This window comes from Urocitellus parryii, chromosome 6, assembly GCF_045843805.1.
Source record: "Urocitellus parryii isolate mUroPar1 chromosome 6, mUroPar1.hap1, whole genome shotgun sequence".
Lineage (NCBI taxonomy): Eukaryota > Metazoa > Chordata > Mammalia > Rodentia > Sciuridae > Urocitellus > Urocitellus parryii.
Window position 1 is genome coordinate 10,855,108 of NC_135536.1, and position 71,465 is coordinate 10,926,572.

Here is a 71,465-nt window from a genome sequence, read left to right on the forward strand (position 1 = left end):
GCAGGGAGCTTAGGAGGGTCTTTCTCGGTTTTCCTCCAAACTACAGGGATGTCTGGCTGGAGTGAGTTAGGGCACGTTACCTTCTTAATCAGGAAAGATTTTTGAGAAAAAATGGAGAATTTTTTTTCTTGGGGCGGGGGAGCAGTGACCCTGTATCTCTTGCATTCTTTTTTTTAATATTTTCATTAGCTATTGAGGGATCTCTATGAATTTGCTTAAATGTGGTGCTGAGACTCAAACCCAGGGCCTCACACATACTAGGCCAGTGCTCTACCGCTGAGCCACAACCCCAGCCCCTTCTCTTACATTCTTTATGTCTGTAAAACCATCACCATGCAGATGAGGCCAAGAACTGCCACTAGCAGAAGCATAACCATGTCCCCTTGGACCAGGGTTGCAGTGGCCTTTGGGTACCTGGGCTGCTGAGCTCAGTGAAACTAATCCTGGGGAACCAACTTCTTAGGCAGCCCTGGGGGACCAGGTCACTCCAGAAATCTCTTCATAAAGCAAAGTCTTTCAAAGAAATTTTTACTTTTATGCCCTTGAGTCTATGGCAGGGATAATCCTGCTGCTTACTGAGAAGTCCTTAAGGCATGTTTCCTTTTGTCTCCATTCAAAGTCCTTGGCCTCTCTTAAAATGGCACAAATCTCATCAGCAAGAACAACTTCCTTGGTCCAAATTATATAGACACTTTTCTAGCTAAATGGCTACATCCTTATACTCTGATTTTTGGTCCCATTTCTAACAGGAATCCTGGCTAAGTCACCAGTGATATCCATGTCACAGCTTGAACGTTATGCTGCCTTAAAATTTTCTCCATCACATTAATTGGTCCATCACCTTTAAATTCAGCCTGACACAAAGTGTCAGGACATTGGCAAAACGTAGGCAAGTTCTTGAATAGCCTCAAGTGCAGTTCCCAGTAGGGTCCTCTTTCCCATCTGAAACCTCAGCACAGTCTTTACTGTCCCCGTGGTTACCAGCATTGTGGTCTTCCGAACTTACAGCAGAATCACCCATTTAAGTGCTCCATGTTCTGAGACTTCTCCATCCTGCATCTTCACACTTTTCCAAATTTCTTCCGTAAACTGATTCCAAAGGCTTCTGAACTACATGGTTGGGGATAGTCACAGCAAAAACCCTATTCCGTCAAAAGAGCCACGTGTGGACAGAACTGCCTGTCAATCATCGGGGTCTCCTGACCAATGGATCTCAGCAAGCTCCCCCAACCAACCCCAGTAGGACAAGGGACTCTAACCCCCCCCCCCCCAGTCCTGTCCCTAAGCCCAATAAAAATTCCAGTCCGGCTGAGCCCAACCATGTGCTTCTCCCCGACCCACCCTGTTGGTCTGGAGGGTCTCGCCAGGAGTGAAATCTCAATAAAGCCTCGTTCTGCAGCCTTTTTAATGTGCCTCCTTTTGGTGGCTGCTGCCTGACCCTACCGTTTCAGAAGCTTCAGCCCATTCATTGCTTTGGGTCCGAGGGGAGGGGAGGCAGAATATCATGGCAGAGGAAAGCTACTCAGCTCCTGATGACCAGGAAGCAAGAGAAAGAAGCAAGGGTCATGATGAGAAGTGGTCCCCGAGGGTCCACCTCGAGTGACCTTACTCCCTCCAACCACGCCCCACCTGCCTACAGTTTCCACCACCTGCCAGTAGTCCATCCAAATTATAATCCATCAAATTGATTCATCTACTGATAAAGCCAGAGCCCTCTTAAGCTAATCATTTTCCAAAGCCTCACACTGCTGCGCTGGGAACCGAGTCTTCCACGCTTGGGATTCTGGGAGGCATTCCAAACCCAAACCATGGCAGAAGAGGTTGGAATGGCAGTGACATCTTGGACGAAAGCCTTTTAGCTTGACAAGTGAGTGTCTTGGAGTGAGGCCACCTCTCCCTGTGACCCATTAGCTGTGGCCGACCTGCATGTTTGTGTGCTCTTTTGAACTTTGCACTCTCGGGCATCACACCCAGAGAGATTATCCCACCGGCCCCAGGAGAGCGGTGAGACACCAGGAGCAGAAGCACTGAGTGAGCTCAGCCTGCACCTGCCAGCCTGCAGACACCTCTCCAGGTGGCAGAGCCTGCAGGTGAGCACAGGAGGCAGGAGCTCAGTGAAAGGGGCTGGAGGGAAGAAAGAGTCTCCCTACTGTAAATGGTGTGGCAGGAGCTGTCACAGCCTCACAGGAGGGGATGGATGAAGGCTGTGCTGGAGTGATTCTCCCAGTCACCTCATCTAGGGATCACCTCCACTTAGTGAACGGGAGAAATCGGATGTTTGGAAGTGCTGGTTGGGGCCTCTGCATAGAAAACTACTCACATTTTTTTTTTTCTCAGAGAATGGATTATGATCTCTACCACCTCCTATTAACTCCTTCCCACGTTAACAAATTCTATTATTTACCTCTTCTTGCATAACAAATCACCCCCAAATTTGATAGTAGCTTAGGACAACAAGCTGTTTCTGTGCATGGGGCCTTTGAGACGGCTTCAGGTCTCTTGTGAGATCTGAGTCAAGATGTCAATCACCTTGGGAGCCGCTCAGAGACCACCAAGTGGAGGAAGTTCAGCATCAGATTAGGACCAGACATGAAGAAGTCTGCATGAAGAAGCTGCATCTGATCAGGGAGTTTTACAAACATAAACCTCCTCCCCGTCCCTCAGAGAATCAGGCTCAGTCTCCTGGGAAACTTCACACTTGAAAAGTGAAAAACAAGCTTTTCTTGAATAACAAGATTTCTTGCACCATTAAATAATTCTACTTCTTTCTTAAAAAGATTTTTTTAACCTGTTGATAGACCTTGATTTATTTATATGTGATTTATTTATATGTGATTTATATGTGAATCGAACCCAGTGCCTCACACATGCCAGACAAGTGTGCTACTACTGAGCCACAACCCCAGCCCACTAATTCTACTTCTTAAAAATAGTGTTTTATTGTTTTCTGGTAATGAACAAGACATGCTCTTTGTCAGCAATTTGGAGATTTAAAAAATTTCAAATGAAGAACACAAAAGGCACCTCCGTTCTATCATCAAGAGCATCTCTAAGAAACACTCCTTTAGTTCCTGGTGGATACTGGGACACACCAGTAAGCAGCGTCCATGGTCCCACTTTATGGGGCTTTCAGCACAGCAGGAGGGAAGACCTTGCTCTATTGACTGAATTTCGCTCCAGTCCTCTCCCAACCCCACTCTGTGTGTGATCCTTCTTTAAAATGTGGGTAAAATACCAGAACAGTTTGGTGTGGTGGTGGAGGATGGAGTCCCGGTCTTCTGGTGAGGGCGATTGGCTAATTCAAAGGATAGGCACAGGGTCCAGCAGCAAAGGCCCCACCAACCTCACCAGCATCAGAGCACCTCAGACCCACCTGGGCCCCAGACCATCCGCTTGTCTGAGGACAAGCAGCTGGATGGGAGCTCTCAACAGAAGAGCCCTTCCCGCCTGCTGTGCTTGTCTTCACACTAGTTCCAGGAATTGACCTGGCAAATATTGACCAGGCTGCTGGGTCTCCAACACCACTTTTCTGTGGCAGGAGGACGTGCAGGCTGAGGACCTGGGCCCGGCTTGGTGATAAGGCTGTGTGAGTACTGGGCTCCTGCCGGGAAGGAAGGCAGGTGGCGGTCACCGCTCTATCCCCCTCCTGCTCTCTAGTTCTCTGTTTCTCCATCTCTGGCTTCACAGGTAGGGGTGGGAGAAGTGAGTCCCCTCGAGTTAGAGTGGAATGAGCACTGCTTCTGAGTCTCCAAGTTAGAATTTCAGGTTCTCAATGACCTTTGGCATCCAAGACTTTGGACCCAGGAGCTCCGAATATTCCCGGCAGATAAGACCACAGCAAAGGACGAAACTTACTAGAAATCTTGTGATGGGAAAAGAGGCATGCTTGGAAGCCCTGAGCTGGACCCGAGTCTTTCTCCTGCTTCCCTTTTATCGAGTGTTTGTCCTGCCCCGAGCCTCAGTTTCCCCAAATGGACAACTGGGCTAGGAATCCTTGTGCCTCAGGGTTCTCAGAAGGATTGAGTCAGAAACAAAGCAGGTGCCACCTGCATTTGGGCAGGACCATTCTCACTGCATGTGACCCTTCTGGGCAGTTTAAAGCTTCCATGTACCCAAATCTCACCCACTGAGTGCTAAGAGCACCCCCGTTTCTTGTGGTCGATATGACCAGAAACACCACCCACCTCTCCCATCCCTCCTCCCTAATTTACAAACCCATCTGTCCGAAAAACAGTGATACAACGTACCTAATATCCCCAGCCCTCTAATAAACACTTAATAAATGAAATGTTATAATGAATGGATAGGGTTCTTCATTTCCCTCTGGGATCTTTCTAGAAAAGGAGCTATGAAATGAACTGGATGTCATTGCACTAAGCCTTGGTGAATGGGAAGAAAACCCCTATCACATTCTTTCTGTGTTAGGTGCTCTGTGTGTCTGTCACATAAGCCTTCACCTGCCTGCCCGGGAGGGGACTTTGCCTACATTTTGCAAAACTGACACCTTGTGAAGGAGGTTTCTTTGCACTGCGCGGCAGTGAGTTCCTGCAGAGCCTTGGTTGCAACCCAGGCCCCACTGGGAAGTCGAGGTCGTTTTGCAGGTCGGGAAGACCTTGGGGTGCCATGGGGGCAGAAAACGGTGCTGAGTTCAGTGGCATAGAAGGAATAAATGAGAAGTAGTTTCTGTGTTTCTGATTTTACCCAGGGACAGACCAAGTTTTAATTTGTTCTGCATCTTACAAATTTCCCATCAAAAAGGCAAATCTGAAATGTACAGGAAATGTCATAGAGCCACCCCCACTGAGCTGTGCGGAGGGAGGGAGGTCATGACCTTGGAAAAGTGCCCATCACACTTTGACCAGCAAACGCGTTTCGACATAACAGAGGAGACAGCATCTCACCTCCCGGCCGCTGGGCTTTGAATAGTGGTTGGGCAGAGCGTTCAGGACACCAGGGCCAAATGCCACCTGGAACGCTACCCTCCCCAGCACTGCCACTACAGCTGTAATTTGTCCAGAGCTCATTAGTTTGGGCAAAGAGGATTCAAAGTGCTGATTAAATCACCAGTGTTTTCAGGACGATCTACCACAAGGCACCAGGAGGTCAGAATTTGGCCCCCACTGAAGGAACAATGGAAAGGGTGGTTTCAAGTGGAGCAGGAGGATATCAGGGTCTGCAGGATCCAGGGGTCTGTGCATGGGCAGGGGGACCTGAAAGGGAAAGGGAGGTTTTAAACACAGCGCGACACGGTGCCCTGCACATCCTGCCCGGAAGCCAGGGGTCTTCCTGTTTCTGTACCCCCAGTATCCCCTAGAGGTGGACCAGAGTTTCTTCCGGCATGTCTTATAACCAAGAGGTGTCGTACTCGTCTGCAGGGCTGCTTTAACAAGCCGTTAAAGTGCTGCATTTAAACCACCAAAGCTTTTGTCTAGCAGCTCTGGAAGCTGAAGTCCAAGATCAAGGGGTGGGTAGAGCTGACTCCTCCTGAGGCCGTTGGGAAGAGTCTGCTCCAGGCCTCTCCCCAGCTCCTGGTGGTTGCCGGCCATCTTTGGCTTTGCCCAGTTGGTAGGATATCACCTGCAGTCTGTCTTCTCCATGGTGTGTCTCTGTGCCTAAAGCTCTTGTTTTATAAGGATCCCAGTCAAACTGGGTTAAGAGCCTACTCTAATGACCCCATCTTAACAAATTATACCTGTGATGATCCTATTTTCAAACAAGATCCCCTTCAGGGGTCCTAGTAGCTGAAGGTTCAACTTATAAATTTGGAGCAAAAACAAGTCTACCCATGACAGACGGTTCCTAAACCTCCACATCAATCAAAGACGGAAGCTCCAGCCACTGCACATGACAGACAGCAGAGTCTTGATGGAGATGTGGAGACAGATCCATGCTCCCTCCTCTCCTCCCAGGACCCACCAATTCTGTGGCTTTGTCCTCACCCATGGGCCCCTCTCATCTGCGCCACCCGGTGGGTGACCCTCACATCCAGCTAAGGAAGGATCAGGAGGGCCCAGGGACCCCTCTTTCCTGTGGGGCTGACGTGAGGCTTTGCACATCATCCTTTTCCTTCTGGAAGATGAAATTCTAGGTCAAGGCTGTGCCTAGGTGTGAGGCAGGCCTAGTGTCACTCATGGTCACAGTGTCCTGACCACTTGTTCCACAGCCCTCTTCTCCATTTATAGTAACATACACATTTGCTCATTTAACTAGTGCAGGCCACCCCAACTGGACCTGAAGCTTGTGGGGTCGGGAATTGGGATTTTTTTTTCTTCTCCCGATTCGATATTCAATACGGGTTAATTTCTTGAGTCAGATAGATCCTTGAGAGGAAATGGAAAGAAGGAAGGAGGAAGGAAAGATGGAGGGAAGGTAGAGGAGATAGGAAGGGAGGGAGGCAGGGAGGGGAGCAGGATAAGCTATGGAAGATTTTTTTTGTAGCCCGGAGTCCTTTACTCAAAAACCTCTATCACATGTGGAGCAGAGAGAGGGCTGCTGGTCTTCCCCAAGCCTGGGAGGACTGTCATCTACCACTGTCCTCTGCAGTGTGCCTATGGCACCCTTGTGGGACAGTCTGAATGGTGGGGTTGATGGCCAAGCAGGGGGGCAGATGAAGTCGCTTGTGAAGAGGAGGACTGACGTGTTCGCATCTTGCTTCCAGAGGATGGGGCCGGCTAGGCTGTGGCTGCTGGGAGCCGGGATCCTGGCCTCTGTCCACTGTCAGCCCTTTCCTGCCCATGGAGATAAGAGCCCAGGGGCACATCAACCCCCCAGCCATCAGCTCTCGGAGCCAGCTCCTGCCTACCACAAAGTCACACCCACCATTACCAGCTTCGCCTTGCGCCTGTACAAGCGGCTGGCGGCGGGCACCCCAGGAAACATCCTCTTCTCGCCCGTGAGCCTCTCCAGCACCCTGGCCCTGCTCTCCCTTGGGGCCCAAGGTGACACCTCAACACAGATCCTGGAGGGGCTGGGCTTCAACCTCACAGAGACCCCAGCAGCCGACGTCCACCGGGGCTTCCAGAGCCTCCTCCGCACCCTTGACCTGCCCAGCCCCAAACTTGAACTAAAAGTAGGGAGCTCCTTGTTCCTAGACAAGCGGCTCAAGCCCCTGCAGCACTTTTTGGACAGCACCAAGGAGCTGTATGGCGCTTTTGCTTTTTCTGCCAACTTCTCGGATCCGGCTACAACCTGGAGGCAGATCAATGAGTACGTGAGGAAGCAGACGTACGGGCACGTCACGGACGGCCTGCCGCAGTTCAGCCACGACACGCTCATGGTTCTCCTGAACTACATCTTCTTCAAAGGTGAGGGCTCGCTCAGACACGATGACTGGCGTCTCCTCTGTGAGTAGACACTGTCACCACACAGAGGTGACCAACACATCCTTGGGGGATGCTCTTGGGAATCTGCGAATGACAGCTTTCCTACCCTTGGGTAGCTCACATCCCACGTGGGTTGGAAGCAAGGAGCGGCCACAGAGCTCAGAGGGATGTCATGCTTTCAGGTGGGTGTAGGTGCCCTGGAGCTCTCGGAGGAGACGAGCATCCATGCAGACTTGGGGAGTGAGGGGAGGCTCCCCAGAAATGCAGGCCTCTGAGTGGAGACCTGAAGAGTGAATTGGATCTGCTCGGGTAAAGTTTCAGACAAAAGAAAGACCAGGAATTCCAGTCTCAACAGTAGAGTGACATGATCGCGTCTGTTTAGAAAGAGAGAGTGTGGCTGGGCGTGAAGATGGGAATCGGCCCCGCTACTCGACTTCTCAGTCAGATCATGGAGAGCAGGAGTTTGAGACTAGCTCAGGCAGGACAGTGAGACCCAGATTTAAAAAAAACAAAGGAGCAAGATGAGCCTGGATACAGTGTGGAAATGGTTTGGAGGGAGTAAGGACGGGAGGGGAAAGACAAGTTAGGCGTTTCTCAAAGTGGACCAAATCCGGGTGACACTAACCTTGATAAACCTGTGGCTTTGGAAGTAGAATCTGCAGTACTTGGTCACTGATTGAGTGTCTCTGCATAAGCTGGTCATCTAGGGGTCACTGGGCCGAGGATCTGTTTAAAGGGCTTGGAAACAACCTGAGCTGTGCCGTCAGAATCAGGCCACTGATCTCAGCTCAAGATACTTCCTGGCTTTGTAAATGGCATGTTTACAGAAATGCACAAGCCTCAGTTTCCCCATCCCTAATATGGGGACGATGACACTTGTTTCTTGTTAATTTGGGGGATGATTTAGAGACTATGCCTCACCCATGGAAGGTGCTTAGTGGATGGGAATCCATTGTGGTCTCGAGAACTAAATTCCTCTGAAAGGAAGCCCAACCCTAGGCCCCTGGAGCTCAGACTCTGCTGACACTCTAGTGGCTAAGCCCTGGCCTGGATTCTGGCCTCCTGGCTCTGCCTCCAAGCTACTTCTTCACCTCATACTTACATACACAAGAGACGGTCACCAGGCCGGTGTGGCTTTGCAGACAGCCGCCCAGAGTCATTCTCCTGGGACATGTGCTCATGTGTTACGGGTCTTGTGTCCTCAGCCAAGTGGAAGCATCCTTTCGATCGCTACCAGACCCGGAAGCAGGAAAGCTTCTCCGTGGATGACAGGACCTCTCTCCGGGTTCCCATGATGCAGCAGAGGGAGATGCACAGGTTCCTCTATGACCAGGAGGTGGCATGCACCGTGCTGCAGATAGAGTACAGTGGCAATGCCTGGCTGCTGCTGGTGCTCCCTGACCCTGGCAGGATGAGGCAGGTGGAGGCCGCTCTGCAGCCAGAGACCCTGAGAAAGTGGGGACAGCTGTTCCTGCCCAGGTAGGTGCCACATGGAAGGGTTCCCGCAATCTTTGCTCAAAAGCCGGAGCAGGTCTTGGTCAACTCCTGTCCCCAAACGCTAAATTCCAAGTTTGACTCTGGGATCCTGGGTAATTTTCTCTCCTCCTTGGGCCTCAGGTTTCCTCTGAGGCCTTGATTCCTCCTGAATTGCATTGCTCGCTGGATTAACTGAGTCCATAGTTAGACTGAAACCTGGATCCTAAATGCTCACTGGATGTGGACCATGATCCCTCCACCGGGTGTCCTGACCCCAATCTCATTTCCCCTGGCTTCCCTCGTTCTTCACATAGTAATTTCATATCACACGATAATAAAGTGTCACCAAAATGCCAGATAAAGGACGATCATTAAGAACAATCATTAGGTAAAGAAAATGTGGTATATATCCACAGTGGAGTTGTACTCCGCCATGAAGAATGAAGTCATGGCATTTGCTGGCAGATGGATGGAACCAGAGAAGATGAGGCTGCGTGAACTAAGCCAGCCTCAGCAAGTCAAGGGTCAAAGTTCTCTCTGACATGCAGAAGCTGGAGAGCAAGACCAAGGAGACACCAGTGGCTCAGAGAGGTCTGGCACCTCGGGAATCTTAGGAAGAGGGAGAAGAGTGGAATAGGGAAAGGCGACCGAGGGGGGGAAGGAGGGATGGAAAGGGGAATCCTGTCCCCTCTACTTGCTTTTAGATTGTGGCTTCCTCACTGCGGTTGCAGCTTCTTCTGATTCCCGAGGTCCCCCTCCCTGGCCCAGCCTTCTCAGGATGTGTCTCCCTTTATGGAGCGACCTGGGATGGAATCTGGTCCTGAATTCTAGATACCTCTAGCTGCAAAGAAACTGGCCCCAAACTAAGCAGCCCGGAGGCCAGCTGTTGCCCCTTGCTGCCCGGGTTGGCAGGGCCCCGTGGCCTGGTTCCCACTCCTGGGGGAGAGATGGGGGCTGGAGCCATCGAAGCCTCCTTCGAGTGGGTCTGGATGAGGCTGGGTGGGCTGGAGGGGATCCGGGCAAGGCCGGCTTCTCTTCCTGCAGGGTGTCCCCCAGGCTAGCCTGAGCGGAGCAGCTCAGTGTGAACACTGTGTTGCGCTCGAGGCTCCAAGGGAAGGGCCCTAAAAGGAAGGGAAGGCTCGTACCCTTTGAAGGGTTAGGTCCATAAATCAGCAGTGTCCCTCCTGCCGTATTGCACTGGCCGGAGAGCCACGGATCCCACCCAGATTCAAGAGGAGGGCTCATGCCCACCATCTCAGGTGGCAGTCCCACACGACCCAGTGGCTGCCAGCCCCTCCTGTGCCACTGGTGTCTTCTCTCAGAGTCCCACCCACACCGAGGCCTCAGAGTAGAGAGAGGCACTTTATACCTGGGCAGAAGTTAAAGCACCCAGGAAAGGAGATGCGGTAGGTCGAGGGGAAAGGCCAGGACTTAAGGAATTCTCTGAACCCGTGAAGCTCCAGTCAAACCCGGATTCCAGCCCCGTAGTTTTCGGTTCCCGCAGGGTGAGCCTGCCCCTCTCTCCCACTGCAGGAGGGAGTACCATAGAATCTTCTGGATTGAGTCGATTTTCCCTCAAAAAGGGTTTGCTTTGACTTCTCCGCAAAATGAGTAAAATTCTACTCATTGTCCCCCTCCCCCTCCCCCTGTCCCCCACCAGTGGCCTGGGGCTTGCCCACCCCAGATCTCCCTGTGAAAAATGTGTCAAGAAGGCCAAGTGTCCTTCCACTTCGGTTAGCCCCTGGACCCTCCTGTGGCCTAGGGATCAAACTGGTAACGATAATGATGAACCTCAGTTTGACCTTCTAGAGACATAAGTTCCCAAATTAGTTATTAACTAGTCAAATCCGGAGGTGCCCTGGCAATCGTCAACCAGTACTTAAGAAAAGAATAATCCCCAGGAGAAAAGGATGGATTTACTGTGGGTGGGAAGAATCTTCTGAGTTGGCCCCAGGAAGGGTGGCCATCTGACAGCCCAGGAGGCCCGGTTGCAGGAGGGAGTGACCTGTTCCTTGTGACTCGCATTTTGCACACCTGCTGTGCCACGGGATCCTCACAACAGCCCGTAGAGTGGGCATCTCTGCACCGTTTCACAGACGAGGAAACAAGTTCAGACAGGTGGGAGATGGTGGTGGCCTGGGCGAGGGGAAGGCCAGGATAAGGAGTGAGGACACGGTTTGGAGGTTGAGCCCCAGAAATCGCAGACAAATGAGATGTGGGGGTGGGAAACGTCACCAGCACTGACTTCGCACAGCCATCTGTGGATCTCATCAGTGAAGCCATTCAAAACCCCACTCCGGAGAGCCTTCCACAAGGGGATGAAGAGGAGGACAGGGGGCCATGTCAGGAGCCGTCGCAGGTCCAGCCCCAGACACTCCCTGAGGCCTGCAGCAAGGGAGCTCTGGCTAGGGAGGTGGAGTGTCCCCCACAGCAGGTGTGTCACGGGGGACTGCTCGCCCCCCACACTAGGAAACACTTGTCCCTCCACGGGGCAGGCTGCCGACAGACGGGCAAGGGCAACACTGACAAGATGGTACATTTCTCTGATTCTCCCTTCAGCCTGCTCGACTTGCACCTGCCGAGGTTTTCCGTTTCCGCCACATATAACCTGGAAGAGATTCTTCCCCAAATCGGGCTCAACAGCATATTCAGCTTGGAAGCAGACCTCTCGGGGATCACTGGGCGGCTCAACAAGACCATCTCCAGGGTAAGGCAGTGGAGGTGCACGGGTGAGATGCAGGGCCTCTCCCTTCTCACATGGTGGGAAATCAAGTCCTCCAGTCTGTTCCCTATGCAGGGCCTGCAACATCGCAATCTTTATAGCTCCCTTTCATGGACAACTCCCTTCCTGCCTCCCCTCCTCCTAGATCTGTGTTTTCTGTGCAGGAATAGTGTTCTGCATAGAGCAGGTACTCATTAGAGGTGATTCATGGGGCCATAATTTTCCCAGGTGTGGGATGGCTTTGTCTTGATTCCTAGTATGTCTTCTTACTGGGGCAGCTGTGGGACTCTACCTGCCTTCGTTATGGCTATGGGTAACAGTGGGACAAAAACAGGAGGTATCTCATTCAGCTTTGCTGCGGTAACAAACAACCCCTACATCAGCTAAATATCTGCTTCCCATGACTGCTTCCCTCAGGGATATAGGGGAAAGGAGAAGCCCCTGTCCTCTTCTGTCCTCACAGAAGAGGAGGAAAGCCAGAGAAAAAGTTCAACAGCTCATTAACACTTGTCCCCATGCCTGACCTGTGTCATGGCAGTGCCCAGGCCATTTGCTAGATTGGGTTCCACTTTCATGACCCCAGTCCATGGGGATGGGCCATGTTCTGCACTACAGGTGGCCCCACAAAACACATGGAATGGGCAAAGGTTGACAACCCTCCAACAGGAGGGGAGAGCTGATATTTGGGAATAAGAATGCAGTGGCCTCTGAGGGCAGAGGCTGCCTGCTGGACACTGGGGAGGAAGCTAGATGGGGTTCCACTTTCATGATCACGGTCCGTGGGATGGGGAGACAGTCAAGGCCCCTCTCTGAGCTTTGGTTAGGGGCATGGAGTGTGCGTGTGTGTGCGTGTGTGTGTGTGCGCATGCTCCTGCGTTGTGCAGCAGGTGGGTGAAGAAGAAGGAAAAGAAATAGTCAAATGTCTTGAAGAGGCTTTTGCACAGCACCTTTTAAGTGCTTCTCTTTTCCTAGAACCTTGTGGAAAGAAAAGGGAACATCAAGGCCATTTTTATTTTTTTATCCAGCTTCTTTTAAAGGCTCAGAACCCTTTCTTCCTGGGAAATTGTGTGAAATGAGGTTAGAAAAGAAGTTCCTCCCGTGGGGCCAGTGGGGGGCTGGGTGACCCTGAGCTCTTTAGACCCCTGAGGTCGGCTGGGCTGGGCCTCCAGGCCTGGGCCAGACACAGGCGGCTCCAGCCAGGCTCAGGCCCTTTTGTCTTTCTGCCTGAGGGTGACGTCACTGTTGGGGGCACGGGGGGACCCTCAGGAGAGAGAAAATGGAGAGAGAAGGGGATGAAGCGAAGGCTTCCTGGGCAGGCAGGGCCCTGGGGCCGATCAGCTGGCTTCCTCCCCAGAGTCCAGCAGGCAGCCTCTGCCCTCAAAGGCCACTGAATTGAGCCGTCTCTGACTCTTCTCTCCTTCTAGGTGTCACACAAGGCCTCGGTGGACATGAATGAGAAGGGAACCCAGGCAGCGGCCGCCTCTGGCCTCCTCTCCCAGCCCCCGCCCCTGAACAAAACGTCGGCCCCTCACGCCCATTTCAACAGGCCCTTCCTGCTGCTGCTTTGGGAGGTGACCACCCAGAGTCTGCTCTTCCTGGGAAAAGTCGTGAACCCAGTGGCAGGGTGACGGGGGTGGGAGGTCCCGGGGGTCCTCTCTCCCCACCAAACAGGAAGGCTGGGCCCCCTGCACTGCGGGAGGGCAGACCAGCTCGTGGGTGTGCAAAGGTGACAATAAAGTTGGCCCTGGGTGTCACGAACCCTGAGGAGCCCTGCTTAGGAGGGAGGCCTAGTCCGTGAGCAGCTCGAGCCACGCACCCTCCGATCCGCTCAGCTCTGGGGTTCACTGTGGCTGAAAGTTGAAAATGTCGACAGCGTTCATGTTGTGGCCTCCAGGAGGAGTTGCCACCGCCGTGTCAGGCCCTTTCCAAGTGTCCTTTGGGTAAGGGTCACAATAAAAGGCCCAGAGGACATAGGAGGAAGGAAGACACCTCCCCTTCACAGTGGCTGTTCTGCACTGTCAGCCACGGGACGTGCTCTGAGCTGTCACTGCTCAGGAGTTGTCTCACCTGGAGGGAAGGCTGGCCCCAGGGAGGGCTCCCGGCCACATGCCATGGAGCGGGGAGAGGAAGGGGCAGTGCAGTGGTGATGAGCCTGGGGGAGGCCAAACGCAAGCACCAAGGAGACAAGAGGAGCCCAGGCCCAGCCCCAGGCCCAGGGAAGCAGGACGGTCAACATGGCAGGACGACAATGCAGACAGGGTGGGGGCGAGTGGGGGGCTGTGTCCAGTGGAGACAGAGCATCCCCTAGAGATGAAAGCTCAACCCCCCATCCCAGGTGTGCCCCTCAGGAGCACCATCTGAACCCGGCGGAGGAAATAAGAGTGGGGTGTCCACTTATCCACCAGAGCTCTCCACTGTGAGAGGGGACCCCAGGCACTAAGATACGTTCTGACCTCTTTTCTGGATCTTTCAGCATTGAAGAGAAGTGTGTTTGTCTTTATTTATGGGGTGTTAGAAACCAGTCTGCTCTAAGACCATAAGAGGGGTGGGGTCTGGAAACACCCTGTCCCACTGCAGTCCCCAGCCCTGGCTCTCCAGCAGTGTCCCAGTGGTCACGTAGGAACAATATGCAGAAGGAAAGTGGAAGTCCAAGGCTCATTAAACCCCGAGCTGTGCCTCTGAACCAAGATCATTTACAAAACCCTCCTCCATTGACCCAAATCCTGGGTCTTTCCACTCTGATGATCCAAAATGGGAAGGCAGGAGCAGGTGGGTAAAGGAAGGTGAGAGAGCAGAGAGAGAGAGAGAGAGAGAGAGAGAGAGAGAGAGAGGAATATGTTTACCCTGTGCCCACGCTGAATGTGGGAAGTGACCCGGGTAAGAAAGCAATCTGTCCCCCAGAGGTAGAGAAGGGCGATCCGGCCAGCCCTGGCCAGCTTGACCCACCTCTGTAGTATATGGAGGTGTTAGCAAGGGGACAGTCGACCTCCCCCTGAGTAGGGACAGCCAGAGATGAGAGCAGAGCACATCAGTTCAACCCACAGGTCTGCGGGTCAGCAAGCTCAGGCCACGTTCCCATGTCCAAGCCCCAGATTCAGCTTGCGGGCTCCTGGTGGGAGTGTGTGCAAAACATCCGGGTTCCTGAGTGATGAAGTAACACCCAGAGAGCTGGGCTGGGAGGTCCCCCAACTTCAGCGGCATCTCCAGCAAGGTGAACAGTGCAACCCTGAATCGCGTGAGTCTGTTGTGGAGCTCTGTGTGGGAGGGGGCTGGTTCTCAGAGTAATAGGAGGCCCTCAGATAGCAGGAAGCTGCGCCCACTTTTGATCACACACTCTTTTCCTGGAGAGAGCCAGTGTACTGAAGGGATGCTGGTCCCACACCCATCGCCCACCACCAAAGGCGAGCCCTGCCCCCTGCTGGTTGCAGAGGGTCACTGACGTGCCCTGGAAGAGTCAGCGGCCCCCTCCTCCTGTTTGGCTGGGGTGGTGAGAGTCCTAAGAGGGTACTACCGGTTGCCTGATAAAATATAGAGCACCCAGTGAAACCTGAATTTTAGATAACAGCAAATAATCTAGTATAAGTATGTCCCATACAATATTTAGGCTTTACCTAAAACATTTCTGCTGTTTATTTAATATTTGGACATCAGGGTGTCCTGTGACTTTATTTACTAAATCTGGAACCCCAGAAAGGCGTGCCTATGGTCAACACTCTAGAGTGTGTTGGAAGGAAGGAAACTCTCAGGATGCCAAGGGCAGACTGGCCCAGGCATCTGGGCAGACAGAAGAGAATCCAGAGGACAGAGCTGTGAGGAGGAGCCGGGGCAGGACCCTTGCTTCTGCTGTGAACAAATCCAGGTTGGCTTGCTGAGGAATGGCACCAAGCTCAGCTGCCCCCACCCCCAGCCTCTTGTCACACTGTGGGTGAGGCCATCCTCCACAGTGACTCCAGCTGACCCACCACAGTCCGTAGCCAGGCCAGGACTGCTTAGCTGGACTGCAGATTCATGAGCTCAATATGTCCTCAAATGTCCATCGCTTTGACCCGATACATTTTGGGGTCTTTTTGTTATGCAGCAAACAGTAATTGATAGCAGAGAAAAGAAAGGGGTCCCGGGGATGGGCTTTGGGCAGTGTAGACTGAGAAGGCAACAAGACGAATCATAGCACCCAAGGGCCACGTCCTGTCAGGTCCACTGTTCTCTCCAAGGACTGGGCAGCGAGTCTTGGACGTAACCAGGTCCTTAGCACAGGGAGCCTGCCAGCCTGAAGGCCTTTGAGCAGGGGCAGGGAACCACCCATTGGTTCACCACCTGAGCTGTGTGTCCTGTCTGAAGATGGCTGGGCCATTCCACACCTTTCCTGGCAATTTGGAATCGGGGGCTTGTGGATGTCGTCACAGAGCTGTAGAACTACAGCCAAAAGGTCACAGATCAGTCGTTCAAGGACATATGTGAAATGTTCAAAAGAAAATGGAGCAGATGCAGAGAGGCCCTGGGCGGGAGAGCAGGGAGAGCTGAGTTCCCACCCTCAGCACTGGCCTGGGGCTTTGCAGAGGGCCATCAGGGTCCAGGGAGCAGATACATTTTCAGGCTGGTTCATGCAGGCAGAGCTGTGTTCACCTAAAGACACAGGGCCACCCACAGGAGCCCAGCTGCAGGCCATACCAGCATTTGTGAAAAGGTGGAAACCCGTGAGTCACCTGACAGCTCTCAGTCTCTCCCACCCCACCCCAGTGGCCTCCATCTCAAGGCCAGACATCCTCCCAGCAGCTCTACCTGCATGGGTGGATGGGGTCTGTTTACATTACTGCAGGAGGCCTGCATGAATCCCTAGAAAGAATTGGGAAGAATTTAACACCAGATAAGAAGGCACCAAAAAAGACCATTAAACGAAGTATTTTAAAATGCAGAAATGGAGGTCATCAATCAGGCCTGCCTGTGTGTCCTGAGCTCAGATCTCAGTTCTGGGCTTTTGATGCCAAGAGAAAAAGTTCTAAGCTACCCAGAGCTTTCAGGGACAGGAGACAGCAGAGCTCCGGGTGCACATAGTGATGCATTTCCTCCTTCTTGGAATCTAAGGCCAGTTGGGTTTGTATTCACACAGTCCCTCCTGCTCTGCTGTGGGAGGGTGCAGAAGTCCTGTCTTCATGATCAATGCTCCCAGAGGCTCTTTGAAGGTCAAGTATGTGCCAGGGTATCCAACTCCACTGGCCAAGTTGACAGAGTGATTTGAAAAAGTGGCTTCTGAGTTTGGGAGTAAGGTTTCAGTTAAGCTAGAGAAATAGGGAGCTGCTGGTCAAGACACTGCCGTCCCTCAGAGAGCTGTCCCCGAGGGGCAGTGGGCGCCGTGGCTAGTGACGTCATGGGTGTGGTGCCACCCATTGTGTGGCTCAGGAATGAGACACAGCCACTCGGCAGTGAGGGCTTTTCAGCTTGACAAAAGCTGCCTTTGTGGATGTCTAATCTCGAGTCACACGTGACCATTGTGCAAGCCACGACAGCAACGTGAAAAGTAAACTGTGGTCATCCAAAAATGCACACCTAGGGATGCACCTGACCAGCTCTTGGTTACATATTTTTTTCTTATAGAAATACAAGTGATGCTTTTAAAATACACACACTTAATAAGACGGGATCCTGTTGTGATAAGTGCTTTTGAGTTTCTTTGTCATATTATTTTAATGACTTTCACATTCTATTTTTTTAGGAGTGGCCTGTGTTTTTCATTTGAAATTCTCCTTTGATGGACTCTTCGGTTGTTTTTATATTTTTAAACACCAAGAGGGACCTCGGTTGTCCAGCTGGACACATAAGGAGATGGAAAGGCTCCACCCGCTCCCAGGAAATACAGTCAAAAGCTGAACCGACTGAGGGATCCAGAGCGCCTCTGGGATCTGTGAGATGGGGAGGATGCAGGGAGGCTGGAGAGACCTGCGGGAGGTGCAGGGACGCATGACGGACCACAGCTGAGTCCATGAGCAGAAGCTGCCCTGGGAACCAGTGCGGGGCAGGGAAACCTGACCCATAGCAGGAAGTTGGGAGGCCTGGTTGATGTCCTCCAGGTGAAGTGCAGGGAGGCATGTCTGGCCAAGAAGAACACTTACCCACGGGTGTGGATGGAAGAGAAGAAACATCACAGATTGAGAGGAAACCACTTGCACACCCTCCTGCCATACCCAGGATCAAAGGAAAGCATCTTAAAAATAGTTTACAAAATGCTCTGTGTTATTAGGGTATTTCCCACCTTTTGAAATTAGCCCACCTAATTAATGCATCTTCCTTTTACACCCCCACCCCAAATATTTGCAAATAAATTACAGGCATTATGACCCTTTTCCTCCTTAACATTTAAATATTTTTGTAGTTGTAGATGGATAGAATGCCTTTATTTTATTTATTTTTATGTGATGCTGAGGATGGAACCCAGTGCCTCATGCATGCTAGGCAGGCACTCAACCACGGAACTACAGCGCCAGCCCTCGCCTTAACATTTAGCCTGTATTTTCCAAGCCCCATAAAGCCCAGCACAGTGATTAAATCCAGGACTAAAATGTTTGTTGAATGGTATCTAGCATACACCATGCTAGGCTAATCTTGCTCTGAAGCCCCGAAGAACTTAAACCAGTGAGGGAAATCTGGACCTGTAGCTTAGATCAGCCACTTGGGGACCAGCAGCTCAGCAACACATAGCAGATGAGACAAATCCAGGAAAAGGAAGCAAGAGAGGAACCTGGGAAATGAAAGGCAAGGCAGAATCCATCAAGGTTTCCATGAGTTTCCAGGGAAGCCATTGGAAGAGGATATTTCTGAACTACAGCCAAAGGTTTAGGGACCTCTTTTTAGAAGAGAAAGAACAGAAAAGAGATGTGTTGTTCTTCCACACCCCAAAATATATAAGCCCACAGTCCTCCTCGGGGCCTCTATTACCTGTGACACTAAGGCCTTGAATAGCTGTAGCCATATCCAACCCCTGCCTCTCCTGGGTGCCTGACCCCCAACAGTGGTGTCTCCTGCCACCCTCAGGCCCAGGAAAAAGCAACTCTACTGTATTCTCAGCTGTTCTGGTGTTCTGCAGAAACTGGAACCGACCAGCCAAAGCAGGTAAAGTTGCAGGGCTCAGGAACCAGGTAAGTAGGCCCCTCAGCCCATCAGCTGTGGTCCAGCCCCTGGTCCCTGTCAGTGGCTGTGCTCTCAAGGATGGAATCCCCACCCACCATAATTGTCCCAGGGATGAAGAGGGAAGGCTCAGCCAGATGACAACAGCCAGCCAAGCCTCTGGGGCTTTAGAGACATATAGAGTGCCGCTTCTCAACTCTCAGTGATAACTGGTTGGTCATATTTTGCATTTTTATGAATTCATCATGAGTCAATATTTTCATAAAATACCATAACACCAAATTATGAGAAAAAATAAAATGCAAAGCAAAGGAAACTAAAATAGAATATCAAATTTTATTGGATTCAACAGACATTAAATTGCATTTTAAAATATAGGAACAAACATAGGGAAAACTAAAAGCATTATGAAGACAGTACCCATTATTCATTGAAAATGTGCCTAGGGCATTTAGTATGGAGACTCGTTGTTAAATTCAACTTTCATAGTTCGGCAGCTATAACTAACCAAATAGTAAAAAGATAGGTAAGTGGTGATTTTCTGTACTAAACACTGAGACCCACTTTTGAATGAATACTGTTTTATCAGTATTAAGGTTTATAATATAATAAATGAGTATGATTCTTTTAATCTTTTTTCAGCTAGCTCAGGTTGATAACTGTCCCTTTAACAAGGGATAATGTATCAGCTTCTCAGCTATCTTTTACAAACACTCCTGATTGAAAAACCAGTCTAAAATGCTGTTGGGAAAGGAAGCTGATATATCTACAGTAATTTCTTGACAAAAAATTTTCAATGGGGTTTGTTTACCAGCCTGTAATTCAGGCCGAAGAATACACAAAGCAAATTTTTATGCCTCCAAGTTAGATGATAATGTTAAGCTTTAAATTTTGAAAGGCTTGAATAAAAAATAACTTCATGGTAAAAGAAATAAATTAGAAAAATAAATATACACTTTCAGTTGCTCTGATTTTTAGGCATTTTTGGCTAAAGATTGCCAAACAAACCTTAAAGCATCACTTGTTGTAATGTGGTCATTAGTTAGTGGCTCATGCCACCTGCAACTCAACCCAGGTGTTCCATGACACTTGAGTGGACCCACATGCTTGGTCATGTGCTTGGACTTCATGACAATGTTAATTGTCCAAAATGCATCTGACCATTTACTCTCAATTTCCATTCTTATCTCATTGTGGACAGTTTGCAGACTGATGTGAGCCCGCAGACCATTCTTTATGTAGTGCTGGTGTGGGGACTTCTATGGTATAAAGCACCTTTTTGTTAAATTTAATGAATTTCTGGTTAAGTGATGAAGCTTTTAAACATAATTTGTTATTTTTGTTTCTAGAAAAATCCCCCTCATGGCACAGACAGTGGAGAGAAGTTGATGCCTTGGGATGGGCCCTTCTTCTCTTACTTAACCTCAAAACAAACATCATCGGTGAACATTTCCGCTTGGTGATACAGCCACCCCTCATGCAAAGAAACATAAATGCATGGTTTCTTCAAACAGAAGTACAGGATCTATAGGAGATGTCCAGGCCACATCTTGTCCTTCTTGACCCTGACTTGATGAACTGGAAGCTGTGGTTGCATTGTAGTGTTAACTGTGGAATTGTTTAAGTAGGGGATGGAAGATTGAAAAAGCAAAAGGGAAAATTGATAAAGCAATAGTACTGATAACCACGGGAATCAGAGCCCTCAATTCTGTAGGACTGGGGGAGCAAAGGAAATATGTGGCATTGTTTAGACAAAAAAAAATCAGGGGAAAATCTAATGATTAAGTACTGTCTCTTAGCTCTGAATTCACCATTATATACCCTGCTGAGGCTTCTGTGTCAGGTGCTGCAGATAGGGAGACCCCTGAGGGCAGGAGGAGAAGCAGGAGACCTGTTTCTTCCTGCCTCTGAGCTGTCTCCCTCAGCAGCGCTTCCCCACCCTGGCAACAGCACCGCTCTCCCTCATCCTAGACCTGCCTCAGCACAACACTCCTTCCTCCTGCTCAGGGAGGGAAGTGGAGACGCACCCTCCCCTCAGGGCTCTGGGTTCCCCTGCTCAAGACCCCCTCCTACGGCCTTCTCAGTTTATTTTATTCTAACCTGTTTCCTTTGCTCCCCAAGTCTTACAGAAGTGGGGGCTCTGATTCCTGTGGTTATCAGCACTGTGTTTTCCCAACGTTCCCTTTTGCTTTTTCAATCTTCCATCCCCTTCTTAAGCAATTCCCCATATTTTCTCTGTTGAAAAAAAAAGCCAGTCCTTCCTACTGGTTAATAATTGTGATGACATTCCTCCAGCACCTAGTTCAACTTTGTCCTACATTGGTCGGAATTCTTTGTGAGAGAAATGAAAATTTTCATTTTAGCAAGATCCAAACCATATGTGGCCAGGCCTATTAGATGGGCTTTCCAGGGTCAAAATGCAGTGAAGGAAGGAAACCGTGATGATAAACCATGGCTCTGAGGCCTGTTTAGAAACAAAGATCCTAGCACATTGCTATGATGATGCATATAAACTCTAGAGTAGAGGCAGTCATATCATTTGCGGGGCTAGCACAATAATCCAGGAGTTGTTGGCTCCATCCCAGGTGGTGGTGGCGAAAGAGGTGAAGAGAGGGCAAATTCTAAATGCATTTTGAAGCCAATCTGACAAAGAGGTTTGCTGAGGATTAGATGGAAGTTGAGAGGAGTCAAAGATCGTCCCAGGGCTTTTGACCTAAGCAGCTATAAGGATGGAGTTGCCATCAGTTGAGTTGGGGAAGGTATTAGTTGGATAAAGTTTCAGGAGAAATCCATGAGTTGAAGTATATGCACAGTTGACTTTGAAATGTCACTAGGTGTCCAAGTGCAAATGATTCCAAATCTTTGCTCTTTGACTTGATTTATCACTTCCCACTAGAATGAGGAAGCCTAATGTCAGTCCCTTTCAGCTCTCATTTCAGCATCTCTGGTGTGCAGCACAGTGCCTGGACCACAATCATCTCAGAAAATAGCATTTGAGTGAATGGATAAAAAAAAAAAATTGTATACTACAGAGGTTCCAATTGAGGCCAAAGTTTGTCTTATTCAAGCTCCAACTCCACACTTGTTTTCCAGCCAGGAAGAGAATAACCATTTGGTTCTGTAAACTGCAGCTTCTAGTGTTCATTGGAAACCCATCTTACTAGCTCATCACTTGTTAGTTGAAGTCCTTCTTCCCCGAAGTAGAGAGAAACCTCTCAGAAGGAGACACAGGAGCTTTCTGTCCTTCTTTTATAAGTGTGGCCCAGCCTGGATTCTGCTGGAGACTTATTCAGTCAGAAGACAGGGCTTTGACAACATCTCAGTCTAGGAGGGGCCGAGGGACTGAGGTGGAGCAGGAGATGCCTCCTCCTTGCTTCTTTCTTTGTGTGTGGATGTGCTGTTTGTGTTGTTCCCCCATCTCCTAGGAAACCTGAAGAACATTCTAGAACAAGTTCTGTGGGAGCTTCCCTCTCTGCTCAAGTTCAAATCCAAGTCATTACAGACTGTCTGTTGGACACTTGTCAGGGGACCACAGCCAGGTGCCTCCTTTGCCTGGTGTCCAGCACAGAATAGGAGGAGCCCTCCTGGACACTCTGTACTTTCACCTTAATTCAGCCAGCTCGGCCTTCTGCACCAGTGTGACTCTATAATGAGCTGCCTATCCAGCACCTGACCTCTGATGTCACCTTCTTCATGGAGGTTTCCTTAACTAAAGATTGCCAAACAAACCTTAAAGCATCACTTGTTGTAATGTGGTCATTAGTTAGTGGCTCATGCCACCTGCAACTCAACCCAGGTGTTCCATGACACTTGAGCGGACCCACATGCTTGGTCATGTGCTTGGACTTCATGACAATGTTAATTGTCCAAAGTGCATCTGACCATTTACTCTCAATTTCCATTCTTATCTCATTGTGGACAGTTTGCAGACTGATGTGAGCCCGCAGACCATTCTTTATGTAGTGCTGGTGTGGGGACTTCTATGGTATAAAGTACCTTTTTGTTAAATTTAATGAATTTCTGGTTAAGTGATGAAGCTTTTAAAATAATTTGTTATTTTTCCTTCTAGAAAAATCCACCTCATGGAACAGAGCAGTGGGGAGAAGTTGATGCCTTGGGATGGGCCCTTCTTCTCTTACTTAACCTCAAAACAAACATCATCAGTGAACATTTCCGCTTGGTGATACAGCCACCCCTCATGCAAAGAAACATAAATTCATGATTTTCTTCAAACAGAAGTACAGGATCTATAGGAGATGTCCAGGCTACATCTGTCCTTCTTGACCCTGACTTGATGAACTGGAAGCTGTGGTTGCATTGTAGTGTTAACTGTGGAATTGTTTAAGTAGGGGATGGAAGATTGAAAAAGCAAAAGGGAAAATTGATAAAGCAATGGTACTGATAACTACGCGAATCAGAGCCCTCAATTCTGTAGGACTGGGGGAGCAAAGGAAATATGTGGCATTGTTTAGACAAAAAAAAATCAGGGGAAAATCTAATGATTAAGTACTGTCTCTTAGCTCTGAATTCACCATTATATACCCTGCTGAGGCTTCTGTGTCAGGTGCTGCAGATAGGGAGACCCCTGAGGGCAGGAGGAGAAGCAGGAGACCTGTTTCTTCCTGCCTCTGAGCTGTCTCCCTCAGCAGCGCTTCCCCACCCTGGCAACAGCACCGCTCTCCCTCAACCTAGACCTGCCTCAGCACAACACTCCTTCCTCCTGCTCAGGGAGGGAAGTGGAGACGCACCCTCCCCTCAGAGCTCTGGGTTCCCCTGCTCAGGACCCCCTCCTACGGCCTTCTCAGTTTATTTTATTCTAACCTGTTTCCTTTGCTCCCCAAGTCTTACAGAAGTGGGGGCTCTGATTCCTGTGGTTATCAGCACTGTGTTTTCCCAACGTTCCCTTTTGCTTTTTCAATCTTCCATCCCCTTCTTAAGCAATTCCCCATATTCTCTCTGTTGAAAAAAAAAAGCCAGTCCTTCCTACTGGTTGATAATTGTGATGACATTCCTCCAGCACCTAGTTCAACTTTGTCCTCCATTGGTCGGAATTCTTTGTGAAAGTAATGAAAATTTTCATTTTAGCAAGATCCAAACCATATGTGGCCAGGCCTATTAGATGGGCTTTCCAGGGTCGAAAATGCAGAGAAGGAAGGAAACCGTGATGATAAACCATGGCTCTGAGGCCTGTTTAGAAACAAAGATCCTAGCACATTGCTATGATGATGCATATAAACTCTAGAGTAGAGGCGGTCATATCAATTGCGGGGCTAGCACAATAATCCAGGAGACGGATAGTTCGTGGCTCTGTTCCAGGTGGTGGTGGAGAAAGAGGTGAAGAGAGGGTTAATTCTAAATGCATTTTGAAGCCAATCTGACAAAGAGGTTTGCTGAGGATTAGATGGAAGTTGAGAGGAGTCAAAGATCGTCCCAGGGCTTTTGACCTAAGCAGCTATAAGGATGGAGTTGCCATCAGTTGAGTTGGGGAAGGTATTAGTTGGATAAAGTTTCAGGAGAAATCCATGAGTTGAAGTATATGCACAGTTGACTTTGAAATGTCACTAGGTGTCCAAGTGCAAATGATTCCAAATCTTTGCTCTTTGACTTGATTTATCACTTCCCACTAGAATGAGGAAGCCTGATGTCAGTCCCTTTCAGCTCTCATTTCAGCATCTCTGGTGTGCAGCACAGTGCCTGGACCACAATCATCTCAGAAAATAGCATTTGAGTGAATGGATGAAAAAAAAATTGTATACTACAGAGGTTCCAATTGAGGCCAAAGTTTGTCTTATTCAAGCTCCAACTCCACACTTGTTTTCCAGCCAGGAAGAGAATAACCATTTGGTTCTGTAAACTGCAGCTTCTAGTGTTCATTGGAAACCCATCTTACTAGCTCATCACTTGTTAGTTGAAGTCCTTCTTCCCTGGAGTAGAGAGAAACCTCTCAGAAGGAGACACAGGAGCTTTCTGTCCTTCTTTTATAAGTGTGGCCCAGCCTGGATTCTGCTGGAGACTTATTCAGTCAGAAGACAGGGCTTTGACAACATCTCAGCTCTAGGAGGGGCCGAGGGACTGAGGTGGAGCAGGAGATGCCTCCTCCTTGCTTCTTTCTTTGTGTGTGGATGTGCTGTTTGTGTTGTTCCCCCATCTCCTAGGAAACCTGAAGAACATTCTAGAACAAGTTCTGTGGGAGCTTCCCTCTCTGCTCAAGTTCAAATCCAAGTCATTACAGACTGTCTGTTGGACACTTGTCAGGGGACCACAGCCAGGTGCCTCCTTTGCCTGGTGTCCAGCACAGAATAGGAGGAGCCCTCCTGGACACTCTGTACTTTCACCTTAATTCAGCCAGCTCGGCCTTCTGCACCAGTGTGACTCTATAATGAGCTGCCTATCCAGCACCTGACCTCTGGTGTCACCTTCTTCATGGAGGTTTTCTTAACTCCCCATTTGAGTTTATGTCCTGGGCAGTGCTAGGGGAATTGTGAGTTCTGGGTCATTCTGAAAGCAAATGACAGAATCTGTTACCTGTGGGTTGCACTGAGAGAGAGAGAAGCCCAGAGAACTTTCAGGATTCCAGACAACACTTGATAGACCAGCGTTTTGACTTTAATTACTTCAATGAAGGCATATATGTCACTTTCTTTCTAGCTTACACATGTTCAAAGTGGAATTTTTCAAAGTGATTAACCAAATAAACCCTAACAGAATGTCATTAAATTCTTCCAGAGGACTCCAGATGAATCTAGAATAGACATTGAGCTGATCTTGCCTCCCCACTCCCCTACCCCAGTCTCTGAAGGTGAGCCTGAGTTTGTAGAATGACCCATCTCAGTTGCCCCTAGAATGGGAAGCTTTCTACTCAGGGCCCTGGGAGCAAGGGTCTGTGGTCACCCTATGCCCCAGATAGTTACCCTTTACTCTTCCTGGATCTCCCAGATCCACATGCTGCAAAGCTCTGTGATAAGGGGACAGACCCTGAAAAAGATGAATTGACCCAGTGCTGTCATCCTTGTAACATTTCTGAGTCACCACCTTTGAAGGAAGGACATTCATCTTTGTGATTCACAATTTTCATCTGCAGAGACTCCAACACTCCCCACAAAAACACAAGGCAGGAAGGAGCCAAGGTTCTTGGTGGTGTCTCCCATCCCGTGGCTAATTTCTGACAGCTGTGGTCAAGAGACTTGATTTGGCCTGACTTTTCTTTTTCCTTTGTTGTCAACTTCCAAGGAGTCATAGGTAAAGTTGACAATTGTTTAGCATTTAGATTTATTTATGGTTTGATTTTTTTTAAGCAATTAAGTTACCAGATTAAGTTTGTGCAAAAATGAAGATGCTTATCTATGTAGTATCTACACAGTCAACAAAGGGCAACTGGCTGTGTTAGCCATCCTACCCCTGTCCTAGTGGCCATCTGGCAGGCAGGTGTCCTTGAAGAACAGCATCTGAGTGACTTGTGCTGAAAGGGTAGACAGTGCCCTCCCCACAGCTTTACAGGTAGAAGGTGAATCCAGGAAGTTCAAGGACCTCCACTGGGTGCATCTTTGAGAAGTTGAACAGAAGCTATCATGTTGACAAACAACTTCTCTTGGAGGACCGAGGGAGAGAGGGAACTGGTGATGGGACTAAAGTCCCAACCATAAGCACTGGCTTACGTAAAAAGGAAGGGAGCAGCTCCTGGTGGAAAGGAGCCAGGAAACTAGTCTTGAGGACTAAAAAGTCACCACAGGCAGTGACCGTTCTTCCTAGGCCCTCCTTACTGAAACCTGCAGCAAATCCACCCCAGCAACGTTATTTGAGGTGAGGCATGCACAGTTACAGTTGAAAGTGTAGAAGGGTCAGGCTCAAGATATGTGAATTCAAAATGGAATTATCTGGGTTGCTGAAAGTAATTTAGGGATGGTCTCATTGTTTGAATGACCTAGAGTTCTTTGGAGCTTGTTTTCCTGATAAGACCCATCTCTAAAAGCTCATCAGAGGGGGAAGGATGTACTCTGACTTGGCTCTTTTTTTCTCTGTTGGGAATGACAGAACCACATTGATGTTTGGAATGTGGAAAGCATTTTACACTGTACATAAATCATCCTCGAGGCTCCAGGTGGCTCTCTGTATACAACCAGTGAGTCACAGGCAGACAGATGAGCCTCGGTGGGAAGACTTGGGGCATCCTCTGTTTGGGGATTTGTATCCAGCTGGTCTGGTCTCTGCTTTGGTCCATCATCCACACTTAGCCACAGTCCTGGGATTCGCCATTCTGTCCAGGAAGATTTCATAGGGAGAAATTTTGAAAACAAGTTGATTAACCTTTTTTCTTAACAACTGGTGTGATGGGCAAACTGGGAAGACTTGTATTTTAGGCACTTTTGTCTAGAGCCTGCTGTCCCATGTCAGGGGTGGGGGGAGTTTTGAGCACTGAAAAAATTCTATTAATATATTTTAATGTGTTATTTGAAGTATCACTTGGTGGTTTTTTAAAATCCAATGTCTTTAAAAGGATCCATGTTATTGTATTGTAAATAATTTAGATGATTAAAATGGATTGTTTTAAACAATATTTAGATTATAGTTTTACTTTATTTCAGTGACGTGTTTTTTGTTCTGATTCACATAGGAAATACACTTCTTTAGAAACAGTCCATATCTTGTCCTGACAGTGTTCTGTATTTTAGATTTTTATGTGTAGGGAAGAGCCTCTATGTGGCAGACGATTAAGAGTTAAGTTCACACAGTTAAGTCAGTAGTTGGCTGGCCGGATGGACCATTCAGGTGAATTATCTTGGATGCCTTGATCCTTAAAGGTGAAGAAAGTGTGGGATTAAAGCTATGCCCACAGAAGATGTTGCAGGTCAGTCTATTCAGCATTTATACACATGGAGCCCATTTTACCTGGGGAAATGAATCATGCAGACCAGGGCATCTGATCTGGTAGTGAGTGACCCTGCAGTAGAGATATGTCATAACTGGGGCTGAGATCCTGAAGTTGGTATTGGAAGGCGGTCACACTTGGTCAAAACAGGCCTTGAACATTTCCCTAAGTCTCCAACACCTGGCCACCAGAGGTGAGAGCCAAGAATCAGCTTTCCTCACATCTTTGTTTTATGCATAGGTCCAAATTCCATTCAGGAGCACTTACAGAGTGTGGGGAAAGGGAATGGAATAGGTCCTGGTGGAAAGGAGCCAGACAGAAAGTTCTGGCAGCCATCTGTTCCTATAGCTTTATCACAGGGCAGGGGCCAGTTGCAGTACACCTTCATCAGCTTGTGTCCTGTCTTGCTTTCAGTCTCACTCATGTCCACAGAAGTGGGTCCAGAGAAGCTCGTGAAGGAAAGGTGGCCCAGGGACCCAGCAGAACCAGACAGAAAAGGCTGGTACACTGGTTGACAGGCCTTCAGATGTCTTTGGTGTAGGGGAGTTCCTTCCCAGTGTCTTGTGGGAGGAAGCGCTTTTTGATCCAGCCTGGCTCTACTGCAGTCTGCCCACACCCACCCACATGAGGACCTGTGGAGGAAGCCCCTGTGCTCTTGCATCAGCATGTATGTGAAGCCAGAGCGGAGCAAGCCAACTGCAGCCTGGAAGTCGAATAATGAAGAAGGAGAATCGAAAAGCAACAGCATAGAGCAAGCCCTGCTTAGAACTTCCAGAGCAGGAGAAAGACTCGGGTCCAGCTCAGGGCTTCCAAGCATGCCTCTTTTCCCATCACAAGATTTCTAGTAAGTTTCGTCCTTTGCTGTGGTCTTATCTGCCGGGAATATTCGGAGCTCCTCGGTCCAAAGTCTTGGATGCCAAAGGTCATTGAAAACCTGAAATTCTAACTTGGAGACTCAGAAGCAGTGCTCATTCCACTCTAACTCGAGGGGACTCACTTCTCCCACCCCTACCTGTGAAGCCAGAGATGGAGAAACAGAGAACTAGAGAGCAGGAGGGGGATAGAGCGGTGACCGCCACCTGCCTTCCTTCCCGGCAGGAGCCCAGTACTCACACAGCCTTATCACCAAGCCGGGCCCAGGTCCTCAGCCTGCACGTCCTCCTGCCACAGAAAAGTGGTGTTGGAGACCCAGCAGCCTGGTCAATATTTGCCAGGTCAATTCCTGGAACTAGTGTGAAGACAAGCACAGCAGGCGGGAAGGGCTCTTCTGTTGAGAGCTCCCATCCAGCTGCTTGTCCTCAGACAAGCGGATGGTCTGGGGCCCAGGTGGGTCTGAGGTGCTCTGATGCTGGTGAGGTTGGTGGGGCCTTTGCTGCTGGACCCTGTGCCTATCCTTTGAATTAGCCAATCGCCCTCACCAGAAGACCGGGACTCCATCCTCCACCACCACACCAAACTGTTCTGGTATTTTACCCACATTTTAAAGAAGGATCACACACAGAGTGGGGTTGGGAGAGGACTGGAGCGAAATTCAGTCAATAGAGCAAGGTCTTCCCTCCTGCTGTGCTGAAAGCCCCATAAAGTGGGACCATGGACGCTGCTTACTGGTGTGTCCCAGTATCCACCAGGAACTAAAGGAGTGTTTCTTAGAGATGCTCTTGATGATAGAATGGAGGTGCCTTTTGTGTTCTTCATTTGAAATTTTTTTAATCTCCAAATTGCCGACAAAGAGCATGTCTTGTTCATTACCAGAAAACAATAAAACACTATTTTTAAGAAGTAGAATTAGTGGGCTGGGGTTGTGGCTCAGTAGTAGCACACTTGTCTGGCATGTGTGAGGCACTGGGTTCGATTCACATATAAATCACATATAAATAAATCACATATAAATAAATAAAGGTCTATCAACAGGTTAAAAAATCTTTTTAAAAAAGAAGTAGAATTATTTAATGGTGCAAGAAATCTTGTTATTCAAGAAAAGCTTGTTTTTCACTTTTCAAGTGTGAAGTTTCCCAGGAGACTGAGCCTGATTCTCTGAGGGACAGGGAGGAGGTTTATGTTTGTAAAACTCCCTGATCAGATGCAGCTTCTTCATGCAGACTTCTTCATGTCTGGTCCTAATCTGATGCTGAACTTCCTCCACTTGGTGGTCTCTGAGCGGCTCCCAAGGTGATTGACATCTTGACTCAGATCTCACAAGAGACCTGAAGCCGTCTCAAAGGCCCCATGCACAGAAACAGCTTGTTGTCCTAAGCTACTATCAAATTTGGGGGTGATTTGTTATGCAAGAAGAGGTAAATAATAGAATTTGTTAACGTGGGTCTTCAGGAAGGAATTAATAGGAGGTGGTAGAGATCATAATCCATTCTCTGAGAAAAAAAAAAATGTGAGTAGTTTTCTATGCAGAGGCCCCAACCAGCACTTCCAAACATCCGATTTCTCCCGTTCACTAAGTGGAGGTGATCCCTAGATGAGGTGACTGGGAGAATCACTCCAGCACAGCCTTCATCCATCCCCTCCTGTGAGGCTGTGACAGCTCCTGCCACACCATTTACAGTAGGGAGACTCTTTCTTCCCTCCAGCCCCTTTCACTGAGCTCCTGCCTCCTGTGCTCACCTGCAGGCTCTGCCACCTGGAGAGGTGTCTGCAGGCTGGCAGGTGCAGGCTGAGCTCACTCAGTGCTTCTGCTCCTGGTGTCTCACCGCTCTCCTGGGGCCGGTGGGATAATCTCTCTGGGTGTGATGCCCGAGAGTGCAAAGTTCAAAAGAGCACACAAACATGCAGGTCGGCCACAGCTAATGGGTCACAGGGAGAGGTGGCCTCACTCCAAGACACTCACTTGTCAAGCTAAAAGGCTTTCGTCCAAGATGTCACTGCCATTCCAACCTCTTCTGCCATGGTTTGGGTTTGGAATGCCTCCCAGAATCCCAAGCGTGGAAGACTCGGTTCCCAGCGCAGCAGTGTGAGGCTTTGGAAAATGATTAGCTTAAGAGGGCTCTGGCTTTATCAGTAGATGAATCAATTTGATGGATTATAATTTGGATGGACTACTGGCAGGTGGTGGAAACTGTAGGCAGGTGGGGCGTGGTTGGAGGGAGTAAGGTCACTCGAGGTGGACCCTCGGGGACCACTTCTCATCATGACCCTTGCTTCTTTCTCTTGCTTCCTGGTCATCAGGAGCTGAGTAGCTTTCCTCTGCCATGATATTCTGCCTCCCCTCCCCTCGGACCCAAAGCAATGAATGGGCTGAAGCTTCTGAAACGGTAGGGTCAGGCAGCAGCCACCAAAAGGAGGCAGACTAAAAAGGCTGCAGAAACGAGGCTTTATTGAGATTTCACTCCAGGCGAGACCCTCCAGACCAACAGGGTGGGTCGGGGAGAAGCGCATGGTTGGGCTCAGCCGGACTGGAATTTTATTGGGCTTAGGGACAGGACTGGGGGAGGGGGGTTAGAGTCCCTTGTCCTACTGGGGTTGGTTGGGGGAGCTTGCTGAGATCCATTGGTCAGGAGACCCCGCTGATTGACAGGCAGTTCTGTCCACACCTGGCTCTTTTGACAGAACAGGGTTTTTGCTGTGACTATCCCCAACTATGTAGTTCAGAAGCCTTTGGAATCAGTTTATGGAAGAAATTTGGAAATGTGTGAAGATGCAGGATGGAGAAGTCTCAGAACATGGAGCACTTAAATGGGTGATTCTGCTGTAAGTTCGGAAGACCACAATGCTGGTAACCACGGGGACAGTAAAGACTGTGCTGAGGTTTCAGATGTGAAAGAGGACCCTACTGGGAACTGCACTTGAGGCTATTCAAGAACTTGCCTACGTTTTGCTAATGTCCTGACACTTTGTGTCAGGCTGAATTTAAAGGTGATGGACCAATTAATGTGATGGAGAAAATTTTAAGGCAGCATAACGTTCAAGCTGTGACATGGATATCACTGGTGACTTAGCCAGGATTCCTGTTAGAAATGGGACCCAAAATCAGAGTATAAGGATGTAGCCATTTAGCTAGAAAAGTGTCTATATAATTTGGACCAAGGAAGTTGTTCTTGCTGATGAGATTTGTGCCATTTTAAGAGAGGCCAAGGACTTTGAATGGAGACAAAAGGAAACATGCCTTAAGGACGTCTCAGTAAGCAGCAGGATTATCCCTGCCACAGACTCAAGGGCATAAAAGTAAAAACTTCTTTGAAAGACTTTGCTTTATGAAGAGATTTCTGGAGTGACCTGGTCCCCCAGGGCTGCCTAAGAAGTTGGTTCCCCACGATTAGTTTCACTGAGCTCAGTAGCCCAGGTACCCAAAGGCCACTGCAACCCTGGTCCAAGGGGACATGGCTATGCTTCTGCTAGTGGCAGTTCTTGGCCTCATCTGCATGGTGATGGTTTTACAGACATAAAGAATGTAAGAGAAGGGGCTGGGGTTGTGGCTCAGTGGTAGAGCACTGGCCTAGTATGTGTGAGGCCCTGGGTTTGAGTCTCAGCAGGTCTAATATCGAGTAAGATCCCAAATGGAGGCCATTGAGAATGAAGTCCAGAAAAAGCAGAACAACTCTTGGAGTGTTCATGTCCCCAAGGCCCAGAGCCCATCCCAAAGAAGTGTTAATAAAACAGCGCCCAGCAAACTTGAAGATGCTGACTCAAAAGTCCTTCCTGCCCAGATTACTCCTTTGGCCCACCCGTGCCCCACTCTTGACAGAACAAAGGACAGAAATGTGACAGGAATGCGGCAAAGAGAAAAGAATACCTTAGCTATAAAAAGGGGAGACAACCGCGCTCCCACGGATTCCACCACTTGGATCCCCTTCTTCCTCCGGGAGAAGTCTTTTCTGCTGTCCTTTAATAAAGCCTCTACTTTCCACTCTGACCTGGCCTCGGCGTGCTTCTCTGGTGTTCTTCTTCAACATTGGGGAGGCAAGGACTCGTCGCGGGTCAACAGCGGTAACCTTAGTCTGAATGGCACGGGGCTCCTGTTTTCGCCCACTTGGAACACTTCTTGGTGCAAGTCAGCCACCAGGTATGAGACCTGACTGCCTGACCACCTCACGCTGCTGTGAGGAGCTCATATGAAGAGATGGATATGAGGAGGAGCAAAGATGTGCCAGACATGGGGGAGCGTGCATCAGACTTTTGACTGCAGCCCACCCCCCACCCAGCTGAAAACACATCCACATGGCAGCATGTGGATCAAAGGAGCCAACCAGTTGAGCCCTGCCCTGATTCCTGACCCATAAATCGGTGAGTTGATAACCAGTGTTTTGAAGCCACTATGTTTTGGGGACATTTTAAGGCAACAATACAGCAATAAATAACCAAAACAGAAACTGCTACCCCAAACTAGCATACTGTCAAAACAAAACCCAGGGGCTGGTAGAGGCCTAAAGGAGTCTGTTAGGGGTGGCTAGACAGGCAGTGAAGGTTCTGTTTGGGTGGTTGGAAAAAAAGGCAGTTCATATTATGTAGTTATGGGATTTGGGCAACATTGCCATCTTTGTAACTTGGAAGAAAGAAAATTACTGAGTTAACTTGTGAATCTAGCCAATAAAATTCCCTGGTAGATCTCTGAAAGTGTGATTTACCTCTTTCATCTGTATTTGATTAAGTATGACATGAGAATAAAAGATTCTCAATGCAAGAAAGAGCTTGAGATCAAACATCAAACCCCAAACACAGTTTGTGAACTATGTGCTCAGACTCAAAGTCAAGTTTGAGTGTAGTCCCAAGACTCTGTTAAGATCTCACAAATATTAAAAACGGAGCCTTCTGGATTTTCTCATATAGATAAAAGGACTCCTAATAATGTGATGAGTATTGTCCCATGACACCTTATTCACAACCTGAAGTAGAGAGGAATTTTCACAAAGATATTTGTAGGTATAGCTTTTCTCTAATGAAATAGATGATTATTTGATTCTTAGACAACCCATAAGGGTTTTAAAAGAGCTGTTTTGGGACTAAAAGGGACAGAGATGTTTTAAAATGCAAAGAGGACTTTGGTTCTCCAATTCCCTATTGGCAGAAAGTGGAAAGAAGTTTGAGAAACCACCTTAGGTGTGATATGGGCCATTTCTTATGGAGGAGAATGAATGATATAGAAGGTGGAGCCATGAAGCACCACTTCTAGAGAGCAGAATGGGACTCTGATCAGCAAGCTTTTGTTGTTCACAGATGAGAGGAAATTGAAGGTCTGTGCCTGCTGGATTTCAGAATTGTGTGGATCAGTGACTACTATATGCTGACAGGGTGGTTTCTTTCTTTCTTTCTTTCCATCTTGCAATCCAGTAGCTTATTTTTTTATTTATTATTTCTAGTTACACATGACAGTAGAGTGTACTTTGACATTTTATACATACATGGAATATAACTTATTCTAATTAGGATCCCATTCCTGCAATTGTCCATGATGTGGAGCTTCACTGGTCATGTGTTCATATATGAACTTAGGAAAGTGATGTCCAATTCATTCTACTTTCCTGTGTTCATCTATGAATACAGTTTTCTCTTTTTAAATGAGATATCTCTTGTGATATTCTGTCCTTGAATCCCCATTCTGTGTGTGGGGTGGAGCAATAACTTATCTTCTTATTTTATAGGACCTGTACCCAAGAAAACACATCCAAGCGGCACCAGGTAAGTCATCACATCCAAGGAGCCTCGTCTATACCTGGAAACAATTTACATATTAAAGTCCTTGACTTTGAGCTGATCCTGATGTTGTGATAGGGTGAGACTTGTGGGGGTTGGTGAGCGCGTTTGGACATTTTCTACATGAGAAGGATGTAACTGTTGTCAACACTAATAAGACTAATGGATGGTTAAGCAAAGAAAGAAAGACTCTCTACTGATGAATTGATGGAGTGCAAGAGACCTGGATTGGCTGGAAAGACTGTACCGAGGCCTCTGACTTTGAACAGGCCATGGCCTGATCCCATGGTTATGAATCCATTTTGTTTGGTTGGTTGTGTAGATGTTCTTTGAAGATTTTCCACCTGGCTTTAATTAGGTCAACCAAACCTGCCTTTAGGATATTGTCACTCTGCTTTGAATGAAACATTCACACCATGTTGTGATAGTCATCCTCAATATTCTGTCATAGGTCTATTTTTTTTTCCATCTTGAAATCATGGATCATACTAACGGCCATGCTGTTTCCCTCTACACCATCTCAGTTTTCAGGAGCACGAGAGAGTCCTTTTACAAACCCTCCAACCAAAGCCCCAACCTCTGTGCTCCACTTCCTGCCCAACAGGGGACATCACCTAAGTCCTCCCCACCGCTCGGGTTTTCCCTGCCTTCTGCCTCCTGACCAAACCTGCTGCTCCCACAGCCCAGTGTGAAGTGGTGCGCACCACCTCCTTGGCATCGCTGTGACTGTTCTAGTATCTTCTTGCTGACACGTGTCTGGGAGACTTCTGAGAGCTATTAGACAGGACTCAATGTGAACAAATGTGTCATCAGCCAGCTCTCAGTGCCAGCCATTCCCTTCACACTACAGTGAAACATCCTCGCTGTTCTTGGAACAATGGACCTCCAGGGAACCACAGCGGAGGACGCATTCCTCACCACCTTTATAGAGCACCCAAGGGCAGAGGACCCAAGGGCAGAGCACCCAAGGGCAGAGCACCCAAGGGCAGAGCACCCAAGAGCAGAGCGCTGGGGGGACAGAAGCTCAGCGCAGGCAGCAGTAGGGAGGCTGCAGGCCAGAGCCTCCAACACCTGGGCTTTGGTACTGGGCTCCTTCTGCCCGGGGAGATCCCTGGGCCTGGGTCAGTTGTTTTCCCGCCTAGAGCCACTGCCCACCTAGGTGGAAAGCGAAGTGGGAGAGTAGGGGGGAGACTCAGTGCCACAGGAGCTCTGCCGGCTCCCAGCGTAACTCCCGTTCATTTCTTCCCACGAAGGAGAGTGCAGGAGAGCCCCAAGGGCACGTCCAAAGTGGGAGACACTGGAGTCCCCCGGCAGGGATTCTGTGGGTTTGGGCATTCAGGGCTCCTCTGGAGTTGCAGGAGTCACCCCACCCCTGGCCAGGGGAGTGGCTGGTGTCTGCAGAGCCTCCTGAGAGACTTGCAGAGAGGATGATGGAGACCACCCAGTGGGCGTGAGCTGCCCCTGCCTTGGTGCCACTGTGGCCCACAGCATCACGTGTGACTCTCGAGTTGCAAAGTAAGGGAGCCAGACTGACGTCACTTCAAACTAGCAGGGAGGAGGCTGAGCACCCAGAGGGCCATGCGTACTCGTGCTTGTGCGCGTGTGTCCAAGTGTGCACCTGCGCACCGCGCCAGAGCAGCAGGGCTCCTGTCCCCGGGAGGTCTTAGCCAGCCACACACCAGTCGTGGCTGTTCTCTGGCATGAGGAGCCCAGCTGGCTTTCGGCAGCCTGCCCCCGAGCACAGACCTCCTCCCTGGCCAACGCGCCCCTTCCATATGATCCAACCTCTTTGTTGCGCAGTGTCCTGCTTTCTCCCATGCCATCTGTGACACACAATGGCCACGGGCTTCCCGCTGCCCTCATCTCACTCCTGACTCGCAGCATTGCCCTCCTGTTTCTCAAGCTTTCTGGGAACACCCCCAGGCCCTCCTCACAGGCTGCTATAATCCTGCTTATGATAGGCTCCATTCTACTTTTTTGGGGTGAACTATCTCTCATGCACCTTGCAGGGACCTTGCCAGTCTGATTGACTCCTAGCACACATTAAGTTATCCATAATGTTCGCTGAACAAGTGAGGAAGGAATTCGTGCAGCCCCTGAAATGTCCCCAGATGACCACCCAGTGCTCTGAGTCAGCCCATGCATCACGTTTAGATCAGGACCCTGCAGCTTTGGAGCTCTGTTGCCACTGAATTCACATTTTAGGTTTATGGAATTTATTACTGTAATTCTGCAATAAAGGTGCCTGACCTATGTGCTCTCATTCCCAGGAGCTCAGAGGGATGAAAATGGCAAGCAAGGCAATACTCCTTGGAGCTAGTTTCCAGGAGGACTCATGGGAAGGGGCACTGTCCAGGGTCACTGGGTTTGGCTCATCACCACGATCCGATTGTCAGTTTGATGCTGAGCCTCAGCTCCCCTCCATGAACACAGCTCTGCTGGGGTCTGGGGGACCCTCAGAAGAGGAGGCAGCAAGTCTCAATGACCCTCTAGGAGCATCAGGAAACACTTCCTGTGCATTCTCAGTGTGCAAGAAATCAACAGGGAATTTCCCACTTGGGCTTATTGGAACTTTCAACTTTCCCTAGAGAGAGAATAGGGTCTGTGGCTTCGTTCATCATCACCAGCAGGAAAGGCCTGTGGCAGGAGATGACAGGATAAGAAGGGTCATCCCTCCACCAGACCACAAGGTTGCTGGTGATGGCTACTTCCATCTCTGTACCCTCCTCACTAGGCAGCCTTGTGAGTGTCTGCCATCCCTCTCAGCTCCCAGGGAGACCTCGTGACATGGCCTGGTATTGCCAAAGGTGGTGCTTCATTGGTTTTCTAGAAAGTTGGCTCTTGACCTGAGGTTCATGTGCTCCTAAGCTTCAGAGAGGCTGAGAATGCCCCCGGGTCACGGTCATGATTTTTCAGAGGTGCACTTCAGTGCTTCCCCTGGAAAAGGCCTGTTATGCTGACCATATTCCAGAGGGACCTCTCTGCTTTCCTTCCCTGGATACCAATGACCAGAGACCCCTTCAGCGGCTCCAGGACCACTTTGGACCATTATAATCCATTCTTGAATTAAAATTTTATGTCAGAGATCAGAAGGGCTGGCAGGTACCAAGTAGGATAAGACTCCTGCAGGGATGGGGAGTGGTCCACCTGAGGGTGCCATTGGCCAAAGGGTCGCATGTGGCTCAACCCCAGCCATGACCACTACATAGGGTTTTGGCTCACTGTTGCCACAGAAGAGTTGAGATCAGCGATTGGTATCAAGAAGTTTAGGAATGTGGACTTTTATATCCAAAATACTAAATCAATCTCTCTCTCTCTCTCTCTCTCTCTCTCTCTCTCTCTCTCTCTCTCCCAAAACTTTAGGCAAAGCACAATATTAAGAGTACAGATGGCCCATGGGCAGCCCCACTGTGACATCTGTGTGGGGACCTAAACCTCAGGGAGGAAGGGAGTTCAGACACCTGGGAGCAGGCGCCTGCTCATCCCGGCCAGTCCTGGGTCCATTTTCAAGGGGCTGGAGTTGAACCTTCTGAACATTCATCTGAAGAGGACAAAAGGTGCCTGTGGTGAGGGGAATGGTGACCACATAGTGACAGATGTGGCAGCCATGAGACGTGGCCTTTCTCTGGCCTTCTGTTTCCCCAAGGGAGAGCTCTGCTGGCTGGTCTCTGCTGCACTCCCAGCATGGACTTCTTAGGATGATCTCTCCAGTCAACTTACTTTAGAAACCTCTCTTTGTAATTCCAGAAAAATCAGTGTTTTTGCCAAGGTTATCCCAGACGCCCATCTTCAGGAGGAGGCAGAGATGGAAAATTGGGGAATGAACGCCTTTATCCACCTGTGGAGGAGGGACAGGGAGGGGTGAGGGCACAAGCCCATGCTGTCTCCATCTCTGCCTCTAGGTGGCAGTGCAGGAGCTGTTGGCTGTGGCTAAGGAGCTCCAACCAGCACAACCCCAAAACACCAGGTTGCTCTGGAAGGAAGCCCCCAGCTAAGCAAGCCCAGCGCTGAAGATAAGCAGGAAGACAATGGACCCCTAATGAGGGAGGGAGCAGAGGTGAGAGGGCCCACAGGACAGACTGTGGAAGAGACCAGCCAATGGGAGGCACCAGATGGTGATGGACACTCCTCTGCCACCTCTACCCAGAGGCCTCCCCAGGATCCCTGAGACAAGCCCTGCTACTCCCCTAGAGCAGCAAAGTCCAAAGAGATGTTTGGCAATGTGGGGAATGTATCTATACCTGCACCATCCAATATGACCATGAGCCTCATGCAGCTACAGAGCACCTTGAAATGTGGCTAGTGCAAACGAGGAACTTCTAATTTTACTTGACTTTTATTCATTTAAACTTGAATAAGCACACAGGGCCACTGGCTACTGTATCAAACAGACCCTTAGAGTTTGGTGAGATGTGATTTCCCCCCCTTTCTTGCACCAGTCACCCTGAATCAAGAGTAAAAAAAAATCTTCATTTATTGAAGGTTTAGTATTGCCATCTATCCTAGATGGCGACCTAATTCTGGGTTCACAAAACCTGACTATTCCAGTAACTTAAGAAAACGACAAAGAAAGCACACAAACACACAGAAGTACCTTTTCAATAATCTGGGGACAGCTCTGAGACCTTAGGGGTCTGTGTAAAGAAAGCAAGCCACTGGAATTCTTTATTCTTATATAGGGGACACACAAGGGGCGGTTCTGTGGGACATTCTATCCCTAAAAGGGCAAAAGGGTAGGATTACAATGGAACAGGTGGGTGTAACTCAACCCCAGCGGGTGACACCTACACCTGGAGCCATGCCTTATTATCCGAGCTGGGGGTAACACCCAAGTTACTGCCACCTGGCCCTGCTGTGCTAGACTGAAGGCAATAATTGTTTAGAACCCGGTGCATCAGGACTTAAAGGGGTGTTCATCCAGGGCAGCTCCCGACAGTTCAGAATGTGCCAGGCATTGTCCCAGGCACTTTCAGCAATGATTCTCCCAATTTGAGATGGCAAGTCTTTAAAAAATTTTTCCCGATGATCTTAAAATGCTTTTACTGTGAAATTTCCTTTGGTGTTTTCCATATTATTGTTGACGATTTTAGTTTTAGCATGAATTCAATCCCCCCAATTTTAGTCATCATCCTTTTTATCTATAGTCAATTCTTATTCAAGTTTACTAAAAACACATCCATTTATTAATGCTGCTTCTTCTGCATTTCAAAGAGGAGCACTTAAAAGATTCCTTTAGCTAGTTGGACAGCATTCTGTGTCAGGACTAATTTTTCCTTAGCATTCTGAAGATATTATTTACGTCTTCCGGGATCTACTGTTACTCAAGCCCTCTGAGGAACCAGTTATCATTTCCTTGTAAATGTTTTCTCTTTTTTCTTTGATTTCTCTTAAGATTTTCTTCATAGTTTAGCTATCACATTGTTGTGCTGCAGTTGTATCTCAGTGTGAATTTGTTTTGATATATTTGGCCACTGCAGCCGAAGGACTGGTCCAGGGTGTTACAGGTTAAGGGAAGAGAATATACTCAGGTGCATTACAGGTGGATGCTCTAATTAGCCAATGAGATAACATTTACAGGAAGCCAGAAACCAGATCCAACCTATGCCTCTGTAGGTAGGGCCATCTTGGCCCGTTTCCGTTCAGGCCAGTGCTGGGGTGATTCCACACTCACTCGACACCCTTCTGATCCCTGGACTTGTTCTTTTCTAGGGTGACAGGGTACTGAAGAGACTGGTGAAAACACAGGCCCAGCCAATGGGAGGCACCAGGTGGTGATGGACACTCATCTGCAACCCCTACCCAGAGGCCCCTGGAGCATGGACCAGAGGCCCACTAACCCTCCAGCAGGGAGGTGTGGTGTGTCCTGGGAAGAAAGACCAGGACAGCATGGAGTTCTTGGGGACTTGGGGCAGCAGTTATTTATCAAAGCTGTAGAATGACAACAACATTTAAGGGCCACTTTACTGGCGTTCACTCCCTGAAAGATGGCAAGTCTCAGCTGTAGCATGCTGCCCAAGGTCATGTGCTTAGTGATACAGAAACAAGCACGTGAGTGTTGGAGGGACACTTTCCAACCCTCAGTGACAAATCTCCAGCAACTCCCATCATGGTGGACAGCTCTCTGCCCCTCTTCCTGTCCCCTGGGCTGGCCTGGCCATGGCCATTTTCTCTCATTTCCCCCTGCTGCTCTGTGCTCCCCCGCCCTCAGCCCCCTGCTGCTCCTCTTCGCCCACCCCACCCTGGTGCCATCTCGGAGGGAGCCTCTGACCCAGCCTGCGGCACCTCTCCACCCGTGGCTTCCCACCTTGACCTCTGTTCTTTCCTCTACCTACGATGCCTCTCCATGTCTGTGTGTGTGCCCGTCTTCACCTGTGGCTCCAAAGCCACCACCTCCTCCTTGAAGCCATCTGCCATCCTAGATGAAAGTGATCTCTCTGCTCCTCAGCATGTTACCTGCCTGCCCCTGGGACAGGGATCACTATCTTTTTTGAAGTCTCTTCTTGCTGTTCTCACCCTTTGCAGTCCCCGTGGGCCTGCTTCATGGGGAAGTGCTCCCCAGAGCTCCCACACCTCTCCCCCTGCAGCATGGCTCATGTCTTAGCCTGCCCCGTGGGGTCACCCGACTTGGACAAACCTGAGCCAGGCAGCCGGTGGAGGTGAAAGGGAAATAGATCTACACAGAACCTCAGGACTGGAGGAGTTTTGTCTGTCAATTTGTTGTTGTCTTTTTCCCCCAGCCTCATGGGGCACCTGGGATTCCTGTTCCAGAAAGGACTTTTATCCTGGAGATCCTTCACCTAGCACAGGAGTCTGTGAATCTTTTCTTCCCATCATGGCAGAGAAAACAAGAGTGAAACCATCAAGCAGCCCTGGGCAGTACCTTCCCGACACTGGATGGCGGTGCTGCTGGGATGAGTGTCCAGCAGGCACTAAAATAGGCACCTGAGAGATCAATGGTATGAGGCCCACTTCATAGAGAGGAAAAGCTAAGGCAGCCATGTGACATGTCACAAACTAACTAGAGGGCACAGCCGTGAACTCAACTTCTGTCCATCTGACTCTGGGTCCTCCCGTCCACCTTTACTCTGGTCCCTTGAAGCCCTGGTCAAAGTCCTTAAAATGAAGGGTCTCTACATAATGTGTATCCTGGACTGGATCCTGGGAAGAAAGAAGGCTAATGAAAACTTAGTGGGATCTGAGTCCACAGTTCAGCTACAGCAAGGTCCCGGCATCAGCTCCCAGGTTGTGTCACGTGCCCCATCGTGATGGGATATGATAATAAATATGAAACGTAAATATAAAACTGGGAGCTAGCGAAGGGTACGTGGAAACTGTTACCATCTTCACAACTTCTCTGCAAATCTAAAATGATGCCAAAATTCTAAAGAGGATTTAAAAATAGAGAAGAGACAAAAGCCCAAGCAGTCAAGCACCTAAACCATGAACACACCTGAACCTGGTGTAAGACCCAGGGGAGGGGCAGTGACCTCTCTGAGCTCACAGAGGAGCAATCTCAGGTGGTTTCTGACCAAGTATGGAATCCCTGAGTGGCAAAGCCCTTCCTGCTTTCCTCCAGGAGAAAGTCTCATCTGGGTGCCCGCCCATCTTGGCCACCACCGCAGACTCGCTGACTTTCCTTCCTAAGGAAGCAGAACCGGACGCAATCCCTAAATGGTGGGATTCAACACCTGAATGATTCTGCTGGGTGCATTTTTACTTTGTATTTGTGATGACTAAGTTTTCTGTGTATGATTGTGATATTAATTGTTCTGTTTTTATTAGGATTATTAGTGCATGTTAATTATACCAGATAATGGGTTTCATTGTGACAATTTCATACATGCATGTAATATAGTTTGACCATATGCACCTCCCTATTTTCCTCTTTTCCCCTCTCCCCCTCGTCTCTATTCCCTTCCCTGGTCATCTCTCTTGTACTTTCTTGTCATCTTTTGTCCCCCCGAAATTCCACATATGAAAGGAATGTGATACTTGTCTTTCTGACTTATTTTGCTTAATATGTTGATCTGCAATTCCATCCATTTTCCTAAAAATGACATGATTTTGTTCTTCTTTATGGCTGAATAGTACTCGTGTGTGTGTGTGTGTGTGTGTGTGTGTGTGTGTGTAGAGATAGATGATAAATATCACATTTTCTTATTCCACACATCAGCTGATGGGCATCAAGACAGATCCCATAACTCAGCTACTGTGAATATGTTGCCATAATATGGCACACAGTATCTCTATAATATTCTAACTATGATTCCTTTGGATATGTACCCGGGAGTGGCATGGACGCATTATCTGGTGGCTCTGTATTTAGTTTTTTGAGGCACTTCCCACTGTTTCCTGTAGGGGTTGACCTTATTTGCATTCCCATCAACAATACACAAGTGTGCCTTTTTCTCTGTATCCTCCCTAATGTTTTTATTTTATTTTATTTTTTGTTGTCTTGATAATAGCCATTCTGACTGCATGAGATGGAACCTCATTGTCATTTCAATTTGTATTTCCCGGATCTCTAAAGATTCTGAGCATTTTATATGTTTATCGCCCCTTTTGCTGCTTCTTTTGAGAAGTGTCTGTTCCGTTCATTTACCCACTTACAACTGGATTTCCTGTATTTTTCCTGGGGTTACATAGCTTGGCTTCTTTATGTTTTCTGGGCGTTAACCCTTTGTCCAATGAAGAGTGGCAAGATTTTTCCTGTCCTGTAGGTTTCCTCCTCGCTTTGGTGCCTATTTCCTTTCTCACACAGAAGCATCTAATTTGATGGAATCCCATTTGTCATTTTTTGCTGCTGTTTCCTGCACTACTTGGGACACTCTCAGGACATTAGTTCCTATACCCATATCTTCAAGTATTTCCCTTATGTTTTCCTTTAATAGTTTCAAATTTTTCCAGTCCTACTGAAGGTCTTCAATCCATTTTGAGTTGGTTTTTTTTTTTTTTTGGTATTTTTTAGAGACAGAGAGAGAGAGAGAATTTTTTAATATTTATTTTTTAGTTTTCGGTGGACACAACATCTTTATTTTATTTCTATGTGGTGCTGAGGATCCAACCCAGCGCCCGGCACATGCCAGTCGAGCCGGTTACCGCTTGAGCCACATCCCCAGCCCCTTGAGTTGTTTTTTGTGCAGGGTGAGGGTTAGGAACTGAGTTTCCATCTTCTACCGGTAGAAGCCCAATGTTCCCAGCACCGTGTGCTGAAGAGGCTCTCTTTTCTCTAAGACAAGAAGCAGATGGCTGAAGAGGTGCGTGTTTATTCCAGGGTCATCTATGCGGCTCCATGGTCTCGGTGTCTGTTTTTACGCAGGTGCCATGCTGCTTGTCACAGTGGCTCTGGACGATGTTTTGAAATCGGATACTGAGATGCTCCCAGCAGGGGTCTTCTGCTCAGGATTGCTTTAGCAACTCAGGGCCACTCAGGTTTCCATGTGAATTTTAGGACGGCTTCTTCTAGTTTTGTGAAGAAGGTCATTGCTATTTTAATGGGAATTGCATTGAATCTGTACATTGCTTTCAGAAGTATGGCCCTTAATAATATTAATTATCTTGATCCAGGAACAAGGAATGTCTTACCATCTTCAAACACCTTCTCTAATTTATTTCTTCAGTGTTATAATTCTCATGGTAGAGGACTTTCATTCCATATGTGTCTAGAAATTCGTCCATTTCTTCTAGATCCTCAAACTTATTGGCATATAACTTTGGTAATATTCCTCAAAGATCCTCTGGATTCAATATCTTATTTTTCACTTCTTTATTTATTTGGGTCTTTTCTCACTCTTTTGATTAATTTGGCTAAGAGGTTGTCAATTTTCTTTAACTAAGTTTCAGTGATCCTTTGAATTACTGTTTTATTCTCTATTTCACTTATTTCTATTCTTATCTTTATTATTTCTTTCCTTCTCTTGATTTAGGGTTTGATTTGTTCTTGTTTTTCTAAGGACTTAAGGTACATCATTATTTTGTTTGATTTCTCTGCTTTTCTAATGTAGATGTCATAGCTATGAACCTTCCTCTTGAACTGCTTTTGCTGCATCCCACAGACTCTGTTGTATTTCAACCTTCATTTAATTATAGAAATGTTTGATATCCCCCGATTATTTGAACGAACCACTGCTTGTTCAAAAGTGTACTGCTGTTCAGTCTACATGTGTTTGTATAATTTCTGCAATTTGTTTGCTGTTGATTTCTAATTTCATTCCATTATGGTCTAATAAGATGAAAGAAATTATTTCAAGGTTTTTTTTTTTTTGGTATTTGTTAAACTGTACTCTGTAGCCTAAAGTGTGATCTATTGTCGGGAGAATTCAGTGTGCTGATGAAAATTATGTACCTTCTATGTCCATTGGATAAAATATTCTATAGATCTATTAAATTCATTTGATTTATATTGTAATTTAACTCATATTTCTTTGTTTTTGTTTTGTTTTGTCTGAAAGATCCACCTATTATTGTATTGGGGTCTATCTCTTCCTTTAAGCCCTGAGTGTTTGTTTTATAAAACCAGTTGCTCCAATGTCCAGTGTATGTATTTTTATAATCATTATATCTTCTTAATGTATTGTTCCCTTTATCAATAAAGGACCTTTTTTTGTCTGTTCTGACTAACTTTGGCTTGAAATCTATTTTATCAGATATGAGCATGGCTATTCTTGCTTTCTTTTGGGTTTCATTTGACTGGAATATCATTCTCTATCTTTTCACTTTCACTCTGCATACGTCTGCCAGTGAGGTGAGTTTCTTGTAAACAGCAAACAGTTAAGTCTTGTTTTTAAGTCTTTTAATTGGAGAATTTGAGCCATTTGTTCATGGTTATCATTGAAAGAAAGGTACTAATTCCTATGATTTTTCTGTTTAAACAAATTTATTTTTAACATAAATGAATTTAAAGATGAGTCTTTACTAAATAATATCAACAGTCCCCAACTTGCATTGGTTCAACTGAAGATTGTTTGACTTTATGATGATGCAAAATGATAAACATTCCGTAGAAACCATACTCTAAATTCCAACTTTTGATCTTTTCCCAAACTGTACTTTAAATTTTGAGTTTCCATGTTTTCCCAGGTTAACATTATATGATGTCAATGCTCTCTTACGATGCTGGATTATAGCAAAAACCATCGCCTTTGGTTAGCCATGCATTCCAAAGGAGAAACAACAAACACCTCTCAGGATACGATGCTGCTACACTTTCATATTCAGCTGGTCAGGTAGGAGATATTTTCCATTCATGATGAACTCATCAGGGCATACCCCATCATCAATCGAGGAACATTTGTAGTACAAAAGAGATGAGGATCAAGCCACAATCGAGAACGTGGTTCAGGCATGAATAAAATTTGGTGAACTGAGTGATAGTGGGCAAGAGATTTCCCAAAGGAAAAGAGAGCCTTGGTTTGGCACTCCTGTTGTACGATGGTTGGTTGTGAGTCCGTGGGCTCATGGGAGCACTCACACAAGGAAGGCTAACCACCGATTTATTTGCTTATTCATTCACAAGATCAGCCAGTCCACAAATGGGTGACCTGGGAAGACTGCCAGCAGTAGGAGTTAACCTTTCCTAGAAGGCGGAGTAACACCTGAGTAACTTCCTGGAGAGGCAGTGTGGGAGTGGAAGGAATGTGGACAGCGACCAGACAGGTGAGACGTCATGGCAAATTTAGGGAGTGGACAACGCAGACCCCATGGAGAAGTGAGCTTGGCCTCATCCCCACAGGCAGGCCTGCCGTGCCAAGGCACATGACTTATCTCCTGGCAGGTAGGGGACATCTGGAGGGACCTGGCTTTCTCCAGGAAAGGGAGGTTAACATGGTTGCCTTTTCAGCAAATACTGGCTGAGCACACAACTTGTGGCACATACTGGCTGGGGCACTTGGATGGAAGGACACCTGGTCTACTTACAACACCTGGGCTTGCCTGAGTCATTCTTCAACTAAACATCCACAACAATAGCTCACAGTAGTTCTTCAGCCATAAACCCGTGTCCCCTCTGGGGCCCATGAGGCCCCACCTACCTCTCCAGCCACAACACCCACCTCTCCTGTCTTATTTGGTTGTTCTAGCAAGAGGAATCTCATTTCACTTCCTCGTCCATGCCAACTCTCCACCATAGGGACTTTGCACATGCTGTTCCTGTTGTTTGACAGACTCCTTCTTCTCCCACCCCAACTACTTCCTCTTTTTTGTTTCTTTTTAAAAATGGAATCAACTTTTCAACTTTTTCTACTGAAGAATGAAAATATGTCTCTGAAGGTAGAAAATCAAATTGAAAAATACTTAGGACATGCAACAGTCATTTTAAAACAGTAATTAAAAGGAAGATGTGTGAAACAATAGAACTTATACCCAATTTTTTATTTTTTATTTTTATAGGTGCATCATGATTATACAGATTCATGGAATTTGTTGTTATTTGTGTGTACACACAGAATATAAAACAACATAATTTGGTCAGTTTTATTCCCAAGTACCTCCCCTTTCCATTCCTCCCTCCTCCCTGGACCCCCTTCCTCTATTCCACTTATCTCCCTTCTATTTTCACGAGATCTCCCAACACACACACACACACACACACACACACACACACCCCTTTATTCCCCTTTTTTCCTCTCTCACTTCCACATATGAGGGAAAACAAACATACCAACATTGACTTTATGAATTTGGTTCATTTCACTGAACATAATGCTCTCAAGTTACATCAATTTTCCTACAAATGGTACAATTTGATTCTTCCTTATGGCTAAATAAAACTCCATGGTGTGTATGTACCACATTTTCATGATCCATTCACCCACTGACTAACACCTCAGCTGGTTCCATGATTTGGCTATTGCGAATGGTGTTGCTGTAAACATGGGCATGTAGGTATCACTGCAATATGCTGATTTTAATTCTGTATTATACATACACAAGGGGTAGTGTAGCTGGGTCATGGTGGTTCCATTTCTAGCTTTTTGAGGAACCTCCATACTCATTTCCATGGTGGTTGTACTAATTCAGTTTCAGCAACAATGTGAAACTCGTCCTTTTTCTCCACATCCTCTCCTGCATTATTATCATTTGTATTGCTGATGGCTGTCATTCTGATTGGAATGAGATGACCTCTTGATTTGCATTTCCCTAATTACTAACGATATTTGTCAGCCATTTGTGTTACTTCTTTTACAACATATCTGTTTAGTTTACTCTCCCATTTATTGATTACAGAGATGGTGTTAAGTTTTTTGAGTACTTTATATATTCTGGATACTAATACTGTGTCAGAACAATAGTTAGAAAAGATTGTCTCCTATTTTGTAGGTTCTTTCTTCACACTCTCAATTATTTTCTTTACTGTGTAGAAGCTCTTTATACAATGCCACCCTGTCAGATGATTGCCTGAGCTTTGGGGATTCTATTGAGGAAATTGTTGCCTACACTTAGATTTTGGAGTATCAACCCCATGTTTTCTTCTAGCACTTGCAAAGTTTCTTGTCTAATTTCTAGATCTTTGATCCATTTGGGGTTGACTTTCATGCACTTGAGAGACAAGGATCTAGTCTCATTCTTGTCCTTATGTCATAACCAGTTTCCAGCATGGTTTGTTTAAAAGGATGGTTCCCCACCCCCCACACCCACCCCCATCCAAATGTATGTTTTTTGGCACTTTTTACAAGGATCAGATGACTGTAGACGTGTGGGTTTGTCTCTGTGTCTTCTGTTTTGTGCCGCTCTGTCTGTTTCTGTGCCAGCACTATGTGTTTCGTTACTGTAGCTCTGTAGTATAATTTGAAGTCAGATATTATGATCCCCCAGCCTTGCTTTTTTGGCTTAGAATTGCTTGGGCTGTTCTAAGTCTTTTATTCTTCCAAATGAATATCAGAACTGTTTTTTTTTTTCTAGTTCTATGAAGAACGTGATGGGTATTTTAATGGGATTGAATTGAATGTGTGTATTCAGTGTAATGGAAGGAACGTGTTGAATATACAATGTATATTCCTTTGGGGAATATGGCCGTTATAACAATATTAATTCTGCCTGTCCATGAACATGGGCCATCTTTCCATCTTTGTCTTCAACTTTCTTCAGGGTGCTCTAACGTTCATTGTAGAGGTCTTTCACCTATATAGTTAGATTTATTACTGGGGTTGTTATTTTCTTTTGGGGCTACTGTGAGTGGGATTGTTTTCCTGATTCTTTTCCAGTGAACTCATTATTGGTGTTTAGGAAAGCTGTTGATATTTGTATGCAGATTTTGTATTCTGCTGCTTTATTGAAACTGTGTATCACTCTGGCTTTCGGGTGGAGCATTCTGGACCTTCTAAGCATAGGATCATATCATCGGCATTGATAACTTTGCTTCTTCCTTTCCTATCTGTATTCCTGTCATTTCTTCTCTTGCAGAGCTGCTCTGGCCAGAATTTCAAGTACTCTATTGAGTAGGAGTGGTAAGAGTGGACATCCTTTCTGGTTCTTGATTTTAGAGCAAATGATTTCAGCTTTTCCTCATTCACTCTATGATGATGGCTTTAGGTTTGTGGTCCGTAACCTTTATGACACTGAGGTAGGTCCCTTCTATCCTTAGTTTCTTCAGTGTTTTTTATTATGAATGGATGCTGAATTTTGTTGAAAGCTTTCTATGTATCTATTGAGATAATGATGCAGTTTTTGTCCTTGATATGATTTATGTGGTGAATCACAACTATTGATTTTCATATGTCAAACTATGCACAATTTCTATTTGAAAAATGAATTGGTATTTTATATACCATTAATCACCCTGGAAAATACACCTATATGCAGTTGTAATTAATCGTACAACATAAAAACACATGAGATCTCAGCATTTGGAATTCTCCCCAAATGTCACATCCCCGTGAAAGCCTTTCCTCAATCCCCATACTTAATGAGATCCTGCTGTCCCGTTCTCTCAATGGCTCCGATCAGCCTTTATTATGCTCCCTGGAACTGTGATCACAAATTTACAGTTGTAGTCATAGTCAAGTAACACACACCAAAGATTTCTGAGTGCTTCTGTTTCTCCCACTGGATATGAACACCAGGAAGACAGGAACCAAGTCTGCTTGAATCAGCAGCGAGCCAGAGATTGCAGACCATGAATCCTGGCTCACTGCAGGATGGACTGCATCCTAGGTAGGTTGAAGGGACATGCAGAGCCACTAGGCATCCTCATACATGGAGGTGAGGGATGATGCTTGGAAGGTGGAGGAAGGTTTATGAAGAGGTCAAGATGAACTGGGAATTAAAGGATGAGTAGGAGCTTGTAAGGCAGGAGGAGGGGATTCCCATGGATTGGGCAGATGCAAATGTCTGCAGGGTAGCTTTTAGAAAACAGTGGGTCACCTTAGGGGCTCAAGGAAGGTCTGGCTGGAGACTATGACTGCTCTCCACTGAACAACTGGGTGCCAGGAACTCTCAATGCAGTCTCACATGATTCTCAGAGCTCCTCAGCCTTGGGAGGTCCCTATCATGTGTTCTCTTCCAACAAATGAAGAAACTGAGGCTCAGAGCAGTTAAGTAACTTACCAAGGCCACTGGTCACTAAATTACTTTCCTGGTGGTACTATGTCCCCAGTTACATGCCTGAGATGACCCCTGATGGTTTCTGTGGCCCTCTAGTGTCTTTCCACATCCACCCTTGGCTGGGTCAGGGGAAATGTGACGACGTGAAGAGCTCATATAGAGTCCCGGCCTGGGCTCCAGGGCCCGTGGGTGCCCAGGACAGAGCTGCTTTCTGGCTCCACAGGTGCTGGAACAATCTCTGGGAGGAGCTGCTCTGTTAGGGTGGGCTCCTCCCCTTCCAGCACATGCACACACTGGAACACGGGAAATAGACCAAGCTGCTCTGAGTCCTGGCTGCTACCCAGGTCACTCTCCTCATGCTGCCCAAGAGCTGGGCCACTCCCACCCCGTTTTGCTGTCCACCTGGAAGCCTGGCCCCCCGTGACTGCTGTGGATGCACAGTCATGCAGTAGATATAACAAAGACTCCTATTCACGACTCTCCAAGGGGAACTGACACAGGGTGCTGTCCTTAGAGCCCCACGGGGGAAGGTCATGATCCTCCTCTCAGAAAAGGGAAAGAGAAGCTCAGAGGGGGTGTGGCTTTCACAAAGACAACTTATCCAGGACGTGAACTCAGGTCACTCTCATGCCAACCCTAGGCACTTGCTGTGGCTCACACCTTCCCCCAAATACCCACCTCAACCCACAGACTTGGCCTAGGGAGGAGCGTTTGTTGATTGAAAAACAAAGGTCCTTTGCCTGCCAGGGAGGGGACACTGGCAAGTGGGTGCAGTGTGGTGCATGGTCCCCAAGTCTGAGAGGGCGGGTATACACCTCACCGGGTATTCTACTCTTGTGTGAGTTCTCTCTGCTTTTCAGCCTCAGAAGGTTCTGTTGATGCCTCCTCAAGCTCTTTCCTCAGCCCTGACCTGCCTGGGGTCAGCGCATTGAAGAGCACCTCATTCTGTCCCCGTGTCTTTGATTGGCAGCGTTCCTCTTGGGCTCTTAGCACGGCCACCTTTCTGCCTGGTTGGCATCTGTTCCTGGTCGCTGCCTCCTGGTTAGGACTCTGAGCATATTAGACTGATTCTTTAGATTCCTGGTCTGATAAATCCAGCCATGCCTGTTTCAGATGCTGGCTCTGCCTCCTGATTTCATGGATTTTGCTCTTAGCATAACTTGTCATTTTTTCTCAGGAGCTGGACATGACACACCAGGAAACGGAACCATGAATGGGCCTTCAGGGGCGTGGCAGCAGGAGAGTGCTGGGGGCTGTGATGATGGCCCCGTCTTTCAACCAGCTGGTGCTCCGGACTGTGGACTTCCCAGGGGCTTCCGGGGTCCTCCCTCCTCCTCCTGGGTGGGTGGGACAGGTGGATGGCCAGAGCCGGCTGGAGTTGAGCCTCCTTCCCCAGGCAGGCGAGGCTCTGGTTCTCTGGCCTCCCCTGAAGGCAACCCTGAGGGTCAGGACGAGGAGTGGATTTTCACAACTTCCCCCTCCACCTGCTGGAAGCGCAGGGATCTTCAACATTCACCGTGAGAACTCGTCAAGCTCCCGGGGGTAAAATCATAAAAGTGTGGGATCCCTGAGGCGGATCCCCCCAGTAGTTAACACTTGAGAGTCATTGCACGGAGCCTCCGGGACTCACCAGCTACGGGTCAGGTTTCCCTGCCCCGCACTGGTTCCCAGGACAGCTTCTGCTCATGGACTCAGCTGTGGTCAGTCGTGGGTCCCTGCACCTCCCGCAGGTCCCTCCAGCCTCCCTGCGTCCTCCCCGTCTCACAGATCCCAGAGGCGCTCTGGATCCCTCAGTTGGTTCAGCTTTTGACTGTATTTCCTGGGAGCGGGTGGAGCCTTTCCATCTCCTTATGTGTCCAGCTGGACAACCGAGGTCCCTCTTGGTGTTTAAAAATATAAAAACAACCGAAGAGTCCATCATAGGAGAATTTCAAATGAAAAACACAAGCCACTCCTAAAAAAATAGAATGTGAAAGTCATTAAAATAATATGACAAAGAAACTCAAAAGCATTTATCACAACAGGATCCCGTCTTATTAAGTGTGTGTATTTTAAAAGCATCACTTGTATTTCTATAAGAAAAAATATGTAACCAAGAGCCGGTCAGATGCGTTCCTAGGTGTGCATTTTTGGATGACCTCAGTTTACTTTTCACGTTGCTGTCGTGGCTTGCACAATGGTCATGTGTGACTCGAGATTAGACATCCACAAAGGCAGCTTTTGTCAAGCTGAAAAGCCCTTACTGCCAAGTGGCTGTGTCTCATTCCTGAGCCACACAATGGGTGGCACCACACCCATAACTTCACTAGCCCCGCACCCAGTGCTCCTCGGGACAGCTCTATGAGGGACAGCAGTTTCCTATTTATCTCGATTGCCTGAAGCCTTAGTCCCAAACTCGGAAGCCACTTGTTCAAGTCACTTTGTCAACTTGGCCAGTGGAGTTGGATATCCTGGCACATACTTGACCTTCAAAGAGACGCTGGGAGCATCCATCATGAAGACAGGACTTCTGCACCCTCCCACAGCAGAGCAGGAGGGACTGTGTGAATACAAACCCAACCAAGAAGGGGGAAATGCATCACTATGTGCACCCGGAGCTCTGCTGTCTCCTGTCCCTGAAAGCTCTGGGTAGCTTAGAACTTTTTCTCTTGGCATCAAAAGCCCAGAACTGAGATCTGAGCTCAGGACACACAGGCAGGCCTGATTGATGACCTCCATTTCTGCATTTTAAAATACTTCGTTTAATGGTCTTTTTTGGTGCCTTCTTATCTGGTGTTAAATTCTTCCCAATTCTTTCTAGGGATTCATGCAGGCCTCCTGCAGTAATGTAAACAGACCCCATCCACCCATGCAGGTAGAGCTGCTGGGAGGATGTCTGGCCTTGAGAAGGAGGCCACTGGGGTGGGGTGGGAGAGACTGAGAGCTGTCAGGTGACTCACCAGTTTCCACCTTTTCACAAATGCTGGTATGGCCTGCAGCTGGGCTCCTGTGGGTGGCCCTGTGTCTTTAGGTGAACACAGCTCTGCCTGCATGAACCAGCCTGAAAATGTATCCACTCCCTGGACCCTGATGGCCCTCTGCAAAGCCCCAGGCCAATGCTGAGGGTGGGAACTCAGCTCTCCCTGCTCTCCCGCCCAGGGCCTCTCTGCATCTGCTCCATTTTCTTTTGAACATTTCACATATGTCCTTGAACCACTGATCTGTGACCTTTTGGCTGTAGTTCTACAGCTCTGTGAGGACATCCACAAGCCCCCGATTCCAAATTGCCAGGAAAGGTGTGGAATGGCCCAGCCATCTTCAGACAGGACACACAGCTCAGGTGGTGAACCAATGGGTGGTTCCCCTCCATCAAGCCCCACCCTGGCTCCCTGCCCCTGCTCAAAGGCCTTCAGGCTGGCAGGGTCCCTGTGCTAAGGACCTGGTTACGTGCAAGACTCGCTGCCCAGTCCTTGGAGAGAACAGTGGACCAGACAGGACGTGGCCCTTGGGTGCTATGATTCGTCTTGTTGCCTTCTCAGTCTACACGGCCCAAAGCCCATCCCCGGGACCCCTTTCTTTTCTCTGCTATCAATTACTGTTTGCTGCATAACAAAAAGACCCCAAAATGTATCGGGTCAAAGCGATGGACATTTGAGGACATATCGAGCTCATGAACCTGCAGTCCAGCTAAGCAGGCCTGGCCTGGCTTCGGACTGTGGTGCGTCAGCTGGAGTCACTGGTGGAGGATGGCCTCACCCACAGTGTGACAAGAGGCTGGGGGTGGGGGCAGCTGAGCTTCGTGCCATTCCTCAGCAAGCCAACCTGGATTTGTTCACAGCAGAAGCAAGGGTCCTGCCCCGGCTCCTCCTCACAGCTCTGTCCTCTGGATTCTCTTCTGTCTGCCCAGATGCCTGGGCCAGTCTGCCCTTGGCATCCTGAGAGTTTCCTTCCTTCCAACACACTCTAGAGTGTTGACCATAGGCACGCCTTTCTGGGGTTCCAGATTTAGTAAATAAAGTCACAGGACACCCTGATGTCCAAATATTAAATAAACAGCAGAAATGTTTTAGGTAAAGCCTAAATATTGTATGGGACATACTTATACTAGATTATTTGCTGTTATCTAAAATTCAGGTTTCACTGGGTGCTCTATATTTTATCAGGCAACCGGTAGTACCCTCTTAGGACTCTCACCAACCCAGCCAAACAGGAGGAGGGGGCCGCTGACTCTTCCAGGGCACGTCAGTGACCCTCTGCAACCAGCAGGGGGCAGGGCTCGCCTTTGGTGGTGGGCGATGGGTGTGGGACCAGCATCCCTTCAGTACACTGGCTCTCTCCAGGAAAAGAGTGTGTGATCAAAAGTGGGCGCAGCTTCCTGCTATCTGAGGGCCTCCTATTACTCTGAGAACCAGCCCCCTCCCACACAGAGCTCCACAACAGACTCACGCGATTCAGGGTTGCACTGTTCATCTTGCTGGAGATGCCGCTGAAGTTGGGGGACCTCCCAGCCCAGCTCTCTGGGTGTTACTTCATCACTCAGGAACCCGGATGTTTTGCACACACTCCCACCAGGAGCCCGCAAGCTGAATCTGGGGCTTGGACTTGGGAACGTGGCCTGAGCTTGCTGACCCTCAGACCTGTGGGTTGAACTGATGTGCTCTGCTCTCGTCTCTGGCTGTCCCTACTCAGGGGGAGGTCGACTGTCCCCTTGCTAACACCTCCATATACGACAGAGGTGGGTCAAGCTGGCCAGGGCTGGCCGGATCGCCCTTCTCTACCTCTGGGGGACGGATTGCTTTCTTACCCGGGTCACTTCCCACATTCAGCGTGGGCACAGGGTAAACATATTCCTCTCTCTCTCTCTCTCTCTCTCTCTCTCTCTCTCTCTCTGCTCTCTCACCTTCCTTCACCCACCTGCTCCTGGCTTCCCATTTTGGATCATCAGAGTGGAAAGACCCAGGATTTGGGTCAATGGAGGAGGGTTTTGTAAATGATCTTGGTTCAGAGGCACAGCTCGGGGTTTAATGAGCCTTGGACTTCCACTTTCCTTCTGCATATTGTTCCTACGTGACCACTGGGACACTGCTGGAGAGCCAGGGCTGGGGACTGCAGTGGGACAGGGTGTTTGCAGACCCCACCCCTCTTATGGTCTTAGAGCAGACTGGTTTCTAACACCCCATAAATAAAGACAAACACACTTCTCTTCAATGCTGAAAGATCCAGAAAAGAGGTCAGAACATATCTTAGTGCCTGGGGTCCCCTCTCACAGTGGAGAGCTCTGGTGGATAAGTGGACACCCCATTCTTATTTCCTCCGCCGGGTTCAGATGGTGCTCCTGAGGGGCACACCTGGGATGGGGGTTGAGCTTTCATCTCTAGGGGATGCTCTGTCTCCACTGGACACAGCCCCCCACTCGCCCCCACCCTGTCTGCATTGTCGTCCTGCCATGTTGACCGTCCTGCTTCCCTGGGCCTGGGGCTGGCCCTGGGCTCCTCTTGTCTCCTTGGTGCTTGCGTTTGGCCTCCCCCAGGACACGAGTCACAGCCCTGTCATTCTCCTCTGCGATGAGCATCTGAGGCAGAGAAGTGGAGTAACCGGGGCAGCGTTTGGCCCTGGAGAGCCAGCAGGGCTCCTGATTCTCTTGCTTACGTTGCCATACATCCTTGACCTGCGTGATAGGCACGCCATATTTTGGCTTTGGCCCTGGAGCCTGGAGAGGTGGTTAAGTCTCTGTCATTCACTGTCCTCCTGGAGTTTGTACCAGGTGTGTATCCCGGAGGCTTCCCTGAGGATGGGACCCCTGGGCCTGGACTTTAAGGATTAACCACTGGCCTCATTAGCACGGAAAGACCTTAGGGAATCCCATACCAAGGACATTTTCACAGGCAGATACAGCACCGCCAAGATCCCCGTTTGGATCTTTGTGCAGAACTCTGAAACTGTGACTTTTTACCATTAGGAACCGGACCTCCAGGCGTGACTTGCTAAACCACGACTCCAGATCAAGCATGAATCTGGGCACACCTGCACCTATGGCTGCTAGCCTGTGTCCCCTGCGACCTCAAGCTCAGTGTATGAACCTGCACACAGAGGGGAGAGCTGTCCATGGGCCCCCTGGACTGTGTCAGGTTGGGTCCCTTGGAGTCCTGGGATTGCAAAGTTTTAACTGAAGAGGTTTCTGAATCAACCTCTTCATCCCACACAGTTTGCTGCAACTTCTCTCCTCTTTCGTTGGACTTCGGCCTCAGCAGGAAGCCAGCTGATGGTCTTTGCCCTGTGTCCACCACACGGGGCAGGAAGCCTGACTGGTAAATCTCTCTCGTGTCTTTGTTGGTAGATTTTCCTAGAGTGCCACCCTCCATGTACATGAACATGGGATCTCCATTTCTCCTAGGTCTGTGGGTCCGTCCCTTCCTGTATCGGGCTGTGACATTGCAGTCAGCTTTATACCTTCAGCGTGTGTGTGGGAAGGCATGCACAGACACACGCATGAACATAGCCCTCGGCATTTACGTGTCGTGGAAATCACTCCTACCCTGCCTTTGTAGCGGGGAAAATGGTTTTGCCTTCCTTTTCCAGCTTCTCGGGGGGAGCAGTAGATATGTGTGCATCTATGAGAAAAAGAACGATAACATATTGTTCTCCTCAACTCCCTGCGTCTGGTCTGGAGGCCAACACGCCTAGAGAGTGGAGAGAGCCACCTGCAGAATCCCTGTTTCCTAGGTTCAGCCAACACCTGTTCCCACTGTCCTTACCTGCCAGCGCCTGGGGAACGCACGTCCAAGGCTCCTACTGAGCAGGGTGCACGGGTCCAGGCCAATTCAAGTGCCGGCTTTGCCCCCTGCAGGCCATAAACTGACCCTCATGAAGAAATTGTTGGGGCTCTGAAAACCAGATGCCAGGGCACAGAGGGCTGAGTAGAAGTTTCTGGAAAGGGAAGCTGAGTAGGGTAGACATTGCTTGCCAATGTCTGCTTCTCTTTTCTTTGAGGGCAAACAGGAGGCAATGCTTACCCAGTTGCCCATGTTCCAGCTCAGGAAATGCAGGCAGCAAGGCTGGGTGCCGCAACTGGACTGAAGCAGGGAAGAGCCTTTGAGGACTCCAGTCTATCTTACCTCACAATGGTCAGTATGGCGGCCCTGTGCTGAGAAGTGAAGCCTTAAGAATGGGGACCTCAGACCACTGTGTTGCTTCACATATGATGCCCTGAAGGATGGATGCTCGGAGAATTATTCTATCCAGTGGCCAATGGGCACGAGACATTCTGTTGTGAAACCACTAAGATCGTAAGGGCCGTCTGTTACTGAGGCAAAACTTAACCTACCCTGACTAAAACAATTAGACGTTGACATTTTCAGGCCGTCTCATGGCCATAGAATTGCTATTATAAGTATCCTTTTAGTTAAAACAATAAATCTATTTGCCTTGAAGTGATTAAAGTTATTACTTTGGTTGCTACAAGCTGAATATTGAACTAATGATTCCGTATGTTTGAAGTAAGTCTAGACTTACTTCTTTTGCAGGGAGCCTGGGAAAGTGAGGATGTTCTAGAACCCTTCCTCCATGGGTGACTCTCACCCATCACGGGGCAGCAACCACATTGGGCAATGAGAAAGTTAGAAATGGCAGCAGGTGGGCCTCAGCAGGGAAGTACCAGGAGATCTCAAAGCACCTGGCCCCAGATCCGTGTGGGAGTCACTTCCATACATTGCCTAGGAGCAGGTAGGCAGGCAGGTATGTCCCAGGGGGCCTTGCAAACAGTACAAAGGAAATAACACAGCCTCCCCCACAGCTCTAGCAAGTGCCTCCACCCAGATATGATACCACCCGGGGAAAAGTCGGTGGAGAGGAAAAGTCTGTCTGAATTATCTGAACTGATTGCAAGGCTCATATTAGGGATTGAATTGAGGTGGTGTGTGTCTAGGCGGGGAGGGTGGTAATTTTTTTTTTTTTATTGTTGGTCGTGCAAAACATTACATAGTTCTTACTACATCATATTTCACAGTTTGTTACAAGTGGGTTATGAACTCCCAATTTTACCCCGCATACAGATTGCTGTATCACATCAACTTAGTCAATCTTTAAAAAACAAATACCAAATGACTCCTTTGATATAAGGGGACTAAACAAGGACAGGGTAGGGACGAAGAGCTTGAGAAGAAGATTTACTTTAAACAGGGATGAGAGGTGGGAGGGAAATCGCATAGAAATGGAAGGGTGGTCATTTTAAAATCATGGGAGAATATATTTCCTGTAGCCAGTAGAGGGCACTTGGAGACAGCAGAAAACTTGAAGGAATTGGCTCTAATGATGGAAGCACAAGATCAGGTATGTGGGGTTTGCTTTCCTAAGAAGAAGAGATCCAGGGCAGGAGCTGAACCTCCCAACCCCTCTACACCACCACCTGCCAGGAAACAGTTTGTCATGGGTGCACGGTGGGAGGAAATGCCAATGGAGGAGACTCAGCCCCTCACATTCAGGATCCTTTCTAGAGTGTCAGTGGGTTCTCGAGGCTGCAGTTGCCTGGGGGTAGGTGGGCAATGCCAGGCCGGCCAGGACTCCCTAGGTTGCAGGTCTTCCCACCCGATTCAGGGTTCTTCCCACTCTTCCCACTCAGTCATATCTCAGTTCCATGCTCCTCTGGGGATCTGTACGTGGGCAGTTGAACTGGTCATGGAGACATTTGAATGAGTCCCTCTGCTTTGGGGGCAGGAAGTTGGGAGGCCTGGTTGATGTCCTCCAGGTGAAGTGCAGGGAGGCATGTCTGGCCAAGAAGAACACTTACCCACGGGTGTGGATGGAAGAGAAGAAACATCACAGATTGAGAGGAAACACTTGCACACCCTCCTGCCATACCCAGGATCAAAGGAAAGCATCTTAAAAATAGTTTACAAAATGCTCTGTGTTATTAGGGTATTTCCCACCTTTTGAAATTAGCCCACCTAATTAATGCATCTTCCTTTTACACCCCCACCCCAAATATTTGCAAATAAATTACAGGCATTATGACCCTTTTCCTCCTTAACATGTAAGTATTTTTGTAGTTGTAGATGGATAGAATGCCTTTATTTTATTTATTTTTATGTGATGCTGAGGATGGAACCCAGTGCCTCATGCATGCTAGGCAGGCACTCAACCACGGAACTACAGCGCCAGCCCTCGCCTTAACATTTAGCCTGTATTTTCCAAGCCCCATAAAGCCCAGCACAGTGATTAAATCCAGGACTAAAATGTTTGTTGAATGGTATCTAGCATACACCATGCTAGGCTAATCTTGCTCTGAAGCCCCGAAGAACTTAAACCAGTGAGGGAAATCTGGACCTGTAGCTTAGATCAGCCACTTGGGGACCAGCAGCTCAGCAACACATAGCAGATGAGACAAATCCAGGAAAAGGAAGCAAGAGAGGAACCTGGGAAATGAAAGGCAAGGCAGAATCCATCAAGGTTTCCATGAGTTTCCAGGGAAGCCATTGGAAGAGGATATTTCTGAACTACAGCCAAAGGTTTAGGGACCTCTTTTTAGAAGAGAAAGAACAGAAAAGAGATGTGTTGTTCTTCCACACCCCAAAATATATAAGCCCACAGTCCTCCTCGGGGCCTCTATTACCTGTGACACTGAGGCCTTGAATAGCTGTAGCCATATCCAACCCCTGCCTCTCCTGGGTGCCTGACCCCCAACAGTGGTGTCTCCTGCCACCCTCAGGCCCAGGAAAAAGCAACTGTACTGTATTCTCAGCTGTTCTGGTGTTCTGCAGAAACTGGAACCAACCAGCCAAAGCAGGTAAAGTTGCAGGGCTCAGGAACCAGGTAAGTAGGCCCCTCAGCCCATCAGCTGTGGTCCAGCCCCTGGTCCCTGTCAGTGGCTGTGCTCTCAAGGATGGAATCCCCACCCACCATAATTGTCCCAGGGATGAAGAGGGAAGGCTCAGCCAGATGACAACAGCCAGCCAAGCCTCTGGGGCTTTAGAGACATATAGAGTGCCGCTTCTCAACTCTCAGTGATAACTGGTTGGTCATATTTTGCAATTTTATGAATTCATCATGAGTCAATATTTTCATAAAATACCATAACACCAAATTATGAGAAAAAATAAAATGCAAAGCAAAGGAAACTAAAATAGAATATCAAATTTTATTGGATTCAACAGACATTAAATTGCATTTTAAAATATAGGAACAAACATAGGGAAAACTAAAAGCATTATGAAGACAGTACCCATTATTCATTGAAAATGTGCCTAGGGCATTTAGTATGGAGACTCGTTGTTAAATTCAACTTTCATAGTTCGGCAGCTATAACTAACCAAATAGTAAAAAGAGAGGTAAGTGGTGATTTTCTGTACTAAACACTGAGACCCACTTTTGAATGAATACTGTTTTATCAGTATTAAGGTTTATAATATAATAAATGAGTATGATTCTTTTAATCTTTCTTCAGCTAGCTCAGGTTGATAACTGTCCCTTTAACAAGGGATAATGTATCAGCTTCTCAGCTATCTTTTACAAACACTCCTGATTGAAAAACCAGTCTAAAATGCTGTTGGGAAAGGAAGCTGATATATCTACAGTAATTTCTTGACAAAAAATTTTCAATGGGGTTTGTTTACCAGCCTGTAATTCAGGCCGAAGAATACACAAAGCAAATTTTTATGCCTCCAAGTTAGATGATAATGTTAAGCTTTAAATTTTGAAAGGCTTGAATAAAAAATAACTTCATGGTAAAAGAAATAAATTAGAAAAATAAATATACACTTTCAGTTGCTCTGATTTTTAGGCATTTTTGGCTAAAGATTGCCAAACAAACCTTAAAGCATCACTTGTTGTAATGTGGTCATTAGTTAGTGGCTCATGCCACCTGCAACTCAACCCAGGTGTTCCATGACACTTGAGTGGACCCACATGCTTGGTCATGTGCTTGGACTTCATGACAATGTTAATTGTCCAAAATGCATCTGACCATTTACTCTCAATTTCCATTCTTATCTCATTGTGGACAGTTTGCAGACTGATGTGAGCCCGCAGACCATTCTTCAGGTAGTGCTGGTGTGGGGACTTCTATGGTATAAAGTACCTTTTTGTTAAATTTAATGAATTTCTGGTTAAGTGATGAAGCTTTTAAACATAATTTGTTATTTTTGTTTCTAGAAAAATCCCCCTCATGGCACAGACAGTGGGGCGAAGTTGATGCCTTGGGATGGGCCCTTCTTCTCTTACTTAACCTCAAAACAAACATCATCGGTGAACATTTCCGATTGATGATACAGCCACCCCTCATGCAAAGAAACATAAATGCATGGTTTCTTCAAACAGAAGTACAGGATCTATAGGAGATGTCCAGGCCACATCTTGTCCTTCTTGACCCTGACTTGATGAACTGGAAGCTGTGGTTGCATTGTAGTGTTAACTGTGGAATTGTTTAAGTAGGGGATGGAAGATTGAAAAAGCAAAAGGGAAAATTGATAAAGCAATGGTACTGATAACCACGGGAATCAGAGCCCTCAATTCTGAAGGACTGGGGGAGCAAAGGAAATATGTGGCATTGTTTAGACAAAAAAGTCAATCTAATTATTAAGTTACTGTCTCTTAGCTCTGAATTCACCATTATATACCCTGCTGAGGCTTCTGTGTCAGGTGCTGCAGATAGGGAGACCCCTGAGGGCAGGAGGAGAAACAGGAGACCTGTTTCTTCCTGCCTCTGAGCTGTCTCCCTCAGCAGTGCTTCCCCACCCTGGCAACAGCATGGCTCTCCCTCATCCTAGACCTGCCTCAGCACAACACTCCTTCCTCCTGCTCAGGGAGGGAAGTGGAGACGCACCCTCCCCTCAGGGCTCTGGGTTCCCCTGCTCAGGACCCCCTCCTACGGCCTTCTCAGTTTATTTTATTCTAACCTGTTTCCTTTGCTCCCCAAGTCTTACAGAAGTGGGGGCTCTGATTCCTGTGGTTATCAGCACTGTGTTTTCCCAACGTTCCCTTTTGCTTTTTCAATCTTCCATCCCCTTCTTAAGCAATTCCCCATATTTTCTCTGTTGAAAAAAAAAGCCAGTCCTTCCTACTGGTTGATAATTGTGATGACATTCCTCCAGCACCTAGTTCAACTTTGTCCTCCATTGGTCGGAATTCTTTGTGAGAGTAATGAAAATTTTCATTTTAGCAAGATCCAAACCATATGTGGCCAGGCCTATTAGATGGGCTTTCCAGGGTCAAAATGCAGTGAAGGAAGGAAACCGTGATGATAAACCATGTCTCTGAGGCCTGTTTAGAAACAAGGACCCTAGCACATTGCTATGATGATGCATATAAACTCTAGAGTAGAGGCGGTCATATCATTTGTGGGGCTAGCACAATAATCCAGGAGTTGGTGGCTCCATCCCAGGTGGTGGTGGCGAAAGAGGTGAAGAGAGGGCAAATTCTAAATGCATTTTGAAGCCAATCTGACAAAGAGGTTTGCTGAGGATTAGATGGAAGTTGAGAGGAGTCAAAGATAGTCCCAGGGCTTTTGACCTAAGCAGCTGGAAGAATGGAGTTGCCATCAGTTGAGTTGGGGAAGTTATTAGTTGGATAAAGTTTCAGGAGAAATCCATGAGTTGAAGTATATGCACAGTTGACTTTGAAATGTCACTAGGTGTCCAAGTGCAAATGATTCCAAATCTTTGGTCTTTGACTTCATTTATCACTTCCCACTAGAATGAGGAAGCCTGATGTCAGTCCCTTTCAGCTCTCATTTCAGCATCTCTGGTGTGCAGCACAGTGCCTGGACCACAATCATCTCAGAAAATAGCATTTGAGTGAATGGATGAAAAAAAAATTGTATACTACAGAGGTTCCAATTGAGGCCAAAGTTTGTCTTATTCAAGCTCCAACTCCACACTTGTTTTCCAGTCAGGAAGAGAATAACCATTTGGTTTTGTAAACTGCAGCTTCTAGTGTTCATTGGAAACCCATCTTACTAGCTCATCACTTGTTAGTTGAAGTCATTCTTCCTCGAAGTAGAGAGAAACCTCTCAGAAGGAGACACAGGAGCTTTCTGTCCTTCTTTTATAAGTGTGGCCCAGCCTGGATTCTGCTGGAGACTTATTCAGTCAGAAGACAGGGCTTTGACAACATCTCAGCTCTAGGAGGGGCCGAGGGACTGAGGTGGAGCAGGAGATGCCTCCTCCTTGCTTCTTTCTTTGTGTGTGGATGTGCTGTTTGTGTTGTTCCCCCATCTCCTAGGAAACCTGAAGAACATTCTAGAACAAGTTCTGTGGGAGCTTCCCTCTCTGCTCAAGTTCAAATCCAAGTCATTACAGACTGTCTGTTGGACACTTGTCAGGGGACCACAGCCAGGTGCCTCCTTTGCCTGGTGTCCAGCACAGAATAGGAGGAGCCCTCCTGGACACTCTGTACTTTCACCTTAATTCAGCCAGCTCGGCCTTTTGCACCAGTGTGACTCTATAATGAGCTGCCTATCCAGCACCTGACCTCTGATGTCACCTTCTTCATGGAGGTTTCCTTAACTAAAGATTGCCAAACAAACCTTAAATCATCACTTGTTGTAATGTGGTCATTAGTTAGTGGCTCATGCCACCTGCAACTCAACCCAGGTGTTCCATGACACTTGAGCGGACCCACATGCTTGGTCATGTGCTTGGACTTCATGACAATGTTAATTGTCCAAAATGCATCTGACCATTTACTCTCAATTTCCATTCTTATCTCATTGTGGACAGTTTGCAGACTGATGTGAGCCCGCAGACCATTCTTTATGTAGTGCTGGTGTGGGGACTTCTATGGTATAAAGTACCTTTTTGTTAAATTTAATGAATTTCTGGTTAAGTGATGAAGCTTTTAAAATAATTTGTTATTTTTCCTTCTAGAAAAATCCACCTCATGGAACAGAGCAGTGGGGAGAAGTTGATGCCTTGGGATGGGCCCTTCTTCTCTTACTTAACCTCAAAACAAACATCATCAGTGAACATTTCCGCTTGGTGATACAGCCACCCCTCATGCAAAGAAACATAAATTCATGATTTTCTTCAAACAGAAGTACAGGATCTATAGGATATGTCCAGGCTACATCTGTCCTTCTTGACCCTGACTTGATGAACTGGAAGCTGTGGTTGCATTGTAGTGTTAACTGTGGAATTGTTTAAGTAGGGGATGGAAGATTGAAAAAGCAAAAGGGAAAATTGATAAAGCAATGGTACTGATAACTACGGGAATCAGAGCCCTCAATTCTGTAGGACTGGGGGAGCAAAGGAAATATGTGGCATTGTTTAGACAAAAAAAAATCAGGGGAAAATCTAATGATTAAGTACTGTCTCTTAGCTCTGAATTCACCATTATATACCCTGCTGAGGCTTCTGTGTCAGGTGCTGCAGATAGGGAGACCCCTGAGGGCAGGAGGAGAAGCAGGAGACCTGTTTCTTCCTGCCTCTGAGCTGTCTCCCTCAGCAGCGCTTCCCCACCCTGGCAACAGCACCGCTCTCCCTCATCCTAGACCTGCCTCAGCACAACACTCCTTCCTCCTGCTCAGGGAGGGAAGTGGAGACGCACCCTCCCCTCAGAGCTCTGGATTCCCCTGCTCAGGACCCCCTCCTACGGCCTTCTCAGTTTATTTTATTCTAACCTGTTTCCTTTGCTCCCCAAGTCTTACAGAAGTGGGGGCTCTGATTCCTGTGGTTATCAGCACTGTGTTTTCCCAACGTTCCCTTTTGCTTTTTCAATCTTCCATCCCCTTCTTAAGCAATTCCCCATATTCTCTCTTTTGAAAAAAAAAAGCCAGTCCTTCCTACTGGTTGATAATTGTGATGACATTCCTCCAGCACCTAGTTCAACTTTGTCCTCCATTGGTCGGAATTCTTTGTGAGAGTAATGAAAATTTTCATTTTAGCAAGATCCAAACCATATGTGGCCAGGCCTATTAGATGGGCTTTCCAGGGTCGAAAATGCAGAGAAGGAAGGAAACCGTGATGATAAACCATGGCTCTGAGGCCTGTTTAGAAACAAGGACCCTAGCACATTGCTATGATGATGCATATAAAATCTAGAGTAGAGGCGGTCATATCAATTGCGGGGCTAGCACAATAATCCAGGAGACGGATAGTTCGTGGCTCTGTTCCAGGTGGTGGTGGAGAAAGAGGTGAAGAGAGGGTTAATTCTAAATGCATTTTGAAGCCAATCTGACAAAGAGGTTTGCTGAGGATTAGATGGAAGTTGAGAGGAGTCAAAGATCGTCCCAGGGCTTTTGACCTAAGCAGCTATAAGGATGGAGTTGCCATCAGTTGAGTTGGGGAAGGTATTAGTTGGATAAAGTTTCAGGAGAAATCCATGAGTTGAAGTATATGCACAGTTGACTTTGAAATGTCACTAGGTGTCCAAGTGCAAATGATTCCAAATCTTTGCTCTTTGACTTGATTTATCACTTCCCACTAGAATGAGGAAGCCTGATGTCAGTCCCTTTCAGCTCTCATTTCAGCATCTCTGGTGTGCAGCACAGTGCCTGGACCACAATAATCTCAGAAAATAGCATTTGAGTGAATGGATGAAAAAAAAATTGTATACTACAGAGGTTCCAATTGAGGCCAAAGTTTGTCTTATTCAAGCTCCAACTCCACACTTGTTTTCCAGTCAGGAAGAGAATAACCATTTGGTTCTGTGAACTGCAGCTTCTAGTGTTCATTGGAAACCCATCTTACTAGCTCATCACTTGTTAGTTGAAGTCCTTCTTCCCTGGAGTAGAGAGAAACCTCTCAGAAGGAGACACAGGAGCTTTCTGTCCTTCTTTTATAAGTGTGGCCCAACCTGGATTCTGCTGGAGACTTATTCAGTCAGAAGACAGGGCTTTGACAACATCTCAGCTCTAGGAGGGGCCGAGGGACTGAGGTGGAGCAGGAGATGCCTCCTCCTTGCTTCTTTCTTTGTGTGTGGATGTGCTGTTTGTGTTGTTCCCCCATCTCCTAGGAAACCTGAAGAACATTCTAGAACAAGTTCTCTGGGGGCTTTCCTCTCTGCTCAAGTTCAAATCCAAGTCATTACAGACTGTCTGTTGGACACTTGTCAGGGGACCACAGCCAGGTGCCTCCTTTGCCTGGTGTCCAGCACAGAATAGGAGGAGCCCTTCTGGACACTCTGTACTTTCACCTTAATTCAGCCAGCTCGGCCTTCTGCACCAGTGTGACTCTATAATGAGCTGCCTATCCAGCCCCTGACCTCTGGTGTCACCTTCTTCATGGAGGTTTTCTTAACTCCCGATTTGAGTTTATGTCCTGGCCAGTGCTAGGGGAATTGTGAGTTCTGGGTCATTCTGAAAGCAAATGACAGAATCTGTTACCTGTGGGGTGCACTGAGAGAGAGAGAAGCCCAGAGAACTTTCAGGATTCCAGACAACACTTGATAGACCAGCGTTTTGACTTTAACTACTTCAATGAAGGCATATATGTCACTTTCTTTCTAGCTTACACATGTTCAAAGTGGAATTTTTCAAAGTGATTAACCAAATAAACCCTAACAGAATGTCATTAAATTCTTCCAGAGGACTCCAGATGAATCTAGAATAGACATTGAGCTGATCTTGCCTCCCCACTCTCCTACCCCAGTCTCTGAAGGTGAGCCTGAGTTTGTAGAATGACCCATCTCAGTTGCCCCTAGAATGGGAAGCTTTCTACTCAGGGCCCTGGGAGCAAGGGTCTGTGGTCACCCTATGCCCCAGATAGTTACCCTTTACTCTTCCTGGATCTCCCAGATCCACATGCTGCAAAGCTCTGTGATAAGGGGACAGACCCTGAAAAAGATGAATTGACCCAGTGCTGTCATCCTTGTAACATTTCTGAGTCACCACCTTTGAAGGAAGGACATTCATCTTTGTGATTCACAATTTTCATCTGCAGAGACTCCAACACTCCCCACAAAAACACAAGGCAGCAAGGAGCCAAGGTTCTTGGTGGTGTCTCCCATCCCGTGGCTAATTTCTGACAGCTGTGGTCAAGAGACTTGATTTGGCCTGACTTTTCTTTTTCCTTTGTTGTCAACTTCCAAGGAGTCATAGGTAAAGTTGACAATTGTTTAGCATTTAGATTTATTTATGGTTTGATTTTTTTTTAAGCAATTAAGTTACCAGATTAAGTTTGTGCAAAAATGAAGATGCTTATCTATGTAGTATCTACACAGTCAACAAAGGGCAACTGGCTGTGTTAGCCATCCTACCCCTGTCCTAGTGGCCATCTGGCAGGCAGGTGTCCTTGAAGAACAGCATCTGAGTGACTTGTGCTGAAAGGGTAGACAGTGCCCTCCCCACAGCTTTACAGGTAGAAGGTGAATCCAGGAAGTTCAAGGACCTCCACTGGGTGCATCTTTGAGAAGTTGAACAGAAGCTATCATGTTGACAAACAACTTCTCTTGGAGGACCGAGGGAGAGAGGGAACTGGTGATGGGACTAAAGTCCCAACCATAAGCACTGGCTTACGTAAAAAGGAAGGGAGCAGCTCCTGGTGGAAAGGAGCCAGGAAACTAGTCTTGAGGACTAAAAAGTCACCACAGGCAGTGACCGTTCTTCCTAGGCCCTCCTTACTGAAACCTGCAGCAAATCCACCCCAGCAACGTTATTTGAGGTGAGGCATGCACAGTTACAGTTGAAAGTGTAGAAGGGTCAGGCTCAAGATATGTGAATTCAAAATGGAATTATCTGGGTTGCTGAAAGTAATTTAGGGATGGTCTCATTGTTTGAATGACCTAGAGTTCTTTGGAGCTTGTTTTCCTGATAAGACCCATCTCTAAAAGCTCATCAGAGGGGGAAGGATGTACTCTGACTTGGCTCTTTTTTTCTCTGTTGGGAATGACAGAACCACATTGATGTTTGGAATGTGGAAAGCATTTTACACTGTACATAAATCATCCTCGAGGCTCCAGGTGGCTCTCTGTATACAACCAGTGAGTCACAGGCAGACAGATGAGCCTCGGTGGGAAGACTTGGGGCATCCTCTGTTTGGGGATTTGTATCCAGCTGGTCTGGTCTCTGCTTTGGTCCATCATCCACACTTAGTCACAGTCCTGGGATTCGCCATTCTGTCCAGGAAGATTTCATAGGGAGAAATTTTGAAAACAAGTTGATTAACCTTTTTTCTTAACAACTGGTGTGATGGGCAAACTGGGAAGACTTGTATTTTAGGCACTTTTGTCTAGAGCCTGCTGTCCCATGTCAGGGGTGGGGGGAGTTTTGAGCACTGAAAAAATTCTATTAATATATTTTAATGTGTTATTTGAAGTATCCCTTGGTGATTTTTTAAAATCCAATGTCTTTAAAAGGATCCATGTTATTGTATTGTAAATAATTTAGATGATTAAAATGGATTGTTTTAAACAATATTTAGATTATAGTTTTACTTTATTTCAGTGACGTGTTTTTTGTTCTGATTCACATAGGAAATACACTTCTTTAGAAACAGTCCATATCTTGTCCTGACAGTGTTCTGTATTTTAGATTTTTATGTGTAGGGAAGAGCCTCTATGTGGCAGACGATTAAGAGTTAAGTTCACACAGTTAAGTCAGTAGTTGGCTGGCCGGATGGACCATTCAGGTGAATTATCTTGGATGCCTTGATCCTTAAAGGTGAAGAAAGTGTGGGATTAAAGCTATGCCCACAGAAGATGTTGCAGGTCAGTCTATTCAGCATTTATACACATGGAGCCCATTTTACCTTGGGAAATGAATCATGCAGACCAGGGCATCTGATCTGGTAGTGAGTGACCCTGCAGTAGAGATATGTCATAACTGGGGCTGAGATCCTGAAGTTGGTATTGGAAGGCGGTCACACTTGGTCAAAACAGGCCTTGAACATTTCCCTAAGTCTCCAACACCTGGCCACCAGAGGTGAGAGCCAAGAATCAGCTTTCCTCACATCTTTGTTTTATGCATAGGTCCAAATTCCATTCAGGAGCACTTACAGAGTGTGGGGAAAGGGAATGGAATAGGTCCTGGTGGAAAGGAGCCAGACAGAAAGTTATGGCAGCCATCTGTTCCTATAGCTTTATCACAGGGCAGGGGCCAGTTGCAGTACACCTTCATCAGCTTGTGTCCTGTCTTGCTTTCAGTCTCACTCATGTCCACAGAAGTGGGTCCAGAGAAGCTCGTGAAGGAAAGGTGGCCCAGGGACCCAGCAGAACCAGACAGAAAAGGCTGGTACACTGGTTGACAGGCCTTCAGATGTCTTTGGTGTAGGGAAGTTCCTTCCCAGTGTCTTGTGGGAGGAAGCGCTTTTTGATCCAGCCTGGCTCTACTGCAGTCTGCCCACACCCACCCACATGAGGACCTGCGGAGGAAGCCCCTGTGCTCTTGCATCAGCATGTATGTGAAGCCAGAGCGGAGCAAGCCAACTGCAGCCTGGAAGTCGAATAATGAAGAAGGAGAATCGAAAAGCAACAGCATAGAGCCAGCCCTGCTTAGAACTTCCAGAGCAGGGTGCATTGCTAAAAGCAGTTTCTTTATGGTGTCCTTACCTGGGAGAACCACAAGAGGTCCCTCCAGAGTCTAGAGGCTCCCACATGGGTGCTGACTGGTGGGCATCAGCTCCTGACTCCTCTTACATGGAGGGGCCTTTGTGGAAGCACTCGCCTGTCAAGGTTCAGTGCAAGGGAGGAGTGCCCTCTTGGATTGGCTTTGAAGACGCTAGCAGGAAAGGTCTCCAGACAGCTCAGCCAGGCAAGCTCCCCTGCTTCTTGGTGTCAGCCACAGAGAGAAGGACAAAAAGACAGAGGGCATGCAGGTCAGCTTGTTGACATCCAAAGGATCCATGGAGATTTTTGTACTTGTCCTTTTAACAGCATTCTAAAAAAATCTCTTCTCTAGATGATACCCCAGGGGCACTTGAGAGATTTTCTGGCCCTCTGCACAGTGCTGTGAAATTGTTCACCTCTTAAATCACATACTTTTTAGATGAAAGACAGTAGATAGCTTGGTGTAGTAGGATGACTAGACTTTTAATTTTGTAGGAACCAAGAATAAGTTGTACAGAAACTGGAAAAAGATTCTATGCTGATGAGGTTCAAAATCTCCATGTGCCTGACCAGCAGGGGCCCTGGAGTTTCCTCTGAGTTATAGGACCAGATCAGAGCTGTGTCCAAGAAATGTTTGAGAAGCAGAGAAGAGTTACCTGGCCCATGTGAGGCCTGGAACGCAAGGGCTTAAAAAGTGTCATTATATACGTGTATAGTACTTTTTAGTTTAAAGTCACTTTTTATCTTATTTTTTTTAAAGTGATGAGCCACTTTATCTGAACCTACTTTTCATAATATCCCCCACTCCAAGGGAAATGCAGTTGAAACCACATTGATCGCTCTTACCATATTGGTATTAATGATGGATTGTTGGGCACATGAGAGTTTATGGAGCTTTTTGTTTATGAATTCATCATGGAACTTTTTTCTCCCAGAAAAATTCATAAGCAGAGTTATACAATGAAGTGACAGCAAAATGTTTAAAGCATTTTTCTATGCCCTGGTATTTTAGTCTTTTAGTCAGAAATTCTAAGGCATTGCTTTGCCTTTTTTTGTGGGGGGAGAGGTTAATGGAAAGGGAGCTATTTCTCATGTAGCTAACAGGCAGGGAGATATCCTTCTTCTCCCCTCCTCTTCCCCTTAAGCAAAATTCAAAGTCCTTACAAGCCAAGCATTTTAAAAAGATGTCCTGATATTCTTAGGGCTTAGTTCAAGCCGTACCTTTAAGTTGGGTTGACAGTGGCTTTTACTGACAGTAGCTTTGGTTTTGCTTGGATAGAAAAGCCTGGGCCCAGGGTGCCACCCTTAATGTGGCAGCTACTGGAATAACCGGTGCAGGGAGGAGTGTATGCGTATGTTGGTTATGAATTTATAGAAATTACAAAGACCCAAGTCCTGACAGCAGCTTCAACACTACATGGTCAGGTTAAGAAAAGGAAAAAAAGCTCAAGATCATTTCCTTCATTTCACACAAGTTGGTCCTTTCCATGAAGAGTGGGGAAGAGAAAATAGAAGGCCTCTGTGCACCACAAAGACAGGGTCCCTGTTTCAAAGATTCTGAGATGCATTTGAAAAGAAATTTGCACCACAGGTATTTTTGGGAATTATTTATGTGCCTTTAAAAAAAATGGATTGGGTGCATGGCATGGCCAGTACTTCTCCATCTCAAAGACCTCTCTTGAAGTAGCTGGGTGTGTGCTGCATCTCCCTAGAGACACACTCAGTGAATGTTGCTCTCTTCCATAGCTCTGTGTCTCACGCAGGGCTCTTTGAAGGACTAGATTCTGTGATGGCTTTTAGAGAGCAAAAAACTTTTGTTGAACCTAGCACGTTTCAAATTTGCCCTTCCCAGAGGATGGGAGGGGAGCGCCACTGGGACTGATTAAAATGTATGAGTCAATGTGTTTTGTGGGCAAGCAGATGGAGTCGTCCGTCCTTCAGCCGTTGTGGAGATTCTGGACCCACCAGAGCATCCCCAGCCTTGTGTGTTTCCTCTCCTCTGTTTTGGGCTGTAGAGAGGCAGTGGGCTTTCTAGCCTGAGTCTTCAGGAAGCCTGATTGCTCCACAAGGCAGCAGCCATCCAGATTTATATGGCAACTCCACTGCTGTGTTACTACCACTGGTGGCAGCCAAAGAATCCCAGTTACTCAGTTCTCCAGTCAGGACCAGGCATCATGGAGCATGGGCAGTCAGCGCCACTTACCAAGTGGACCACTCCAGGCAGAAAACGCACCATGGTTGCATCAGAGAACAGGAGAGAAGGGTGACTTTCAGCCGTAGAAAGCCCTCAGTGTGTGAACCTGCTGCTCGCCAAAGACGTGTGCTTATGTGT

The 71,465-nt window shown here is 47.5% G+C and overlaps 1 protein-coding gene across 1 annotated transcript; it reads left to right on the top strand.

Annotated features, from left to right (window-relative positions):
- The first annotated feature begins 3,515 nt into the window (after positions 1-3,515).
- Positions 3,516-13,148, top strand: LOC144255398 (serpin A11-like). Its single transcript, XM_077800052.1, has 5 exons — positions 3,516-3,586; positions 6,659-7,304; positions 8,528-8,801; positions 11,358-11,505; positions 12,945-13,148. Exons 2-5 carry the CDS (start codon positions 6,662-6,664, stop codon positions 13,146-13,148), a joined length of 1,269 nt encoding a protein of 422 aa, XP_077656178.1. The 5' UTR covers positions 3,516-3,586; positions 6,659-6,661.
- The last annotated feature ends 58,317 nt before the right edge of the window (positions 13,149-71,465 follow it).

Bases quoted from the DNA above. Each gene is read 5' to 3' on its own strand.
- LOC144255398 (XM_077800052.1), top strand. From the start codon at position 6,662: ATGGGGCCGGCTAGGCTGTGGCTGCTGGGAGCCGGGATCCTGGCCTCT. The intron at 7,305-8,527 runs GTGAGGGCTCGC...TTGTGTCCTCAG, and splicing joins GAACTACATCTTCTTCAAAG to CCAAGTGGAAGCATCCTTTC. The intron at 11,506-12,944 runs GTAAGGCAGTGG...CTCTCCTTCTAG, and splicing joins TCAACAAGACCATCTCCAGG to GTGTCACACAAGGCCTCGGT.